This window comes from Panicum virgatum, chromosome 4K (genome assembly GCF_016808335.1).
Source record: "Panicum virgatum strain AP13 chromosome 4K, P.virgatum_v5, whole genome shotgun sequence".
Taxonomy (NCBI): Eukaryota; Viridiplantae; Streptophyta; class Magnoliopsida; order Poales; family Poaceae; genus Panicum; species Panicum virgatum.
This window is the reverse complement of record NC_053139.1, coordinates 33,722,830-33,794,418: the sequence shown is the minus strand read 5'-3', so window position 1 is coordinate 33,794,418 and position 71,589 is coordinate 33,722,830. Positions and strand designations below refer to the sequence as shown.

General features: G+C 44.0%; 4 protein-coding genes, 1 long non-coding RNA gene and 1 pseudogene across 8 annotated transcripts; 2 read left to right on the top strand and 4 right to left on the bottom strand.

Moving 5' to 3' along the window:
* Nucleotides 1–7,884: 7,884 nt before the first annotated feature.
* LOC120704822 lies at nucleotides 7,885–9,468 on the bottom strand (annotated as a pseudogene).
* A 7,110-nt stretch (nucleotides 9,469–16,578) lies between these two features.
* On the top strand, nucleotides 16,579–18,027 carry LOC120704821. Of its 2 annotated transcripts, none has more exons than XM_039989348.1 (2): nucleotides 16,579–16,675; nucleotides 16,795–18,027. In XM_039989348.1, exons 1-2 carry the CDS (start codon nucleotides 16,607–16,609, stop codon nucleotides 17,512–17,514), a joined length of 789 nt encoding a protein of 262 aa, XP_039845282.1. In that variant the 5' UTR covers nucleotides 16,579–16,606; the 3' UTR covers nucleotides 17,515–18,027. The 2 variants fall into 2 exon arrangements, with proteins under 2 accessions (XP_039845282.1, XP_039845284.1); XM_039989350.1 differs by having other exon boundaries at nucleotides 16,637–16,675; nucleotides 16,787–18,027.
* A 719-nt stretch (nucleotides 18,028–18,746) lies between these two features.
* On the bottom strand, nucleotides 18,747–19,724 carry LOC120704820 (mitogen-activated protein kinase kinase kinase 1-like). Its single transcript, XM_039989347.1, has one exon. It carries the CDS (start codon nucleotides 19,706–19,708, stop codon nucleotides 18,938–18,940), a length of 771 nt encoding a protein of 256 aa, XP_039845281.1. The 5' UTR covers nucleotides 19,709–19,724; the 3' UTR covers nucleotides 18,747–18,937.
* A 10,340-nt stretch (nucleotides 19,725–30,064) lies between these two features.
* LOC120704819 lies at nucleotides 30,065–34,826 on the bottom strand. 3 transcript variants are annotated; one of them, XR_005687693.1, is made up of 3 exons: nucleotides 32,306–34,826; nucleotides 30,333–31,893; nucleotides 30,065–30,258 (listed from the first exon to the last, which is right to left on the bottom strand). It is a non-coding gene; the product is annotated as an uncharacterized LOC120704819 (long non-coding RNA). The 3 variants fall into 3 exon arrangements; XR_005687692.1 differs by having other exon boundaries at nucleotides 30,065–30,811; nucleotides 30,895–31,893; nucleotides 32,306–34,825; XR_005687691.1 differs by having other exon boundaries at nucleotides 30,094–31,893; nucleotides 32,306–34,811.
* A 513-nt stretch (nucleotides 34,827–35,339) lies between these two features.
* Nucleotides 35,340–37,151, bottom strand: LOC120704817 (ethylene-responsive transcription factor ERF037-like). Its single transcript, XM_039989346.1, has one exon. The coding sequence runs from the start codon at nucleotides 36,719–36,721 to the stop codon at nucleotides 35,951–35,953; it is 771 nt and encodes a 256-aa protein (XP_039845280.1). The 5' UTR covers nucleotides 36,722–37,151; the 3' UTR covers nucleotides 35,340–35,950.
* Nucleotides 37,152–59,926: 22,775 nt separating this feature from the next.
* Nucleotides 59,927–61,220, top strand: LOC120704816 (protodermal factor 1-like). The gene is made up of 3 exons (XM_039989345.1): nucleotides 59,927–60,185; nucleotides 60,330–60,477; nucleotides 60,584–61,220. Exons 1-3 carry the CDS (start codon nucleotides 60,080–60,082, stop codon nucleotides 60,906–60,908), a joined length of 579 nt encoding a protein of 192 aa, XP_039845279.1. The 5' UTR covers nucleotides 59,927–60,079; the 3' UTR covers nucleotides 60,909–61,220.
* The last annotated feature ends 10,369 nt before the right edge of the window (nucleotides 61,221–71,589 follow it).

Genomic DNA, 71,589 nt, shown 5'->3' with positions numbered 1-71,589 from the left:
CCTAAAAACACAGAATAGTGGTGTCATGGCCAAGGGGACACATAGAGGCGAGACAATTGAATTTTATGGTGTTCTCAAAGAGGTAATAGAGTTGCAATATAACTCTAATCTGCAACATCCGGTCAGTGGTCATATTTCGATGCGATTGGTACACTCAAGAGGGAAAGACTGTAGGCATTAAAGATGATGGACATTTCAAGTCCATCAACATCAACTCATTTTGGTACAAGTTTGACCCTTTTATCCTCGCAACACAATTTACAAAGATATTTTACTTGCAGGATAACGATTGAGGCAACGATTGGCAAGTTGTGCAAAAATTTGAGCACAGGGGCATTTATGATGTGCCTGAAAAGGATGGGGAGGTACACCAAGACGATTACTGTTCCGATATGGAGCGTGCAGTGCATGAGGGCGATGAATATGCTACTGATGATGTGCACCAGCATGAGGATGCAGACGTTATTGAAGCTAATCTAGCAGACCTTGTAATGGGAGATTCAGCAGATGAGGAGGAATATGAGGATGATGGAGATGACACTACCTTGGATAATTGTACTGACATTGATGCCAATGGGAATAGTGATGATGACGATTACGAGGACGATGATCTCTAGGAGTATGCATTATTGTTTTCGGACGTGTGTCTTGTTGCCTGTTATTGCACATTCAGACTTGTCATGAAATTATTGTTGTACTGGATTTGCACACAGTTATTTCATTCATGAAATCAGCAAAATATTGGATTGTTCATTCATTATGTTTCAGATACAATCTAATCTTCACCAAGAAAGACCTTGGTTACAACACTATCGGAGCTGACTTCATTGGCGATTGCGTTAGCGGTTACTTCAAATTGCACAACGAGATCGTCGAAGCTTGCTCGCCCTTCTCCTTCAGGGAATACAGGCTCCAAAAGGAGAAGATTGTGCCCGATACAGGTTTGCGCCACAGCAAGAACAATTACAGCCCCCTGCCGGACACCGTGGGTGGCAATCTGCTTGGTGCGGTTGGGGATGTCCTGCAGGCGGTCCACCAGCAGGTCGCCTTTGGCATTCACCGTGGTGGCGGCTCCGTTCGCCGCTTGGTAGAGGGCCTGAATTTGTGGCTCCAGGGCTATAATTTCCATACAAAAAAAAGAGATGTTTATTAATGGGAACAAATAATCTTCATGGAGAATCAATTATGCTCAAAGAGAAGAACCGTACCTACAACTCTTCCATCGGCAGCGGACAGCATCGCCCGACTGGTGGAGGCCTCACCCTCGGCGGCGGTCAGGGTGGCCTGGGTGACCTCCAAGCAGAGCTGGAGATGCACAATCTCACGAGTTGCCTCGAAGTAGAGGTCACGTGTCCTCTTCCACCAACGGAGGTAGCGCCGAGCATCGTCTCCGTTGTAGGAGTCGCCGAAGCTACCAGAGGAACTTGCTGCGGCTGCAAATTTGGCGCCGTAAGCACCCCTGCAGGCCAAGCTGGCCATACAGATGGTCCTGTATGAACAGAACAGAATTAGTGGTACGAACATATACATGAGACCACACAGGATTAAGATCTTCTTACCCTTGCCGGAGAAGGTGGGCACGGAGCGGCAGATTGCCTTCTAGAGCTCCATCTGCCAGGCGCTTGTTCTTCCTACCCATGGGAGATTGAGATTGAACGGCCATGGAGATTGAGAGACCGGAGGATGATAGAGACAGGAGCGGATGAGAAGGTATAGATTGATTTTCCCGATTTTCTCAGGATTTGTATTTATAACCGCAGTGAAATTGACGGAGAAGGGACGCGGTCGCCGGCAAGTTCAGGCGAGACGCGCGGGAAATGAATTGTCGCGTGGGAAGTGGCAAATGTCTACCGCAGTGGTTTTTAGCGATCTCCAAACTGCAGGTGGCCCATGTTCGAACCCGCGCAGCAGCAGATTTTTTTTAACCACCTTTTATGGAATGTTCGCCACACATGTTTCCAATGCGGGCCTGTTTCTCTTCCTGGGCCGGATCGAGTTGGACCCCGGTTACACGTGTAAATCACGTCAGCCTGCTGCCCTGCACTCCTACACGTGGCTGCCAGCTACACAAACTGGACCGGTCAGCCAGCAACGTGGCAGCTGGTCTGGTTCTATGACGAATCACGCTGATCGTAGGGACGAGGAGTTAATTGGCGCACCTTTTTTATGACGATATGAAATGTTGTTCTGTGACGCGTGTTGTATTTTTGTCATAGTTTCGTTGGGGCTGAAGGTTTCGGCGATGAACGATGATGAAATTCCTGTTTTCACGTGACACGATTTTACTTTCATCACGGTTGAGCACTGTTCAAGGGATGTAGACAAGGACCTATGATAAACCTGGAATTTTCATCATAGATGGGATCTGTTCAATGACGAAATTCAAAACGTCATGCGCAAAAACGTAATGGATGCTAGTATTTCTACTAGTGGTTTGTTCCACTCAATTTGATCGGCTTGGCCCCTATGATCCCTTGACCAAAAATATGAGTCCTATGGACTATGGTACGGTGGTCAATGTCGAGGCATATTCCTCGGTGAAAACACCTCGGATGTTATCTTGACACGAGAACATGATTGGGCTTTCTTAAGGTGCCTCTTCCAGGAAATTGAGGTTGAAACAGAAGAGTCATAAAGAATGATCCTCTTATTCCATCCACTCCTTCCTCAACCTCCCTTAAGACAAGGCCTCGAGAAAAATTAACAAGAAAGCACCATAAGGGAATCCAGGGCTAAGGATTTGCATGAAATGCTCTCTCCCCAAGATTCCTGTTGTTCAAGAGATGTACCTTCAGCAGAATTAATTGAGATGAAAGCTTGAATTCTGCTAAAGATAGTCCTCGAATGCTCAATGCACTCTGCTCCTGACGAGGAATCATTACGCAAATCGATGAGGGACTAGTTTCTTGGATAAGATCCAAGATTTCGTTCCCTCAAGTCAGATCCTTAAGCAAAAATGAGACTTCGATTAGGGCGTCAAGCTGTAGGCCTAGCATGACCAAGCTCATCCTTCCTCCTCTAGTAGGGTTCTGATAGCTTAACCCTAAGAAGGAATTTTCCTGAACTAGCACTATGAGTGAGGGATGAATCTCATAGCCAGATGGTTCCAGAAAGGATGGCTTTAAAGACTCATCCCGAAGGGTCGAAAGGTGTTGATAAGGATGACCTTTCAAAGATAGAGGGGGTAGAGGTAGAGATAAAATAAAAGAAAAAAGGACATGGGGTAAACTGGGCAGCGGGGGTGAAGGTAGAGGTAAGAAAAAATATGATTTTTATAGAAAAGATAAAGGGGCGAACTAGGTTCGAAGATAGATACAACAATTGTTCCCCATCAATGGCGCCAGAAATGTTTGTTGATATTTCTTAATGTTGCTACTAGGTTTTGTGTTCCTAGCAACACCACCAGGAAATGTCATGGTATGTCATAATGTTTATAAATAAATCCGCAAGTGCACGGATATACCGTTGTACCATTTCACTCGGAGAGTATTCAGGATATCGTATTTCTCAGGGAATGGAGGTGTAATGGTCTTCTAGCTAGTTTACCCAGAGGAAAAGAGAGAAGGGTGGTCGTTGAGTAGTGTGGTTGTCTAAGAGAAGAGATACTTAAGAGAGATAAACCAACTCTCACTTGCTTGCTTCGGGCACCGGCTTACTCCCGGTTTGCCAAGAGTATCCGACTATTAGCTCTACACCCAACCCGAACGTGGAGGACTACGAAGAACGGACAAAGCTGTCACCACCTGCCGCCTACCCCGACATACCGTGGGGAAGGTATGAAAATAAAGGTAACCTCAAGCCTAGACACCATGTCTACGCAATCGATTACTGCTCTAGCCTAGCTAGACTTCGTCTCAAGACTCAAGTCCTTAGACTAGCTAGAACACCCTTCACAAGGACGGAAGATGATCCCACAAGCTAATGATAACAAAAGCTGCTCTAGCCCTGGCTAGACTTCATCTCAAGACTCAAGTCCTTAGACTAGAACACCCTTCACAAGGACAGAAGATGATCCCACAAGCAAATGATAACAAAAGCAAATTAAGAGCGATTGAGTTTTTGTTTCACATTTGCTCCTTTCTATGGTCTCAATGTTATTTTGCATAGTACACTTATTGATAAAGAGGTAAAGCGCCCGCTTCCAATTCCTTGTGCAACTGCTTTTAGATAGGACTATAAATATTGTTCCCTATTTTTAAGATGACCAACATTAGATAATGTTACAAGCAGGCAAACATGTACTATTATACCGTTGTAATTGTGAGCTATCTTCTACCCATGGTATATATGAATTATTAAAATGAGAAGGTGGTAGTTATTTTAATCTTGATAAAAGTAATTTTCGGGTTTGAACACCTAAAATTTTCCATATAGAAAGAAGGTGGTAGTTATTTTATACCATTGTATGTAATTGCTCTGGCTAATATGCTCATGATGGCATTGCTTCAGTTTTAATCATGTTTATAATTTTGGATTGTGACACACCTCACATCGTTCCTTGTCAATCTTGGGAAGAACAGGAGCGGCCAAAGGAGAAGCGAATGAGCGCGGCCCTCCGTCGAAGCATCTGCCATCTCCGGTGAGGAGCATGCCAGTTGGAGCTTCTTCCCCTTTCCAGCGGTGAAAAAACTTCCTGTTTAGATCTATGTTTATCAATATTTGTTAGCAGATTCACTTTTTTAGTAGAACATACACTGCATATTTGGTTTGAAAATTAAATTACAGCAGTATTTGATTGGACGAACAGCTTAGGTGTCATCTTAAGGCGATTGTTTTAGTTAGTAGGATGATTACTCTAGTTGATTGTTGCAATGTGTTGCCTTGATTGAGCTGCTGATGACTGCAGGCAACAAGGTTATAATATGCTTAGTTGCAATACTGTATGCACTTGTATCCATTGCACTTCGATTATGCCATATTACAATTACTACTTATGTTTTATGTAGGAAGTTCAACATGTCGGATGGAGAATCTAGCTGGAGAGCCGTTATCCTTGATTCCTTGTAATATACACTTTGAAACTTCCGTCAGTAGGAGTTACTCGTGCTTGCAAGTTCTGTGGAGTCCTTGGTGGAAGCAGTGCGTGATCTGAGATAAGTGAAGTGATACTTGAATAGAGTGCTTACTTCTTAGCATTGGCTAAATTTTATTATAGTTTCAAAAGTGACTCGTGTCCTATTTTATTATACCCAAACAAATATTTTTTTCTCCCCATAGATCTTAAAATTCGCTACAAGTCTATTACAAATAGGGATGGTAAAGGGCCCTAAATTTTGGCCTAGAAAATCTAAGGGCTGGGCCCTAAAAGGACTGGGCTCTAATCTTATACGATTTTGAGCTAAAAAATTTAAAGGTCATGTTGGGCTGTCAAGAAGCCACTAGGTCCATGGCCCATTACCACCCCTAATTACAAATACTCCTCTCTGTATGTGGCATGCATGGCAATGTAGCTTCTATATGACTATATTTATAACTCTTGTCTCGGCGAGGTACTGCATTGTTTCATTTTTGAAGAGTCGGTTATCAGATTTCGTAATTCTACTGGTAAAAGAAGAACCAGGATATCATAGTCAGGATCTCGTAAAGAAGCATTTCATTCAAGCAGCATGTTCCTAATTTTGTTTGCGTTGAAGAGCTGAAACTAAGTTATTATACCATGAAGCAGTTTTACAATATCAATTTTTGAATCCTTAAATGCAATAGTGCAATCTGAAACCCTACTAATTTGTGGGACAATAGTTGATTCATATGTATTGTTCTGTAACCTTCAAATCGCTGGCGAACCATCAAGCGTAGAAGCATATGGCATCTATACATGTAAGTTGATAAGAGAGTTTGTGGTCCATCAGTTTGCTCCTCCAAACTCTTTCTTTATTTTTATTTCTGCAACTATAGCGCCATTGTTTGATTTGCATGGCTGAAAACTTTCGGATATGATGTTTTGTGACTGTGTATCTGTGGCATGCAAAATAAGAATAAATTGTCTAGGCCAACAACATTGCTTGATATGGATTAGCGCGACCTGGATTGTGCAGCAGTCAGATGTACTCCCTCCGTTCCAAAATGTAGGTTGTTTTGGCTTTTCTAGATTCATAGTATTTAATATGCATCTAGATATAACATATGTCTAGATACATAGCAAAATATATGAATCCGAAAAAGTTAAAACGATCTACATTTTGGAACGTATGGAGTACAATAGAACAACGTTGTTTATGTGGATGCAGGAGGCTTTTGGGCGGTACATGTATCAAGAGGAAGCTATCTGCATTTAAATTTTTCATGATATTGTGATATCAATATATCATACTGATCTGTAATAACTTTATTATTTATTACTTTTTCTATATTTTCTCATGCAATTTTCATGTTGCAACAGATCACATAATTATATACCATATGTAATTCTTGCGGTTAATGGTGTGCATTGCTGATTTAAGTATTCAGAATACATGATGAATATTGACAGCTACCAAAGGAGTATTAGAATTCCTAGCTGTCAATTATTTACTAGCAGTTTACAAGCAGCACAGCTAGAACAGCAATTCAGCCGGATAACACAGCTAACCATAACAAAAGTAACTCTGCGTGTCATCACGACTTAGTCAATTTAGCTGCTGGGCCTGTGGCCTGCCCCTCGCTTTCCTCTCCATCTTCCAAACAGCAACGGGGGCTGAGGGCCTGAGGCAGGGGAGGGGGAACGCTGCCCTGGGAATCCACTGGCCGGTGAAATCCCCACCGGGGGTTTTCTTCCAAGGGCTGATTTGGCACTGGCTCCCAAACTAGCCGTTAATGAAATGCACCCAGAATACCAGATAGTGTTAGACCTCATGTGTTATGTGGGAAAAACATTACGTGCGTCGTTCTAAGAAAGTGGCTGGCTAAACTGCATGTATCTTTGCTTAGTCGGCAGGTTGGTTGGATAGATTCAGATATAAGACAGGTTAGTTCAGTTAGTCAGATAAGGTTTGTTAGCAGATTTAGTTAGTAGATTGGTTTGTTAGCAGCTTGTACGGGAGGCAACAATGCTGGATATATAACCAGCCGTGTAATCTGGAAACAATCAAGCAGTGAAAGTATCTTCCTCCTACTTCTAATCTCCTCAAGCGTACAGCAGTAGGGACTTGATCCCTCTCCTCTATCGTCATCTACCCGGCTAGGACCTAGCCATTACATCATGGTCGCCTCCTCCAACGAGGGGTGACGTTGCTAGCCATGAATTAGTCGCCTATCTCATACCCCTTCCTCTCTCACACGCATGCTTCGCGAAGCTTTGCCAGCTAGTTCCTCGTCCCTCTCTCCGCCATCTCTCCTCCATGTTCGCCAACGACGTCACCACCCGTTTGGAGGAGGCCTGAGTTCGGCAGGTTATTTATGGACTAGGAGTCTAGGACTAACAACTATCCCTATTATGTCTAGGACTAACAATCCCTATTATGTATGCGGAGTAATGGACTAACAACTAGTGCATGACTAGTGGACTGCATGTTTGGATCTTTAGAGACAAAATTAGAATATGAGGTTCAATATGAGGTTTTGTACTAAAAAAAGGCTTACTAAAAGAAAGAAAGGCAAGAAGAGCAAATGGGGTATGCCAGGAGCAGCACAGATGGAAAAAAATATACAGATTGAAAATGTGTGCTAAACACGAGTACAAATTGGGAAAATGCCTAATGAAAAAAAAATCAAAGTAGAGAAGTTTACACTGGAAGTTGCTTATCTAAATCTCTGTGCAGCACCAATTGATTACCAGAGTACTTTATTCTGCATGCGGATCATATGTTCATGGCTCGAGTGAAGATGGGGAAAAGCAACAAAAACTTTACGTAATGGTTGCAGGTTACTCATCGTATTGTTGTTGCTTATTGGATACTTCGTGCCCTGCCCAGACTTTGCACAGCTAAGAAATACAAAATCAAAATTGTGTGCTTACAGAGAGAGGCAGACATATCAGCTTACTGAAATATCTATGCAGCATCACTTGATTACCAGAGATGCTTGCAAGTTATTACAAATAAAAGACACAAGGTTAAAAAGGCATGACATAACTAAAATAAAGTGTGTGTTCATCATGACTCATGTGAAAAGAGAGAATAAATAGCAGACTCAAGGTATAGTTTCAGGTTATTACTAATCTGCAGCACTCTTATTACTAGACAGTTCAGAATCATCAGGAGTGACTCCATCCTGCTAAAATGAAATAGCTTGCCAGTACAGATTAACACCGTTGTTTCTCAATGTGACTCAGAATTATCATCACGAACCACCGCCACAGTTGACAAGCCATCGAACAATGGTTTCTCATCCATACCACCAGCATTACCTTGCATCGAGAAGTCATGGCGAACAAGGCTCTCTTTCAACCTATGTTTGGTAAGCCTCAGATAAGCGCTCCATTTATACCGTGCCAACAAACTGCCATTGGTACCAGAAATGTGATGCAGATATTGCCAGAGGATGCCTGATTCCCCTCTGGTAGAAACGAGGAGCACATTCCTCCTGGGTCCAGTACCGGCAGCAGAGAGAAAAACCGCACGTCCAATTTGATCCGGCTGTTCAACGACCATGACCAGCTCTGGTGATCCTTTAGCACCCAAAGATCAATCGAGCTGCTGCCGCGGTGGTACAATCCAAGAGCGCCGCTGTTCATCTCAAACAGCTCAACAAAGGGGCCATCGACGGGCGACAACAAATGCTGGAAGGACTCGGACATGGTGTCGAACACCAGCATGTTGTTGACCTTCCCCTTGCCGTCGCCGGCGTCGCCGCCGGACAGCATCAACGGAGACCAGTAGATCCTGCCGTCTGCCAGGACGGGCGGGTGAAGGAACCCCATCATCGACGCCGCCACCGCCAGATCCCCGGACGCCCACGGCCCGGGAAGCTCTCCGACACACCTGAGCTCGCCGGACCCGACGGTGTGCATGTGGTACACGGCGACGGCGTGGCCGTCCTCGGCTCTCTCGAAGCAGCACAGCACCCGGTGCGACCCGGACGGGCGATGAGGGTTAAGCGCGGAGATGCAGGCGGCGCCGTGGAGCAGCGTGAGAGGCGCGCGCTGGCGGGTCGCCGGGTTGCAGATCTCGAGGCCGCCGTAGGCATGGAGGATGATGAGGCCGTCGCAGGCAGCGAGTACGTGGACGTCGTACTCGGAGGCAGCGATCCGGCCGACAGGATGCCGCTCGCCGGTGCGGTGGTCCAGGGCGTCGATCCTTCTCTCATGCGTGTCCCTGTCCCAGTTGGTGAGGAGCGGGAGCGAGGGCTGGCGACGGTGGTGGGCGAGGAGGAATTTGGCGTCGGAGGTGAGCCGGAGGCGCCAGGAGCGGCAGACGGCGCGGCACCGGAGGAGGGGCTTCACCGGCAGACGCGTCAGGATCTCCGAGACAACGAGATCCTCGGGGAGCTGGGGGGCCGCCGCCGGCCGCTTCTGCCATGGTGGAAGTCGCGATTGGATCTGGGAAAATTGGATAGGTGGAAGACGGCAGGGATATATTGAGGAAAAGAAGGCAAAAGAAATTAAAGATAATTATTTTCCCCACTAGAAAATTCCAAAATTTAGATTTTACCACTAAAAAGGTAAAAATAAGTTAGGTAGTATAATGTGCCATTATTTTATTTATGTTTCCATAAATGATACGGTTGAACCACGGTATTAATTGGAAAAAAACATAAATATTATTGTTATTTGTTAGAAAACTAAATCACTCGGTCCTAAAAGCAAGTACGATAATTGAGCAAAGTACTTGACTACTAGCCAAGTTATAAGAGTCCAGCTATACAATAGTGGTCTCTTAAAAAAAAGACAGTGCCTCACTGAGCGGGCCTCCAACATCCAAACTCGACGTCTCAGCCCCTCGCCCTCACCTCAGCCCCTCGCCCCTCCTCCCTCTGCCCTCGCCGCCGCCGGAGTTGCTCCCCGTGCGGCGAGCAGTGAGGAGGGCGGCGGCGAGGCCATCGCTCGCCCCCTCCTTTCTCTCCTCTCCCAATCCCTTCCTTCCCCTCCTCTCTTCTTGCTGCAGCGATGTGGCCATGGCCGGCGGCTTATTCCTCGCCGGAGTTGGGCGGATCCACATGGGCGAAAGCTGGATCCGCGTGTTTGGACACCGAATCTGCGCTTTCCGGGCTCGGGCTCCACGAGTGCGAGGCTGCTCCGCTCTGCAGCATGCCGGTGGGCATACCCGGGCTTCACGGCGGGCCTGCTCCTCTGCGTGGCCGCCACCGACGGCGGCCGTGGCTGCCGTGGCCACCTTTGCCGCGGCGCTTGGTGTCCGTAGTGGCACGGCCCTGCGGTGATGGCGTATGGTGGTGCGGCCTGGCAACGACGGTGGTCTGTCGGCCGCGTCTGTGTCGGGTCCTGCGGCTGCGGGTGCCAGGGCCGCAGCGGCAGCGGCGTCCACGGCCGGGGCGTCTAGCGGGGCGCGGCTACGGCGGCTACCTTTTCAGCCTGTCTCGCGAACCTGGATCCTCGCTGTGCCGCCTCCGGTCGCCGACCGTGGCCGCCGGATCCGACATCCCCTTCACCGGATCGGGCCTCCCCGGGCCGGATCTGGGCTCCCTCGACGGGTTTGTCCGGGGGACGACCCTCCACTTGCTGGGGCTCCTTCCTCGCCGGGTTTGCGGCGGCAGGTGGCGCCCCCCTGCCGGCCGCAGCTCTCCCTCGCTGCCGTGTGGCGGCCGTCGGCTCTGGGTTGGAAAGGGTGGTAGCGAAAGCCTTGGATCCGCTTGCGGACCGATGACGACGATGCCCTCGGGCGCCGTTTACCTTCTTGAAGGCGTCATCTTTCTGCCCTTTTCCTCCCTCTCCAGCTAGCTTTCCGGGTGAAAACCTAGACCATGTTGGTCGGACGACGACGGCGCCTGTGGCGTCGTTTCCTTCTTGGAGGCATTGTCTTGGAAGCGGTGCTGGTGGCAGTCTTCTACTCTCCTCGGAGAGTTTCTGCTTCTGTGCCTGCCTTCGCTTCATTTCATCTGCATCGTCTGGGTCACACTTGGTCGTCGGATTCTGTTCGCTTGCGGATGCTTTGCCACCGTCGTCGTGTTGGTTCAAGTTGCTTCGGGCGGATGCTTTGCTGCCGTGATTGGTTGATCGGGTGGATGCTTTGCCACCTTTGTTAGGTTGTAGACCTTTGCGCTTTGGACATTGTTGTTTCTGCTAGCAGATTCAGTTGTAGGGTTCTGGTTAGAGGAGTGGGTCATGTCCTTTGCCTTCTCCTTGTTGCTTTGCTTTGTCATTGTGTGTTGTCGTTTGTCGTTTGTGTGTATGTTTTTTTCAGTGTTTTTCTATTTTTAGTCCTTTGTGCTCTTGTGCTGATCAAGCTCTGCTTGGCCGCATCAAATTGTGTCTGTAACTGATTTCCTCTTAATGAAAAACGTGCTCAGGCACGGTCGCGAAAAATAGTGGTATCTTATTTGTCTATATGAATTATTTATTAGTTCTATCCATGTTCTTTACTTTTCTAGCCCTCCTCACCTTCACTTATTGTATCATGTATGATCCACCACCTGCATATACTTTCATGCCGAGCTTGATGCTTGCATGAGAGCCAAACTCTACTCTCTCCTCTCATCCACATCAGTATTTGCTTGACTATAAGTCAATTATTATACTTGCTCTAAATATAAAAGTTCACCTAGGATTTTATGACAAGTTTGAATAGATTTATAGAAAATATAAATAACATTTGCATTTCTAAATAAATGTATTATAGAATATATTTAATAATTAGTCTACTAGTTATACACCATTAATATTAATAATTTATTATATATATTTGACCAAAATTAAAAATATTTAAATTTTTATATAAGAAATAAGAGTGATATTTCTTCGAGTACATAGGAAGTATAATACTAAACAATAAAGATATGAAGAGTATTGAAGAGGAATCTAGAATAGAACTATTGAAATAGCCAAAAACAAACACCTTTCATGCGGGTAAGTTGGTTCTAAGACCATCTGCAAGAGCACACTATTTTTCATTCCCACAAACATGGTGTTTTCTAACTCCCAAAAAAAGATTTGTTAGAAAAAATAAGAGCACAAAAAATAGTTTCCTAAAATTATTGAGTTTTCCAAGCTGCCAAAAAGCATTGGGAACATTAAAGAATGACTTATCCGATAGTTTCTAAAAAATCACTTCTTAAATATATAAAAATGGTCCTACACAAATTTTTATCGATGGCAGATATGTTTGGAGCACGCCACGGTGGTCACCGGCCATGCCCAGCCGAAATATTTGCAGCACAACGACAGATTAATCGATTGTCTTTTCCATCAAATAATTAACTACTCAAAGAATCAGCACTATTAGTTCGGGGGATATTTAATTTTTTATCATCCTTGTGGAGCGCCAACATTCAAATGCCAACTTTATAAATGCACCAACATTTTTGCCACCGTCTCTCCGGTTTCTTACATTTTTGCCGAAAACGGTGATCTGGCTGTACACCTCAGAGTGCCAGCCTGGAGGGGCTATGGGAAATGACATTTTTGCCCCTGCCTCATCCTTGTATAGTGTTGGCATTTCTTAAGCCTTCAAAATAATTCTACAAGCGCACGGAACATTCCAAAATACCATATTTCTCATCTCCCATGAGAAGCGGATGCTATGGATACCATATTATCAACCATCAAAATATTATCAGCTATTCCAAACAAATGGTATGGAAGGAAGGGAAGATAACGACACGCATCCTCATCATAAGGATAACGATAGCCGGGAAGTAAGTGAGACAAGAGCAAGGTTCCTATGATGAGTCCTCATGCTAAGAAGTAGGAAATGCAAGCTAAGATAATACTACTCCAGAGGTATAGCATAAGGGAGATAACCTACTATAGAATCTGAAGGCAGTGGGAATGTAAACTAGCATTACATTTCGTTCATTTTGGCAGCTGGAAGAGGAAGGATTTCAGAAAGCGGCGAGAGAGAAGTCCAACGGCAACCTGCTACTAATGCTAGGAAAGCACCCGAACGTAGTGGAAATACAAAGGACGGATATGACTGTCACCACCTATCACCTACCACAACAGTTCCGTAGGGTGGAAACATAACTTAGGTTGGATGTATCTCAGGTGATCTTATTTTCATGAGCCCTAATTTTTTTATTTAGACTCTGATGTATTTTTTATTATCTTTTCTTTTAATTTTTTTTGGAGAATTTTGGAGGCTTAGACATATTTTTATGGTTTGAAAACTATATCTATTATTTGTTGGATTTATTTTTAAACTAAAAATATGGTTAGAAACCACTTTTAGTTATGGCATGGACTTGGATGCCTGGTTTTCTAAGCCTAGGGATAAGGATGATACACCTGATAAGTTCACCCAGATTCCTAATTTTATAAATTTAGTGATCGAGATGACATACTCTGATAAGTTCGAGGACCGGTAATATATTTTACTTGAAAAAAAAAGACATTTGCACTTGCCGAGCATCCTAGTCCTGGCATCACCAGAGAACAACAACATGCTCCAAACTAAATCAAACTCTTGAATCTTCAGGCACGAAGCACACCAGCCATCCAAACCAATCGCCAGGCTTTCCTCATTTATTCTTCCTTTATCATCAGTCCATTTTCTTTTCTCTCTCCATCCCTCACATGCATACATATATCTAGTGTGGGTTGGCCGCCTGATTTTCTCTATATATAAAAGGAGACAACCGTACAAAATACAGCCGGTCGTAAATTATAGTAGTATTATATCCATATTATTTTAAATAAACCGGCTAGAGAGCTGCTTGTTATATTAGAAAAAAGGTTTAAGACAGTAAAAGTAAGGAAAAAATGACGAAGCCGAGCATGTTCCAAAAGAACTCAATCACTCTTCCACTATTACAAAAAAATGATTTGTAGTAATGCTATGATTTTTTTAAGGGCATGTCAAAATTTGACCCGTTGCTACAAATAAAGTGGGATTACTGTAGCATCTCGCCTCTAGAAAACCATTTTAGGGGCGAGTCACCCCCTTATCCGTCCCTAAAAATAAGCGACATTTTTAACAGCGGCTAATGGCGTCACTCAGTCCAAAAAAGAGCATTTCTAGGGGTGGGTGATGCCATGAACCGCCACTAAAAATGGTGGCATTTGTAGGGGCGGGTTATGGCCTCACCTTTCCCTACAAATGTATTTTTAGGGGCGGATGATGGCATGACCCGCCCCTACAAATGTTTCCACGTAAAAAAAAGCATAACTTTTTCATATAATCTCGGATGAAGTCAAACTTATTTTATTGTACCTAATAATTAAATTCATAACATATTTTTCCAAATTATTCAGAAAAATTGTTTAATTAAAAATAAATAGCAAACAATCTTGAAAAATTGTGAAATTTGTACAATAAGACTATTCAGACCTACAAAATTAGGGAAAAATATGACAAATATATTTTATTGTACCTAATAATTAAATGTTTGCAAAATATAAAATTAGCCTTAACATGTATGAGGTAAGTTAGTGTGGGCACGGTGCGGCACATGGCTCAGCCATGCGGCGTTGCAACAGTGGTGGCTCGGCATGGAGCGTTGCGGCGGAGGTACTGCGCACGGCTCACAGCTGCTGTGGTGCTTTGTTTTGTTTTTTATTTGATCTGTTGGGGACTGATGACTCCTTGATCCGCTCCTAAAAATCTATTTCTAGGACGGGTCATGCCCTCACCCATCCCTAAAAATAGATTTTCAGAAGTGGATGCATTATCTACCCCTGCAAACAGCATTCCCCTAAAAATTACTTTTTGCCCACCCGTACAAACCTTTATTGTAGTGTTCATCACCGTCTCACCTACGTTGCATGCGAATGCTTCACTTAGAACCTCTTCAGTGTCATTTGTCAAGGCTAGGTAATTATAAACCACCGTGAACCATGCATCAACCATCTGCTATGCCTCTATTGTTTTTTTTTTTTTTGCACCTACCAATCGATAATGGCCATTCAGCATATCATCATCACTAATGATGAAAGTTTGGGGGACCAAAATTCACATGGGGACTCATCAAAAAATGCCAATCAGCATGCAAGTGTAACGACACTGCATTATAGCCGACTCGACGACTTGTGTCACTGCTGACATAACAATAACGACCTACCACGTCCATGTCGCAGTCGCACAATATCTACAGTCCCCCTGCTGCTGAAGGCAACGGAGGGAGGAGGGAGAGAGGGGCTGATCAGCTTCGCACGTGACCTGCAAACTTTGTGCACTTACTACTCCAACGACTTGATCGATCGATAAGCTAGCCCAGCTGCTTTTCTGATAGCGCGAAAATGACTGGAGGAGGAAAGGCTGATAAGCCATGCATGCATGGTATGATAAGCTGATAGCTTTTGGCAAAAAAGGAGCTGTGCTGCTGATCACTTATCGCTCGACCCCCAATTTTTTTCCCTTAATTTTCTCAAGAAGCTTCTGACGAAATGTTGCAACTAAAATGAGAGTTCGGAGTTCTTCAAATGGGCTATAGTTTTGTTCTGATTTAAAGGTCTTTAGCGCTCTCCATCTCGGCAAATTGCAAACCAGTATCTCGTGGTCACTTCCTGTCTTCCTGAATGCCATGTGAAACACTGTATTTCGGACCAAGAGGCTAGCTAGCTAGCTAGCTAGCTAGGACTAGGATATTGATCTATTTCATTGAAAAAAAAATCATCAGTATGTGTGGTTGAGCCGAGGCCAGACAAACAATATCTGCCTGGAGCCCGGACATTGATTGGCAGATCTCAAACTCCATTCCTAGTTGCTCAGAACTGCGGCGCCAAAGTCTAGAGATGTAGCAGCGCAAAAAGAAAAAGTCTAGAAAAGTAGAAAGCCCACTTCGAGACTTCTCCGCGGCGAGCTGCTCGTGAGCCACTATACTTTCCAGCCTGTCCAGGCATGAGATGGAATCAAGGCCATGGATGCCAGCACTAGTGATGTGGATCGTGGAGAGCCAGCTAGATGCGACGACACACATGGATATGATATTGTAAGTGTTAGTTAAAAAATGTTGATTTAATTTAATTATATCCTTAATTAGGACATGTAGTTTTTATTTGACCAATGATTACTCTGTGTTAGTACGAGACAGACAATAATCGAATTCTTCGATGTTCAGTACCTGAAAAATTATTAGACTACATGCGTATGTGATGATTACAGATAATTAATCAACTTTAGATGAACCCGGTTAGTTAGTAACCACGGGAGATGAAAACAACACTGCGAACAAAATCTTTTGATCACGCCTTCAACAGTACTACAGTTATAAGCAAGGCCGCCGAAACATGCAATGCAATTGGCCGGATTTCGCCGTCACCTTTTGCTTACTCCGGCCACGCATTTTCAACCCCACTTGATGGCCGCATGCTGCTCTCGCCACACCATATCACGGGCACCGGATCAAGAACTCAACAGCCCGTGCGTCACGCTGATGCCTCCGGCCCCAACTTGGCGAAAAGGTCTCTCCATCGGCCGGCTAGCACTTTCTTCTACTGTTCCACATACCAAATCTCTCGAGGTCACAATTTGTGCAGTGGTGCACCGCCGATCCACCACACACGTTGTTGCACGCTAACCTTTTTGACACATTGTGTGGCTGCCCGACCTCTCGAACCTCTATAAATAGCTCCGAGTTGTTCATGGCTGCTCCCCATGCACATACAAAGCAAACAGTGAGCAGCAATCCGACCATCTTCACTTCACCAAGCGAGAGAGAGAGAGAGAGAGAGAGAGAGAGAGAGAGAGAGAGAGGAGAGAGAGAGAGAGAGAGAGAGAGAGAGAGAGAGAGAGAGAGGAGAGAGAGAGAGAGAGGAGAGAGAGAGAGAGAGAGAGAGAGAGAGAGATTTTGATCCACATGGCTCCCAGCAGAGAGGCGTGCGCAGTCGCCATGGCCATGGCGGCGCCGTTCCTTGCGATGGCGAGCAACGTCGGCAGCGCTGTCCCCACGGCCACAACATGCAACGGCGGCGAGAAGCGGCGCCGGACCTCGTCCGACGCCCTCCAGCGCACCGTGTCCGACGTCTCCCACGAGCTCCACCACCCGCACGGCGCCAAGGAGAAGACGACGACGGCCGAGGAGAAGCCGCCGCAGCCGCTGCACCCCGTCCCCGAGGTGGAGGACGCCAAGTGCGAGTGCTGCGGCATGTCGGAGGAGTGCACGCCCGAGTACATCCGCGGCGTGCGCCGCCGGTTCGCCGGGCGCTGGGTCTGCGGCCTCTGCGCGGAGGCCGTGCGCGAGGAGGCCGGCAAGAGCGGCGGCGCGCCGCTGGAGGAGGCGCTCCGGGCGCACATGGCCGTGTGCAAGCGCTTCAACGGCTTCGGCCGGACGCACCCGGTGCTGCACCAGGCGGAGGCCATGCGCGAGATCCTCAGGCGCCGGGCCAAGCTCGGCCCCAGGTCCAGGTCCAGCATCAACCCCAGGGAGGTCGGCAGGGAGGCTGCCGCCGTGGCGAAGGCCGGCGCCGGCGCCGGCATCGCCCGCAGCTCCAGCTGCATGCCCTTCATCACCGACGAGGTCAACGGCCGGGTGTCCATCAACAGGAACTGATTCGCGCGGTTGGTCGATGATTAGTTTTGAGCATGCAACAAGCATCTCTTTTTCGATGTTTGAGTAGCTTGCTTGATGCTTCATTAGCAATTCCTTTTTAGGCTAGAGGGTGCACGCATGTTTACATGCCATTGCGGCTGTTTTTTTGCTGCACTTCTAGCTTGACCTGTGCTGTAGTAGTCTATGGTCATGCTTAGTTTGGTTTTGTTCATGCAACCTCTCGGTTGTATGGAGACTATGTATCGAGGGTGTTTCAGGGTTCAGTTCCGATCCAGCCAGCTGACTTGTCAGTGGATGGACATCCTCTATGCCCTATGGTAGCGTCAGTTTGTTTTTGGACGGGGCTTGCTTGGCACTCTTATGGTGTAGTGTATTTGCATCACACCCTGGGAGGGTTGAAGCCCTGTCTTTGGTCAATTCCAGCCCCAATTTTATTGGGCACGATGTAACGAAGGATTGTAGTCCTGACCTTCAAAGCTATAAATAAATGTAATGATGTGTGGATATTGGTGCCTAATTAGCCGTTGTGTGCTAATTTGGATTTCTAGTAAACGCTCATCACTTGTAAGTTTTCATTTTCTTTTGAAGTTAAAACACATGAGATTTTCTTTGAGAACCCAAAGTGTGAAAAAGAAGTGGTACTAGTTCAAGAAAACAGATTAATACTCCCTCCGTTCCAAATTATAAGACATCCCAAGAATCTTGGAGAGTCAAAACAATCTCAAGTTTGACCAAGATTATAGAGAGAAATATAACGATTTATGATATCAAATTGATGTACTATGAAAATATAACTAATAAAGAATCTAATGGTACTTAATTTATATAATAAATATTATTATTCTATTATATAAATTTGGTCAAACATAAATATTTTTGACTCTCCAAGATTGTTAGAATGTCTTATAATTTGGAACGGAGGGATTAATAGTGTGTTTGATTGTGAAGGAGATATTAGAGCCATGATCCATTACCAGTTTACCACCACTGGCACTAAGCGGCATTAGACGGCGGCGAGACAGCTAGCTTTGTTGGAAGTTGTAGAAACCTGGCAAGAAAGCCTGGTTTTTCTTTTGTATCAGATCGAAAGCAAAAGGAAACTTGTATTCGTGCAATTGAAATATAGCATCATCGTGAGCTACCCTGCTAGTATGATGCATCCTCGTATCGTCACCAGAAGGGAAATAATCGCTGAGATTTGCACAAAAAATAGTAAAGAATTTGCACAAAAATTAGAAAAGAATTGTTTCATTAAGGTATACATATCAGGTTTGTAGTACATGATGTATGTCGTACAAGTCAGTTCCCTACGTAAATATATAAAACAAAGAAAAAGAGAAAGCAATTAATGAATTGACATGCTATTTAAGTACAGCTTCACAGCAGGCCATGTCACGAATAAACGAACGGCCGCGTTACACAACTACCAGCCGGCGCACAGCCCGCCGTCGGCGCTCTGCATCGCCACGTCGCCGTCGCCGTCGTTCATGTAGGCGGCGAGGTTCATGTACTGCTCCCGCTCCTGCTCCCGGCTGGGCTGCCGCCACCGCGAGCGGCACACGACGCACGTCGCCGCCCGCCGCGCGCGGCTGCGCTTCCACCGCGCGAAGCACTCGGCGTGCACCGCGTTCCGGCACGTCCTGCACGTCAGGACCGCCTGCTGCACCGGCGCGGCCGCCGGCGCCATCTCCTCGAGGCACACCGGGCACGCCGCGCCGTCGAGCGGCCTCCCCGACGACGCCGCCGCGTCCCGGCGGCCGTCGGCGGCGGGGCGGGCCGCCGACCAGAGCTGGTGGAACCGCTCCCTGGCGCGCGCGCCGGCGAGCGCGTCCGGGTGCGTGGGCGCGGCGACGAGGCGCGCGACCTGGCACGGGCGCAGCGTCTGCCTCCAGACGCAGGCATCGTCGAGGGAGAGGCCGAGGACGCGGAGCAGGACGAAGAGGATGTGCTTGCAGGGCGCGGCGGGGTCCGGGCACGTGCACGCCGGCGCGGCGGACAGCGTCACCGTGTACACGTTCCCCGTGGCGCCGAGCACGAAGAACTCCGCCCCCGCGCGGTGCAGCAGCCGGAGCTGGTGCTGCAGCGCGCGGATGATGCGGTTCGCCACGCGCCGCGTCGACGCCTCCTCGTCCGCGGCGGCGGCGAACGGGGTGGTGGTGGTGGTAGCGTCCGGCGTCGTCGCCACCGGCTCCATCGGGGGGTGGCTGGCTCGTCGTATCTGGCGTGGCACGGCGAGGGTCCGGAGCTGTGCCGGCTATGTAATGCTGGGGTGCTCCCAAAAAGTCCGGATGCGTTGAGTGCCGTGGGAGAAGACTACTGTCTGTGAGGGCGAGAATGGCGGCGAAGTGAAGCTACCGGCAACGGCCAAGAGGGGGAGGCAGGTCCGGCAAGTTACCTTTGGGGTTCAGGTTTGGGAAAAAGCACGAAGGACAATCCTTCCTTCCAAGTCTCAAACTCTCAATGACCTTGCATACCAACACCAAATCATGGGTTAACGGCTTCACTTCGCCCGGAAACAGAGCAGTTTTGTGCTTGAAAAGGTCACCGTTGCAACATAGGTTGCCCAGTTTGACCAAACTGCTAAAAGCTACGGAATGGACCGGACGTGTTTGATTCAAATGGGAAACGACACAGCATTTTAAAGTTTTAATTACATGTAGTAGACTGTAGAGAGAGAGAGAGCGGAAGTTTTGGATGTGCCCCGTGCTCGCACAGAGAAATTCTCCATTATCTCATTCAAGCTCCGGATTTGTACCTACAAAAAAACAAGGTTCCGGACTGGTAGAGCATTTTGCAGGTCGTTTCCGCGGGCCTTTCTGTGGAACAGACGGACGCTGGGCCGGATTTCATGAGACCAATCCGGCGAATGAAGCCTGCTCGGATACATTTGTTGCCAATGGGCCTGCCGGCAAGGCCACGCTACGGCCTTTGTTCCGCCCATGTAAACAAGCGGTTTTTTCTTTTTTATATTTAAAAAAAATAAAATTTCAAAAATATATGTCGGTTTTGGAAAATTTCAAAAATATACCCCGGTCGCCCTATGGGGGGCGACAGGGCTCAAATGTATTTTTTTTCTTCAAATTTGCAACGAAGTCCCTGGAGGAAAAAAAAAGAGGGGGGCCTGTCGCCCCCCAATGAGCGACAGGCCCCAGTCGCCCCTGGGGGCGACAGGCCCCTGTCGCCCGTGGGGGGCGACAGGGTCCCCTGATGCCAAATTGAGATCGTAGAAACATGAGCTTGTGATATAGCTACACCTAATTCCAGACCTGTTAATGCTAGAACTATAAATAAGGGACCAAGATCTCCTATGAAATAGAAAATATTATTCAGAAATAGCATAGTCCAAGCAAACTCACTTAAACCCTGGCCACCATTCGCCGCCATTCCCTTTGTCATTAATATAACGATAAGATTCAGAAAAACTAAGAAATAAGATTCTGTAAAATTCAGAAAAAAAAAAGCGGCGAAGCTCTGCCGAATTGCGTACTCCTGATCTACAGGTAACTTAAAAGCACACATGTAATTAATATAACGATAAGAAATAAAAACTAAGAAATACATTACGTAATGTGAACCACCAAATTTTACATCATAATACAACGATAATGAAACACACATCACACATGCAGTGGCATGTCAGAACCCGTTGCAAACTACGGTAAACAGATTCCGGACTAACCTAACATGCCTTAGGTAATTTAAAAAAACAGAATAAACACAATGATGCAGCATGTCACTAGCACTAGGGTAGTCCTAGTAGCCGTACCCCCACGTAGCAAACTGCGTTGAGTCTTCTCCGCAGTATCCACCCATTGCAGGTGGTGCAGGCGGTGGTGCCAGAGGCGCATGGCCCTTCTTCTTGTGACAAGGGCAGTTCCAGTAAGGAATAGTGCATGGTTCATCCTGTGAACCGGCTGCATTGCTGGTATCATCAACTTCGTCGTCTTTGTTACCCTCGCTTACTTCCTCATAATGGTTCACCTTACATTCCAGATCAAAGATCTTTATCTGGAGGTACTCGATGAACTCCTGAACAGAATCAATTGGTGCAGGATCTACCCACCTAGTAAAACCACAGTTTTCTGAGCATCGGAAGACTGCAAAATAAATTCCATGTAAGGTGTCTCATTGAAGATAAAGAAATGAAACAACCAAGTATTACCCATGCGTGTGGACATTTAAAGAAACGCCGACCGCCATCCATCCCGTCGGTGCACATCTGCACTAAGCAGTCCTCACCATGTCTGCATTTTGGCCACGGTTCTCTACGCTTATCGTATTGTCGAAGAGGAGTTTCATTGGTAAATTCACTCTTATGCTGTGGCGGAAACTCAAACACTGGTTCCGGAAATCAGGTCCAAGAGGCCCCTCCCATATTATGGGGTCTCCCTTTCTTCCCCCTTTTCCTTTCCCAAAACCATAGTAATTCTTCCCGCTAGACCCACCTCCAGACATTGGGTATACAATGAGGTTTGATGTTTGAGTTGTGCTGGGAGTTCACAAACTTGAGAGTATTTATAGGCGCACAAAGGTCTGATACCCGGAGTGTGGAATGTAAATGCACCTAAAAAACCTACATGACAACACAGTGAAGAGGCTAGCTGACCTAACACTGAAAAGGCTAGATTCGATTCTCGAAATGACTACTCGATGTATCTCTGTGCATGCAGACTCACAGCACTGCATTACTGCCGCTCGGTCGATCGCGCCTAGATGCCGCCTTCCCCACTACACGCCACAGACCTTCGCTGTAGAATGACAGGTCCGTCGTCCTCGCCAGAGAGACTGCTTTGAAGGTGAGCTGGAGTGGTTGCCGTGTTGTCACATCTTTTTGAAATGGTGGAAGGGCACTGCTAAATATGTCACGTATGTCTGGGCAAAGAATGCGACATTTGGGAAACCCGTGATCGCCGTGCTGAGCAGTGGCAACCTGTAATCTCGTACTCGCAGCTAGATACACTATGGTTCCTATTTTGAGCTATTCGAGCTTTTTAGCAGCAGACCCTGATATATTTCTTAGTTCTTAATTCTTATCGTTATATTAATGTGTGTTTTTTAGTATTCTAGTGACATGAAAAGCTCCGAAAATATTAAGGAAAAGTTCAAAGATTTCATAGACTCCCGGCTACAACTGCAAATTAATGGTAAAGGCTACAACACACAGAGTTAAGCTCTCAACTTAAAACATAAACAACTAATTGCAGTGGCATGTGCACGCGACAAGATAATTTCTTGTCGCATCTAAACCTACCATGCCTTATGGAATGTAAAATGCCGGGATTACATGGTACTACTCTACTGAGTGCACCTAGGATATTTGCCCTTCCTAATTGCTTCGAGCCCGGCTTCCTTCGCACGGCGTGCCCTCTCTCGCTTTCTCCTCCCTGTCAGCTTCACGTTCGGCCGCCGCCTTACGATCCACCTCCTCCATCCTCTTGCGGATCTCTTCTTGCTCTTTGTTGCGCTTCTCCTCTTGCTGTTCCTCGTGCTTCATTCGGTGCCAATGTTCTGCATCTCATCTTGCTTTTTGTTCCACAATGTCCTTTACCTGCTGCGACTGCACGGTATCGAACCACTGCATAAAATCACAAAGAGGCGGAGGAGACTTTGTCCAACACAAGTTAGAATCATAACTCAATGTTAGGTCATATAGAAAAATAGCGTATGTTGTCCTGCTACCTTGGCCCGGTCTTTGCCATATCGCTTAGGTGCATCATATTCGTAGTTCTCACACATAAAGAACCTCATGCCGTAAGTCATCTCCTAAAACCTCAGATTGCATGAACTTGCATAACGAACCGCAGAAGCACATTGGCACATCAATTCCTTTGGGTACGGTGGCTTTACACTTGCTCCACGGAATGTAGGTTGATCCTGACGAAGACATTGGCGCTATAGTGTGGTGCGCCAAATAACAAACCATAATTTAAGCAATGCACATATCATATACCAAATCGATGCGTGAAAATATAGGTACTGTTATAATTCTATTATCTTATACTGCAATATCAATAAGGTACTATCATAATTCTATTGTAATGTATAATTACTTTATTTGAAAAAGTCTGTAATAGTACTCAAATTGTAATACTAAACCGGTGTTCTAAAGCACCAAATCTAATTCAGCTAATCTGCTAATTAAATTAAATTATTATACAATATCCACGAATTTATACGAAAGTTACCGGTAGACCACAAGTGCGGAATTCGGCAGAGCTTCGCCGCTTCCCTTCTTCTCACCCCTCTCTTTTTTCTAGATTTTTTTGGATTTGTTTGAGGTCAAATGAGAGGAGGGAATGAGGGGGAGGCCTTATATAGGTGCGCTGACCCGATCGCCCGTGGGGGGGGCGACAGGCCCCCCCTGTCGCCCGCAGGAGGGGCGACCGGCCCCCCCTGTCGGTCCCACTGGCCTGTCGCCCGTTGGGGGGGCGACAGGCCCTCCTCTTTTTTTTCCTCCAGGGACTTCGTTGCAAATTTGAAGAAAAAAAATTATATTTGAGCCCTGTCGCCCCCTCATAGGGCGACCGGGGTATATTTTTGAAATTTTCCAAAACCGACATATATTTTTGAAATTTTAATTTTTTTTAAATATAAAAAAGAAAAAATCGCTGGAAACAAAGGGTGCACTGGGCTGCGCTTCGTTTGTGAGCTGCTTGCGCGCACAACGGCCCACAGTAAACCAAGTGAGTGAGTGTGACAGTCATTTTTTTTTTGTGGAAAGATCGCAAGTGACGCAATCCTGAGCTGGAAATATCATGGAGAAAATTCATACTATTCGATACCCAAAAACTGATCCGTTCCTTCCTTGACAATATTTAAATCTTTTTCGTTTTTTATTTGACACCCATTTCATTTTTCATTCCCAAAACGACACCACTTGAGGGGCTAACAGTGTTAAATGCCACATGAAAAGACACATTTGCCCCTCATATATTTGGAGTGGTTGTAATGTTGCATGTTTTCTTACCATTTTTTTGCATTTGCGCCTAAGCCTAATGTAGCTGTAATGCTGCACGTTTTTTTTTTTTTGCATCTTTTCTCTTTGCAACATATTTACTTTTTGTATATATTTACTGCATCAGTTTTTTGGCGTCATCATTAATCAAATTTGCTCTAATTTGTTTGCATCATTTATAACCAAATATCGAAATAATATAGCAGTACAAAGATAATAACATGATAAGGTTTTAAGTATAACAGCTAGATAGATCCAAAAATAAAGGTTATAAATTCACATGTAGGTTCACACATAGTTGAAGTTTACAGACATACATACATACAAGTTTAGATAGACCAAGACAAGTCCACATGAGGATACTAAGCATTCTCTTGCTCTGCTCATTGCAGGCTAGTAAGCTCTTGTAACCACTAGGCTACAGGTCCTTTCGCGATCAAGAGTCCATATTGAAGGTTACAAAACTCAAAGCCCTCAAGAACTTGGAGGTTTCCAACAAACAATATTTATTCAAACGCACTGGCCTCGGTTTTGAGCTTTGTTGCACGCATTGATGATGAAGAAGAAGAATATATATTGTGAAAGAGTGTCAATGTTTAGAGCCAAGAGCCATGGAGGTCATCACGTGTCATGGATGGTCGTTTATTTCCCCTATTGGCAAATATTGTTGATCCATTATTTGGCACAAACTTAAAGTTTTGTTGTAATAATTATGAACTGATGTCACTTCTGTAAAGGGGTCTAAAGCAGAGAAAATTTTATCTCGGGTCTAAAGCAGAGAAAATTTTATCTCCCACTACCAGGGTTTAATTAACCGACCGGTCCGGTCAAACCGGCGGGGTCCGGTACCGGTATACCGGACCGGTTTGGCCGGAAACCGGTAGAAACCGGTCAAATTCAAATTTGAATTCAAAAAAAACTCAGTTCAACCGGTTCGAACCGGTATACCGGCCGGTTTGAACGGTTTAAATTCAAATCCAAATTTAAAATCGCATGTGTAACCGGTTTGGAACGGTATACCGGCCGGTTTGACCGGTTTACGGGCCGGTTTGACCGGTTTACCAAGTGGGCCTTAATGGTCCTTCTCATTTTTTTCCTTTTCTTTTTTGGTTTAACTTTAAATGCCCGAAAAGTATGTTAAACGAATGAATTTTTGAGAAAATTTGACACCATTAGATTTGTCGCACCTTGAAGTATTTTTAGGAAATTTTTGGAAATTTTTCATTTTTTAAATTCAAATTTGAATTTTGAATTTGGGCTGGTTTGGTACCGGCCCAAACCGGAACGGTTCCCACCGGTTTTGTAAACCATGCCCACTACTACAGAATTCCTTTTCCGAGGCGGTCAAAATGACTTTTCCGAGGCGGGCAGCCCAACCGCCTCGGACACATCGTCACGGTTAATGGAGGCATTTACCAAGGCGGTTTCACGACCGTCTCGGTAAACAAGTTAACCGAGGCGGTTATGTTACAGCAACCGCCTCAGTTAATGTATCTTAACCGAGGCGGTTTCTATAAAAGGACCGCCGCCGTTATTGTATCTTAATGGAGGCGGTCAGTTTTAACATGGCCGCCTCCGTTAAGATTTTCAAAATTAAAAAAAAGCATATTTGATTTTGAATTTAAAATCAAATTTGAAAACCAATTCGAATTTGAAAACCCAATCAGAAAACACATATTACATCCATTTAGGTGCCAATCCGATTTTGCATAGTACATGTTCAACAAGTATATTACATCCAGTCACAAATATATATTACATCAATTCGACATTAGCGTTCAAATGATTACAAAAGCTAAAGGCATCTAATCGAGTTCCGGCAACTTGTAGTCCTTCATGTTAAGTTGGGTTCTCCAGTTGCGTAGCCTCACGAACTTGTCGTCTATTGCTAGATCGCTCTCGTCACATAACACGAGACCCCCAACATGACAACATTCATCAGTGACAAACTTACAAATGCCAGATATTATTTGGTTGATGACATACTTGTCCACCCTTGACCTGCGCCACCATGCTACAGATTTCTTGAGCTGTCGCCAGTTTCTGTTGTTACAGATTTCTTGAGCTGTCGCCAGTTTCTGTTGTAACATCCAGCAGTCATGAGGTATGCACAGGCATAGTATCCACACAATACTGAGTTTGCAGGTTGCTTCGCGCACAGCATTAATGTAAGAGATAGTCGTTAGGACACATAGATTGCATGCAAATGTAGTAGAACATAATCTTCTTCATACATACCGGAAAATCTCGCCTCAGGCGCAATTTTGTGCCATTCTTCTGCTTCTTTTTCTCGGACCTCCGATCATAGCAATCGGGGTCTTCCGCGTCGGTGCGACAACCAGCATTCCTCTTGTAGCGACTCGCGCCGCAATGCGGACAGCTCTGTAAGTTCTCATACTTGCCCCGATATAGGATACAATGATTACTGCACGCATGGAACTTTTTAAGCTTCATGGACACCGGCCGGATCATTTTCTTCGCTCGATACGTATTGGCCGGCACCTTGTTACCCTTTGGGTATGTGTTAGCAAGGATATGTAACATGTCATTGAAGCTAGTGTCGGACCACCCATGGCGAGCCTTCAGCATCAGCAATTGGAGATTAAAACGCAATGCCGTCCATTGCTTCGGACAGTCCTTATACAGCGGATCAATTGCCGCCTGCTTCATCTCCTTAAAATTCTCGATCCACTTCGGATTCCCAAACATAATATCGTCTAGGTCCATGTGGTTAGCCAAGTTCTCAAAGATCTCTGCATCTTCGGGCCCCAAAAAATCACTCTGCTTGTCACAATCCCCATCACCATCATTGGCTGCCATGTCTTGGAGAAGTTCGTTGATCTTGACATAATCATGATTCCCAGTATCGCTGTCCGTTCTCGCTGCCGGTGATGATGAGGGTTGTTGTACCGAAGAGGTCGTCGTCGTCGATGACTTTCGTTCTGATGCACCGGTGGCGCTCGAATCCACTTCCCCATGAAACTTCCGGACGATGTAATTGTCGACAAAACCATAGCGGATCAAGTGAGATTTCACCACGCTATCTTCGTAGAAAAGATTGTTCTTGCATCTATTGCGCGGACAAATGGTGCCCTCCTGACCCAGACTTGTACGATGCTTTTTTACAACGACAACAAATTTTGTCACATGATGCAAGAAAGTCAGATCGTTGCCAGCCCTCGGTATCTTATACATCCACTGCCCTCTCCATGAGGAGACCCTGCACACAGCGAGAATCAAGAGTTAGATCGATCCAGATCTGAGTTTCTCTCTCCTGCATTTAGAACTAGATCTAGATCCAAAACAAGTAGAAAGAGAGGAGATGAGAGGGTGAGGAGTCAGAAATCAACCTTTTGTGGTGTCCTCCCCCACCAAATATAAGGACAAAACCGCCCCCCTCTAGAATGCTCAAGTTTGGGTGTTTTGACCTCAAAACACCCAAAAATGGAGGAGGAGCCGCGGGAGGAAGACTTAACCGAGGCGGGCATTGTAACAGAAACACCTCGGTTAATGACACTTAACCGAGACGGTTAGGTTAGAAACAAATGCCTCGGTTAACAGTTTAACCAAGGCGGTTTTCTTAACACAACCGCCTCGGTTAAGTATCATTAACCGAGGCAGTTTTTGTTACACGACTGTCTCAGTTAATCTGTTAACCGAGGCGGTTGTGCGGCGGGCGGCCCGGCGCCTATTAACCGAGGCAGTCCGGGATGCCGCCCGCCTCCGAGGCCTATTTTAAGTGCCTCGCAAAATGGAATTCTGTAGTAGTGTCCATTATAAAAAGCCATTAGTTCAATTTTCACCATCAAACTAGCACAATAGTTCAATTTTCAACTTTCAACTACAAAACAGATAAAGAATTTCGTCCAACTGTTGAAACCGAACAAATTTGGCCCATTGGATGGTTTCAAAAGTGGTTTTATATTTCTTAAAACAAAACAAAAATGGTTAGATCTAAAAAGTAAATTCTACAGTAATTCATTTTAAAATAGAAAAATATAAAAATGGTACAAGATTTTTCTAAAAATTTAACCTATCTGTTGGTGCTCTATTTAAACCTTATTTTTTTCATAAATAATAAGCATAACTAGATGAAAATAAATACTAGAAATATGAAAAAAGTAAATCGGAATAACTAACTAGTAGAGTGCCAATAGATAGGTTACATTTTAAAAAAATATATGTTAGCATCCGTTTCATATTTTTCTCATTTAAAATAAATTACTTATGAATTTTTCTAGTTTAAACTTAAATATTTTTATTTTTCACGAAATGAAACTACATTTGAAAGCACCGAAGGTGCCAAATAAATTTTCTCAACAGTTGGATGAATCTCATTATCCAGTTTTATAGTTGAAAGTTAAAATCGAACTTTAATAATAGTTCAAACTGTAAAATGGATTGGAAAAAACAGCGACAAGTGACATCGATGATTCCATTGACCTGCCGACAGCACGGGGCTAGACTGAATGGTACAAGAGGATACGAGCTGCTGCAGTAGGCTCGGACTACTGATAGCTTGAGAGGTCGTAGCATGAGCCAGGCAGCACAGCAAGACGTAGCGGGCAAATCCCTAAAAAGTGTGACACAGCCACTCTGGCCACAAACTACAGATAGATGATGAAAACATTATTGATGGTTTTGGGAGCAAGAAACGAGAGTAATTAATAAACGGGAGGATGATATAGCGTAGTATGGTTGAATCGATGTAATAAATTGTGAGCAGACCAAGAATGGAATGAATTTATGGGCAGAGCAAAAATGTCATGTCATCAGAGCTAACAGCCTCGCTTTCTAGGAGCTGTCAGGAGTATACAACCATACAGGTGAGTCGATCGTCATATTATTCCAGCTTGCTATTTAGTAGTAGTGGCCATGCATGTTCTGAGTTATTTCTGAACGTCATTCTACAGACAGCCTGCTATTTATAATTAGTAGTAGTGGACATGCATGTGTTCTGAATTATTTCTGAACGTAATGCTACAGAGATATGGTGGTACGGCGACCGTACGGCCGCGATGCTCTCACTGAACAGTGTGCCACTGTTTGCCAGGTGTACTATCCTTACTGCTAGTATACTCAGCTAATAATGGTCCTAGCTATTTCAATGATGAACTGGTCAGGTGAATGGCATTGCACGATCACCCTGCTGCAGTTCTGATCAAGGAAAGGACACATACGCTATAATTTGCTACAGTGATACTACAGTGACCATATGTTTATCATGGATTAATATATTTTATTAGATTCGTCTCGCAATTTAGCTCTAGAGTTCTACAATTAGTTTTATAATTAATCTTTATTTAATACTTCTAAATACTAAAATTCTCTTTGATATGATATAGACTAAAATTTAGTCCCTAAAACCAAATAACCTAGTTACGAACTGAACTAGCTAGGTGCACGGGCTGCTGATTTTTCTGGATATTTATTTAGTGGTCAGTTTCTGTTGGATAAGTTGCAGTAGTAAGAATTGTTTGCATTGCTAATTAACAATAAGGAGCTGTCAGACTCGATCCAGCTGAACGATGCATGTTTGGGGAAGAATGATAAAAAACGAGTACTTTGCGTGCGCCTTGGCGCGCTTAGCTATCGTTAGGTTAAGGTAGAACGCCATTAATACATATACACGTAGCATTAGCGTGGTATGTCCATATATTAGTAGTAATAGTACAATTATTTGTGATATGCTATTAGCTATATTTTAGTACAGAAGTGCTATTGCTTATTACAGGCAGTGCTGAATGTAAAGTCCCTGGAATGGTTGTCCCGCTCCTGACCTGCAATCACTGCAATTTAATTCGAATTAGTGATAAGTTGGTGTTAATTGCAAGGTATCAAGGTAGGAGCAGATGATGTCAACATTTTTCGAATTTGGCTTAGTGATCTAAGCACTGGTATGGTTTTGCTCTGCCTTTGTCTGTGATGAAGACTGGGAGTAAATCCTTCTTTGCGCTGTATTGGAAGTAGCGTGCCCTGTTCTTCAGGTGTTCCTTCCATGGATGCAAATAGCTATATGGTAAAGTACAATTATTCTTCATGTAAAATACTTTGGGCGCGCGTTGACGCGCCTTTGTCTTATTTTTTTCCGATATAGTTAAATTTCAAATTTATATGTTTGTAATGGAACATTTAATCATGGAAGATACTGTTTATTTGTACAATAGGAATTTAAACAAAGTAGTGCATTTACACATAATGATACTAAAGCTAGCATCTATAATTTGCATTGAAATTTAAATGCAGAAGTACATATTGGTAGGGAGATTCTGTAGCTAAAAATTTTATTGATCCAGAAAAATTCGATCATGAAGTTCCTGGGTTTTTCGCGGCTCTTACTACCTACAGGACATGTGAATTTGTAAATATATATTATCAGTTTGCTTGATTCCTGAAATAAATAAGAGAATATGACTGATGCTTACTTGTATTAAGTTTTTTGTTGGTGCTCTGGGGAGTGCCATGATCTTGCCTTGTTTTTTTTTTTTGTAATAAAGACTGGGAGCACATCTTGTCGCTGGAGCATCGTTTTGTAGATACACTGCTACTGTATTGCAACGGTTGATCTTGGGCAGGTGATGGTCGTGGTTAGGAATGGAGGGAAATGAGGCATAGCGATGTGGTGGTGCTATGCGGTGTGTTGATGAGAAGCAACATGAGTAATGTGTTGCTTGTGAATTTTGGATGATGCATGGTTTGGAGCGGACATGGATTTTTATGGGTGGTTTCTATACCGTCAGGTGTTGTAGCAAGAGCACCAAGAGGATGGGGAATACCAACACTCTAGTAAGTAGCATACCTGGTGTGTTCAAGCAATTCCAGGCCTCAGTCGATGTTCATGCAGCCATGGAGGTCCCTTGCACGCTAATTGCCTTTGCATATTTTAGTATTAAAGGAGAGATGGTTATTTTACGTTTTTAGTATAATGAGTATGTAAACAGAATGTGGTTATACAACAGAAAAAAAGAGTTGATCATATAAAGTTGTATGCAATTGGTGTTCATATTTGCAAGGCACATGAAAGTTGCATGTAGATATATAAAATTTAGAGTACACTAATTCATAAATTAGTAGAGGTAATGCATTGGTTGTATGACCACACGTTCATTTTTGTAAGTGTTCTTGATTCTTTCCTTGTTATTCTATTCATCTTTGTAACGAAGCAGTAGTTTTTGCAAGCGATAGAGAAAGTTTTGTCCAGGGTGCTGACACACAAAGAACTAGAAAATAGCGAAATATAATTTCAACATTCATGTTGAAGTTCAATGTTCCATGTTAACATTGATAAATGGCAGATCATGATGAATAGAACACAAAAAGAGAGTAGTCAGAGTTTTCTTTCCTTTTTTTTTGGCTTGCAACATCATAGCTCAGTAGTAGCGGCTCTGTAACTATTTGGCAGTGGCATGAGTTGATCCAGGTACCTGAGAATCCCAACAGCAAATGGCAAAATAGAGTGAGTTTCATAACAAAATACTGCAAGCACAGTAAATTACAAATCCTTTTAATTAGTCTATAAATAACCAAAAACACTTATATACTGTCATATTATGGTTGGTGTAGTAGCTTTCTTATAGGCTGAAGCTCTATTCTCTAACATTGCAACTTCTTGGTCAGTTAGTCCAAATTTTTATTTGTGCTACCTCAAGTGTAATTCCAAACTTTTCATCGAAAACATAAGTTGCCATGGGAGTTTTGGGCTGACTGACATAGGTAAGTGCAATATCATTACATAGCATGTAACGTGGCTCACATATATTATACTTGAGCTGCAGGAGTATGCATATAAAAACAGAATGATATCCCAGGAAAAGGATGAAGGAGGTAAAAGCTTACACATGTTTTTTTTAAAAGAAAAGCTTGCACAGTTGGAGCTGCTAAATACTGCTCCTTGTCTTTGTCCATACACGAACTTGGATCACCTAAAGAGTCAAAATTACACAGCACACAGTGTCAGGTTCTCTGAGATGGGACAAAATTCACAAAAGATATGTACACAAGAACACTTGTCTTAAGTATGTAAACCAATGCTTGAATATATATTGCACTGTTAGAATAACAGTGTGCACAAACAGCAGGTATCTAGATACAATTGTAAGAAAAGGCTACATAAAAAAAATTAGGTGAACACCATATTCAAGAATGGAACACGTCTATTTTCCCTAATTGTTCTTTCAGTAATCTAACTCCAAAACCTTGCATCCACCAATTTGTGATTACGTTACAGCTTCCAATCTTATTGGCCTTTGCAATGTTGTTGTTTTAGTTGAATTGCAGGGGCTGTCTGTACCCTATGGCATCATATAAAAGCAGAAGTGCTATTGTGTGATTTAAATTTGGTCAAAAATCATGTACTATAATGAGTTTAGTTAAGTTGGATGTCAAACGCTGTTGAATTTATGCATCTCCCTTTATTTTCAACATGCAAAGCAAACCAGAGCATAGCCTATAAGGTACAGCAGCACATCATGTTTTTTGGAATCATAAGGGAAGATTTAAGTTCGTACTACATGTGTTGCATTATTTAAGTTCGTACCACGTGTGTTAATTCAGGGTGATATAGGTGGTCAATTTAAGTTCTTATGCTGCTTCAGTTATGATAACTTACCTAAGAGATGACCTCATGAAACTGGGAAAATATTTTTTCTCCAAATAATTAAACTCCAGATCCACAATTCAAGGACAAAGAACACCTAAAAAGCTCATGAATCTTTTACACAACAGCAGTATAGATTAAAACTTTCTATATGGTAGATTAAGGCATATCATTAAAAATATATGTGCTTTATACATAAGGACATATCAGAAGTCACCTTGAGGATTATTTATGTGAACTCGCATACTACCTCAAAACTGCTGACCTGTGAAAAAAAATCCTTTCCCAGTAGGCTATGTTGTAATCGTATATTAGGTCTGAACTGCAAAGTCTAAAAACTTGACATTGAAGAAACATTCCAGTAACAGTTAGAAATTAACTTGGGAAGCTCTCCTATGCCCAGTTCCATCCCAGCAACTGTAAGCAAGCTTTATCTGAAATGTGACACAAAATGGGTAATTCTATAGAAAAAGAAGTACAAAAAGAAAATGTAATTTCAGAAGGCTGATGAAAGGTGAATAGTGGTACCACAATGTGGCAATACTATGATCAATTCCTGCTTACGCAACAACTGCTTGTTCAGTCGTTCACGTTGTGCTTGTTCCTCTGCCTCCCTCTCTCAGAGAGTCTCTCAAGGATCTTTCTTAGGAAACAGCTTGGAGGTCAAATAAAGTATCGAAATAAAAGATCAATCAACACTCGTAAGTGCTGCTCATAAACTAACAGACATACTTGACAGGTAGAAAACATATCCTCCAACTCAGGCAATTGAACGAACACGTTGCGTGCATGGCTTGAGGCCCACGGGAATCAGCAGAAATGCATCTCGGGTTTGGTTGGATGGCGATGGCTTGAGTGGTCGGAGCCGCGCCGGTTCCATGCTCCGCACGCGGATCTGCGTGCACTGACCTCCAGCCGCGTGCGGGAGCATGGGACGCGTGGTTCTGCGCGGCCGGCCGGGTGGCGGGGCTCGCGGCCCTTAGGAACGCAGGAGGAGGGGAGGGAGGTCGAGGAGGGGAGGGGCTGAGGGAGGCGCGCCCGGGTGCTTGTCCTGCTTGGCGTCGCAAGGAGCGTTGGGAAGTGTAGCGACGTCCACGGCGTCAGCGACAGCAGCGTCGGCGGCAGCGCAGGAAGAGGAAGCGGCGGCGAGCAGTGAGCGGAAGTGGGAGAAGAGGAAGAGGAAGCAGCGGCCGTCGCGTAACAGAAGCAAAATTTTACTTGGTGATGAGACGGAAGAGAAGGTGCGGGTCCTCACCTAGGCAAAGGCGTGTCCTGGGAGGACACCGGCGATTTTCTGGAGCATCGCGCCGAGCGACGTCGCTGGTGCACCCGTGAGCGCGTGGCAGGCCCGGCCCGCAGCGGCGAGCGTGGCCGGCTGTTCCTCGGCCGTGACGGACGGCAGCACGGGCGCCTCCACAAGCCGACGGCGCCGCTGCAGAGTTCGACGCGCATGGCGACGTTGGAGACAACCTCGAGGCGCGAGGACGCGATGGTGAAGGGCGCGACTGGAGCACGGCTGCGCGGGCTTCCCCAGCAAGAGGAAGAGAGCGGCGGGATCGGAGATGGGAGGCGACGGCCGCCGGCGGCGACGGTGCGGGGACTCGCCATGGGTATCGCGAGGAGTTAGGGGAGGATAAGGAGAAGCAGCTCGAAGGCGAAGATGAGTTGGAGGAAGGCCGGGTGCAGCGGCGCCAGGAGAAGCATCGCCGCCGGCGCCGTCTCCTTCACCGTATGCTCCGAGGAGGTCAAAGAAAGATCCGAATCGAGATATTTTCGAGCTGCAGTATGTTAAAAAGTCGAGACGTCTCGAAGGTAGTCTCGAAGGTAGCGTGCGCCGTAGGATCTAGATTGGACGGCCGATTTTTTTTTGGCTATCGTGGACGTTCTGACTGGCCGCCGAGCGGTGCGCGAATGACATATAGAAATGTTACTCTAGACAGGCAGATGTGAGACCTTCTAGAAGCTGTACGTCAAGCATCTTTATTTGCTAGCGACAGACACAGGTCGTCGCCAACGCCAAGCAAAGCAAAAGGCTAGTGATGATGTGAGCGGCGTATACGACCGTTGCGTTGAACTAGCTAGTACCATGCATGATACACAACCGGCACCCTCAGAGATCCTATCAGTATCTTTTCAAAAAAGAGAGAGAGAGAGAGAGATCCTGTCAGTACTCAGCAGTGTCTACTACTGGCATCTCAGCAGCCTGCTCGATCGCACGAGACACCGGCGAGACGCCGCCCGTGCCGGTGCATCCATCGCAAAAGAAAAAAAACGGATCTCAAATAATTCTCAATTAGCACGCTGATCATAGTTTAACATTGGCTTGGCAGCAGCATCATCCATCTTAAATCTTGACCATACTGCATAATTAATTGGAAACACCATAAGCTCACACGATCGAAACCAAGCACCCATCAATGCGATCTGTCTGTCGTTGGTATGTTTCGACCGATGCATTTGGTATCTATAGAATGGTAGACACGAACTAACCGGACGGCTGCGCGACAGGGCATGCCAGGAACGCACGGCTCGTCGGAGGACGGACGCCTCCGGCGGGGCAGCCTCTGGCCTCCGGCGAACGCGTCGTTCTCCCACAACCGCCTACCTGTCTCTCTGAGACTGCCCTTGTCATGGCCTCATGGGCATGCATCCTCAGACTAGCTAGCTAGCAAGGGCCGGCCGTCCGGCCGGGGAAAATAAAGGTGAAAGGGATCGAGATTTATACGTCCACATGCTTGCCGGTGGAGCTCATCAGCCATGTCACATGCGCACCAATGGCGGGGGGCGGTTGAGGCGTCGATCGGGCCGGGCAAATGCTTTCTGGGGCTATTCACAAGCGTTCTAGAAGAGGATCGGAGGGGGTGATCGGAGACATGGATTGGGTGCTACAGGTTCCACAGGAGCGCGCCGAGCCCCGACGACACGATGCCGTCCGGCTGCGGCGCCCAGAGCTGGTCGGCGGCGAGCCCGGGCACGACCGGCGGCATGTCGTCGTCGACGTGCGCCGCAATGCCGGCCGCGTTCATCATCCACGCGGCCGCCGGCTCATACCACGGGTCGGCGTCGGCGGCGGCGGAGTCGTGGTGGAACGAGGCCGTCGTCGTCCAGAACATGTCGTCCACCGCCTCCAGGACGTCCTCGTCGATCGCCGGCAGCTCCACGATCTCCTCGAGCTCCTCCTCGTCCGGGTCGGCCGCCTCCAGGGCCCGTCCCTGGCCCGGCACCTGCTGCTGGGGCGACGGCCGCGGCGCCTCCTCCTGAGGCGCCCCGGGTGGCACTGCCGCGGCGGCCGCCGCGCCCACGTCCATGGCGGCGGCGCGCGCGGCCGCGGCCTGCACGTCGCGCGGCGCGGCGGAGGCCGGGCGCGGCAGCGACGCGGCGATCTCCGGGAAGTTGAGCACCGCGGCGGGGCCCTTGACGACCAGCGCGGCGGAGTCGTGCGCGCGCGCCGCCATCTCGGCCGTCGGGAAGGTGCCCAGCCAGATGCGGGACTTCTTGCGCGGCTCGCGGATCTCCGACACCCACTTCCCCCACGCCCGCATCCGCACGCCGCGGTAGGCCGGCCGCCTCCCGCCGCCGCCGCCCTTCCGTCCCCTCCTCTCCACGCCGCCGCCCGCCGGCGACGCCGGGCTGCTCGTGCCACCGGAGCCCGGCATTGCCAGTACTGGCGAGTGATGCGTCGTGCGCGCGCGAACGCAAATGCTAGACGACCGAGGATGGATGGATGGATGTTTGGATGCGAAGCGAAGGGGTTGTGGGTTTTAGTAGTGGTTGGTGGGAGCGCGGCGACGGCGACGGCTCAACGAACGGGATGCTCTCTCTTCTTCTCCAGCGACGTCCCTGTCGCGGCCATCGTCGTCAGCGAACGCTCTCCATCCCTTTCTCTCTCTAGATTTCTCTGCCCCTGCTGGTGCTCTCTTTTCCGTTGCTACAGGGTGTTTTCATTTCATCCATGGATCACCAGTCAATTCCTGCCGGCACAAACAAGATGACCCGGCACGGCGCAACGGATAAATTCTCAAGCAGACCGTTGCCGTACAAGGATAAAATTGCTTACGGAGGAATACCACCAGACATGGCCAGCAGCTAGCTTGTTGAGCTGTTGCCATTGTTGAACATCTCCTGAGAGAACACGGCAATAATTTTTAAACCCTATTCAGTACTCGACTCCACAGTCCATATACAGTACTGAATGAAAGCTGATAGTGTAGTGATAAAGTACTATTATCCTCATTGGATGGATATAATGTGCATGGTAAATTCAGTGATGTGATTGGACATCTGTACTACTAATTCTAGAGCTGCCCATAAGATCAATCTCAATGGGGTTTCATGGAGAGTTTCATGACATTAAATGTCATCAATTTTGTTGATGTGACAAGGAGAGAGAAGCATGGAGTTTCATGTAATGTGAGAAGAGTTTCATCACCATGAAATTTATCTGACACGGTTACCTAGTTTCCAGTCTAGATATTTGTGTCCATAAAACTCCCACTGAGACTGGTCTAATGTGTACTTTTTTTTTGAGACAATGCCCATAATATGTGCCTTGACAATGCCTTTTAACGCTGAGAAAAATGAGATCCAAAGAATGATGTACCAGAACATACATCTGGGCTCTGCTGCCCAGCAGTTAATGCCCACAACAAGCCACTACTAGGCATGCATTTGTTGTGATCGAGTTGGAATAATATATCACGACCAATCATGTAATTAAGATATTTAAATAATAATATTTATTATAAATATATAAATATCATGACTACAAGTACCAAAAATATCACAACTGATCATTTTAGTCTCCATTACAAGTATTAAGAATATCACGACGTGAATGCATATTCTTTGTTGATATATGAGTACCATGACCTAGTACTAACTCCCCCGAAGACTATTGGTACCAGGTTATAGCTCCACCCGGTACTAATAATTGAGCATTAGTACTGGACCGTGCCACCAACCGGTACCAATTGCTCCCTCTTGAGGGCCGGCCGTTGCACCCGGAACCGATGCTCGCATCAGTGGCCCGTATATATGTGGCCTGCATCAAATGCATGTTCTCTAGTAGCGGGCGTACAATTAGGCTTAGGTCATGTTTAAGTTAAAATATTAAAATTGGAGAATTTTTCCACATGAAACAGCATGATTCCGGTATGAATTCCATGCAATCCCCACATTCGAAATGGGGAGCTAAGGGCTACAAGCTACTAGGGTTGATGTCAGTGATCTACAGGCCTACATGCAAATTAAATGGGGATGATTCCATCGCTGTTTTCGCAAATTTAATTTTTTTTAATTTGTTACCTTCCCTCATTAGCTGACAAAACTTTTGATGATCTGAACTGACAGCCGGTTAATTGACACCATGACACTGGAAGAGATTTGTGATGGGTCACTCGACGATTGACTTATATGGCTATGCTACGATCGGACCTAGATGTTGTGAATCTTTGCTAGTATCCCGGAGAATTGCCAGGCAATTAAGGCGTTGATACATAATAAATGGAAAACTCATAGGCCGGCCTATGAATATGATAGCTCAATGGGACGATGCTGCGAATAATGAAGATCTGTAGCTAACCCTAAAGTCCCTAAAACAGTAGATGCAACGCATGTCTTTCATGACGTTTGAAGATATGGCTATAGCTACTATACCGTGATCTGCAAAATTCGTGTGTTCTAAACAGGGGCTACGTACGTATTGCGACGTAATAATGCACCGGCCAGCCTATCGTTTATGTCGACTGATCTGACGACACCTATGTTCATCTAACCATATATACACTACTAAAAAAATATTTGTAGTGACGGTCAAGATAGATTTGTGCTGGCAGTTTTAACATCCATCATAACAATCAGTGCTAGCACAAATCAATATTTGTGCTGGGGTACATGACCGCCAGGATAAATACATTTGTGTTGGCGGTCATCTTAAGCACCCGCCAACATAAATTAATTTCAATCATTTTAGACTTTTAAGTTGCAAAACTAAAATAAAAAATATTTTCACATTTCAGTTGGCATCTACACCCAACCGTCCATCATTTGACATGAGTATCATATTTTTTTCAAGCACATGTGGTGTACGTGGTTCGAACCCCGGACCTCTCACTTCACGCGTTCATTCCTTACAATCTCTCACCTACACATTACATCTATTCTCTCAAGATATGCCATTCTTTTTATATCACTTTCCTAAATCTTATATTGTGTGTTTGATACTCTGAACTATCTTAATTAAGAAGTTATCATATAAAGTTTTTGGATCTCGTCGAGCACTACAACTTTGGTATGAAGTTATTTATCTTCATCTGAGATTGTTAATACATTTAAAAATACAAAAAAATACAATTAGATTTCAGAAAGGGTAATGAATATTTGGCATAGTAAATGCTCTTGAGCTAAAAAAAATTTCAACTACAAAATTTTAGATCTCATCCAACTTTATAACTTGGATATAAAGTTTATTTTTGTCTTAGGTTGCTATAACTTGGATATAAGGTTTAAACTTTGATTTAAGAAATAGTAACAGATATTTGGCCTAGTAAATGGTCTTGAATGAAAATATTATGAACTACAAAGTTTTAGAACTCATCGAGCTCTATCACCTTCATATAAAATTTGTCTTCATCCGAATCCATATGAAATAATTATTTTGTTTTATCTTTAAGATAAGTTGTGCTGGCGGTCGCTTAAGACAACCGTCAGTACAAATCAATTTGTGCTGGCGGTTGCTTATGTCGACCGCCAGCACAAATACATGGCATTTGTGCTAATTGTCGGCAATGACGACCTCCAGCACACAAAAATAAGGTGCAAACGCAAATGCTTTCTGTACTAGCTAGTGATAGGTCCAATGCTGAACTTATGAAGTTTCACTTATGGAGAAATTATACATGGATTCTCATGCATGCACCTTTTCTATGACTACTTAAAATCCCCCAAAGACCCCAAAATGAAATGATACACATGTTTTAATGATCTATGGTATCAATGTCGCCCCCCCCCCCCCCCCCCAAGAAAGATCTATTTTGCATGAAACACAAGACACAACAGTTATATGCCGCTTAATTTATAACTTAGTAGGAATGATTTTGTTCTTGAGAAAGAACATAAACTTGTTTGCGGGATATAAACATATTGGCTTCAGTTCTAGGTGCTACTTGAGTGATTTGAGGACAAAGAGAAAATGCATGTTGCTATTTGAATATAACGGCTGGCCCTGCAACTGTTTGCCAATCATGCGTGGGTGGATATTTATCAACAAGGTTTGTGTTTAATAATATCTTTTTATTAAAACATCTAAGACAAAGGTCCTGCTACCAAATGCAACAATAATGCAAGGGTAACAGCAGAAGATAAGAAATGGAACTGAGGAATCTAGATAAGAAATGCAACAATAATGCAAAGGTATCTAAACCGCAACAAAAGCATGATCTCCAAAGTTTTTGGCAGCTATATACAATCTATAGACACCAACCTTTTACGTGATCGAAACTATGATCTGCAAATTTCTGTAGGCTTCAGAATCAAATGCCAGCATTTCTTTCAGTGATGTCGGTGTACGGACTACAGACCATTCAAAGTGTGTGTTAATGTATGTTCCTCGCATAGATGACAGCCAACGTTTCCCTTCATCTTCGATCTGCAATGCATCTCGATCACTCCTAGGCGACACCCCCTAATACGAACGAACTTGTTGTCACACGCTTTGTACACACCCCTAAAATGTGTTTCACTATAAACTCATCACGTGGACATGCAATTATTAGTATCATCTCCCTGCGGATCGGAGCTAGGGTCACCATTGGGAAACACTGCTTCCTACTAAGTCCTTATAGACTAGCTAGCTAGAAGCACATGCTTTGGCATTGTAATAACCCCACGTTTAGACAGCTCGCGGTCTAAGCAATAGCCGCCCTCTGTCGGCACCTCGGTAGCACATCGCCATCGCCCCATCGCCACAGTACTCCTCTTTAATTTGCACAAGATAAAACATCACACGATTCCCATGCTTTAGTAACCTGACAATATCATCAGCCCTGGTCGACCAATCAGGCCTGTCGACCGATAAATTAAAGCCGGGCCCTTGTGAGATCAATAATCACAAGAAATAAGTAGCTCATTTGTAGCAGTGGCAGTCCTTGAGATTCCTATATAGATCGTTATGATTAATCCGAGGAAATTTTGATTATAAAGTGTATGCATGCGCAGCATGATTGATCTCACACTGTTATCTCCTAGTAGCTTCTCTGCAGTATCAAGCCACTGCAATTTTTTTTCTTCTTCTCTTCTTGTTGACTGACCGTGTAATAAGACCTTAAGCTTGCCTGCTCGATCGATCGATCGATCGATTGAGACCAATGTCCGTGGGGTCTAGATCTGTACGTGCGTGCATGCATGGGTGTGTCAGGGGCCGTTCCTGTGCAGGAACAGGAACAAGTCTGGCTGGCTGTCCTAGGCTGCATTTGCATTCCATCTCATCGCAAGACGACGTGCACATCGATGGCTCTGTCGATCTATGGATCACAAGTACACAACACGGCCGGCCTTGCGTGTGTGCATCCAATGCTTTATCGATCGGCCGGAGTCGGAGGATGGCTAGCTTTTTATTATTTGATTTGGACATGACTTCACCCACGTAGGGACCAATGTAAGGGAAGGGGACACATGCATGGGGGGCGACGTGGATGGACCTCGCCACAGTGTTGACCGTCCGTCCTGAACTGTCTCCATAAACGTTTGTCTCTTTTTCACCTTATTAGCTAGGTAGGTCACTGTTTGTGTTATGTAGCTATCTAGTACGTACCATGCTACTTTAACGAAGCTTGCTGCATTGTCGTCTGATCGATGAGCTGATGAAACTACCGACTGGGCCTAAATTTGGCCAAGCTATGCATGTGTGTATGTTGATCGACAGCATCGCGGCGCAAGAAACCTAGCCGCAAAGAACATGCAGCGCACACAGTAAAAAATTTTTCGACGCGGGCTCCACCCCATTTCCATTTCATAAACGGAAATACCAGAGTACAACCGAGCACAGAAATAGGTTCAAGAGCGCACACAGTAAAATCAATCGTAGAACGAATCATCCATGGATATATGTCTAGTAGTGTCCGATCCATGGACAGGGTAGACACGTTAAAAGGGATCGGAAGACAGGTCTGATCGAGATAAACAGCGAAGAGTGCCACCACGGTTCATTCGCGTGTAAAACGCATGCATTTGGACGCGTCCGCGACGGCGTGTCAGCAGCATCCACTAAAATGTCAAGTTCCCCACCAACTGTAGCTCCTGCTCCCTCCGCTAAAATTTGCTCTTCTTTAATTAATGGATTTGCCCTGCCACCGAGGCTGATTAAAAAGGCAACGTATCAGGTGCAAACCAACCTCTCCATGCAAACTATGAAAACTTCAATCTGAGTCATTGGATCAACATCCAAGGGGTATGGGGAATTATATAATTTTACAATCTGGACCCGCCCTTGGATTGGGTAATCACACTTTTGCAAATTCTCCCTCTCACCTCTCTGTGCCCCTCCCCTTGGATGTTGATCTGATGGCCCAGATTGAAGTTTTCATAGTTTGCACGGAGAGGTTGCTCTCCGTGCAAACTATGAAAACTTCAATCTGAGTATACGCGTGTTTGATCAATGTTGCATTTACATGCACCATCACCAGAGCAATCGCACCACACACGTGTGAACGAACAAGCAACGCGACAAATAAAGGATAGGAGACAAACTCTGCAGGCGTCTGGTAGATCGAGGCGTGCGCATGCGCATTGTTGGGTTTTGTTGGTTCCGATTGGCCACCACGCGCGTGTGGAATGCAATGCAATGCAAGTAACCCATCCGAGTCTTGACAATGCAAAGCTAGATCTATCGTCGAATCGACGACCGGCCGGCCGGGCGACACGCAGTGGCACGAAAAGCCCACGACAAGACCATAATCCACTCGAGTCGTTGCTTGCATGCAGAAAGCATGCATGAACACGTTAATTACTTGGTGATGTGTCGTGATGACGAGCATCTCGGTAGATCGATCGACCAATCGTCGTGGGACAGGCACCGTGCTGGCCGGCACCAGCAACCAGTCAAAACTAATGAGGAGAAGATCGGAGAGAGGCTGGCCAGGGCCTGGGGCTTTTGTCCCTTGGCCCAGCAGGTCAATATGACAGGGTAGCTGCTAGGTCGCTCGATCTATCGGGGACGTACGACGACACGACGTTGCGGCAACGTAACAAACTCCCATCTTTTGCTCGTGCCGGCATGCCAAAAGCTGCTCAGGGAGGGCCGCTCGGCACTGCACCGGGGCAGCGAAGGGCAAAGGGGAGGGTAACAGCTTGGACGGTGCCCGTTCAATGCATGTTCATCGCGTTCGTGTCGTGTCGTGTCCTGCGGCCCCGAATTCCTTGTCGCTTGCTAGATCGTGCAACCCTATAGGCTCCAATGATGTGCGTGCAAAAATATTAGATCTGATGCTGTCGTCGTAACAGAGGTGGCTACTATAATCTCGTACTACAAGTATGGCAGTCTAGAGAGAGCGGAGATTCTGAACTATGCAAGTTACTGTTTGCAGCACAGCCACAGCCACAGCCACAGCCCGTACATACCAGCAGTTAAGCGTTGCTTACACATCGGCCAAAAACAGTCACCTTGGTACACCTGCATGGCTGCATCCATATCGAGAGTGGAGATTCTGAACTATAATAAAGTAAAAAATTGCTTAATTTTTTTTTACTTTATTCAATGAAGTCGCAAAGGATAATTGTTTAAATGCCACGTAGTAAGCTAATTGGCTAGCTCCAATTCTAACTTATGCATGTCGTGGTGCAGACAATCATTATTTATTAAAGAGTAAAATGCATTCTAGGTCTCTGAACTTCTACCGTTGTCTCAGTTAAGTCCCTAAACTCTAAATATGTGTATATCTGGTTCTCTAATTGTTTAAGTGGGTCCGACAAACCACACCTTTACCAACAGACTGAATCTAGAACCGCAAGGAAAGACCTAGCCGCCGCTGGTTTCTCCCACTCCCCGTGCGCTCATCACCACCCGAATGTGTCACCGGAAGCCCAAGCGGATGTGAGGAAGACGGCGGCGGGGACCTCTTTGTTTCCCTCACCTAGGAGGGCATGCGTGCCGCTGCTGAGCGAACCTCCATTCTCCTCATGGACAGTGCAGGCATAAGGAAGGGAGTCATCATACAAGCTAGGATGGCGGAGTATGCGCCCGCCGCTGCAGGACGTGGCCCAGTGGGGCCTTTCTGCTTCGCCTGGAGCCCCATGGTGCCGATGCCGTGGCAGATGCGGCTCCTTGTGGGCATCCTACGAGCGGATCTGCCCGCGCAGCAGCTAATTGGCGCTAGCTCCATCTCCTGAAGTAATCTGTGGACTGGGAATTGTAAATTCAGCCCAATATACGATGTTTCCCGTGGCCCAATGTGAATATCGTCTCGCGGGTGCCCGAAGCCTCCAGGACTTCTCTCCTTTGTTGTTCTGTTGGATGTTTTTCTTTTTGAAGCCTCCTGTTGGTCGTTGCCAACTTGCCGCATGCCTTACACGTACATGACTGAAAAGAAATCTTAATTTTCTTCCATTTCCTCTCTATGTCTTCGTTTCGTTCTCTCGTACTTTTCTTTGTCTTCCATCTGTTTCTTCCTACCGTCACTTTCTTTTCTTTTCTTCTAATTTTGCTGATCTCTGTTTCCTTTTCTATTTATTTCTTCCTCCTTTTATTCCTACCGTCACTCCAATTTTTATTTCATCATAGTTTCTATTTTCTCCGTGTCAAAAAAAAGTTTCTATTTTCTCACTTTTCTTTCTTCTGCTCTCTTTCTCAAATTTTATATTTATTTCATCATAATTTCTATTTTTCAACTCTTTCACGTGATTCCACATAATTCGCTATCTTTATTTGATTTCTTTTTGTTAACTCTCATGTTACATTCTTTTTTCTTTGTGTTTACGATGTTTTGCTTTCCTTCTGACTGTTTTCTTTTCTTTATTCTTTTTATTTCTTTCCTTCATTGTTTTATTTCAGTTTTTCTATTTTTTATTTTAAGCCTGCATATGCCAATTCATTACAATGTATAAACAAAACTGCATATTTTTTGTTCATATTTATTAACGAGTCATACTCAATGTATACTAATTTATATGTATTGTAGATTCTTAAATTGGTGTGTGAAATGACTTTTTTTTATTTAGAATGTGTATATATGTTTATGAAAATATTTTTTATGATGTAGATGCATTTTTCTTCAAATAAAATGATTTGTCTGCGTATAACTAATTTGTTCTGAACGCCAAATTATTTGTTCGCTTTGTATATTAAATTGTTCTGTGATGATGACTCATTTGTTTGTGATATGTTGACTTATTTGTTCGTGATATTCATTTTTATATACAATCAGATGTTCGCGATGTGAAATATTTTACTCATTGTAAATTATTATGTGTTCATTACATTTAAAATTTTTGTTTGTATCAGTAATTATTTGTTCTAAGGATCCAGAATTAGTTATTTAGGTCTGAAGATCTTGTCATAGAAAGATATTGGTGCAATTCAAATTTATGACAAGAATATTATGCTGCAATCCATTTGCCATAACCATATTATTTTTGAATAAATAATTTTCAACTCTTTCACGTGATTCCACATAATTCGCTATCTTTATTTGATTTCTTTTTGTTAACTCTCATGTTACATTCTTTTTTCTTTGTGTTTACGATGTTTTGCTTTCCTTCTGACTGTTTTCTTTTCTTTATTCTTTTTATTTCTTTCCTTCATTGTTTTATTTCAGTTTTTCTATTTTTTATTTTAAGCCTGCATATGCCAATTCATTACAATGTATAAACAAAACTGCATATTTTTTGTTCATATTTATTAACGAGTCATACTCAATGTATACTAATTTATATGTATTGTAGATTCTTAAATTGGTGTGTGAAATGACTTTTTTTTATTTAGAATGTGTATATATGTTTATGAAAATATTTTTTATGATGTAGATGCATTTTTCTTCAAATAAAATGATTTGTCTGCGTATAACTAATTTGTTCTGAACGCCAAATTATTTGTTCGCTTTGTATATTAAATTGTTCTGTGATGATGACTCATTTGTTTGTGATATGTTGACTTATTTGTTCGTGATATTCATTTTTATATACAATCAGATGTTCGCGATGTGAAATATTTTACTCATTGTAAATTATTATGTGTTCATTACATTTAAAATTTTTGTTTGTATCAGTAATTATTTGTTCTAAGGATCCAGAATTAGTTATTTAGGTCTGAAGATCTTGTCATAGAAAGATATTGGTGCAATTCAAATTTATGACAAGAATATTATGCTGCAATCCAAAATTAATTTGGATGATTTTTAGTTTTGAATTTGCATGCATATAGATGATATTATGTTTGTAGTCTTCTTTTATATGCATGCGCAGAACCTCTCTCCTATTTAGCTCACAAAGGCATGCACTCAATTTTTGTTCGTGATGTTCAGCAGTTTACTATTATTTGTTCGTCGGGTTTAATATTTTGTTCGCAAAGACATATGCATTTATTCACATTAGTCTATACGTTTGAACTTTATCAAAAAAAAGTTTTTTTGCGGGTGTGGTCTTATTTTGAAGTTCTCTAAATATAGTCATGTGTGGTCTTATTTTGAAGATCTTGACGCAAGAAATATAATGTTGCAATCAAAATTTAATTTGGATATTCATTCTGGGATTTATGGATTTTTATTTCAAAAGTGTTTTCATGTGGGTAATGTTTTTTTTTTGTATTTTCTCCATGCATGCTTATGTCTTTTCCCTCTCCGTGCGCAAACAGTCAAATTTATTGGGCTAGAAAGTGGCCCACCAAATATATACAACATCCCTTCGCCTTGAGTGATATACAACCGCGCCCATCTACCCGACCGTAGGCCTTGCAGCTTCTAGCGAGCCACGCTCGGCTTATGGTGGGGGGACGGGCCGCAACCGCTGCAAGATATGTAATCTCTATTCTGATATGATAATCTTTGCTACTAGTTACTCCATATTCAGAGTTTGCCCCATTTGTATTTTCCATATGCGTTCCAGTCCATTTGCCATAAACTCATCAAAAAAAATATTTTGGCTTCCAAACGTTGGCCTTATTAGCTGTTGCAATTTTTTTCTCCACATGATAATTTGAAACTCGTCTTCTTATCTCTTCTTACTAGCTTCCAAACTAAAGCACATAATTATCTTTTTTTAGTACACCAATAAAACCAAAATTCTAACTTTTACACCTCCTAATTGCACTCTAGTACCTATAACCATATTTTTTATACACCATAAAAACCAGGGACGGGCGCATTGCATTCAAAGGTTTTCAGTTTAATACCTATTATTTTTGAATAAATAATGTATATATAGTTTATTATATGAATAAGATTAAAAAAACAAAAATGACACAACACACAAGGCGACTAAAGTCCCAATCTCTTTTTTACCAAAAAAACCTTCAGCACCCCAACTCCCTCCCCCACCGCCCACATACCCCCACACGGCTCAACAATGAATCATCACACCGGTTTCCACCAGAGCCAATCTCCCTTCCACCCTCCCGACGCCCCCTCTGTGCCGTTCCACCCTCGCCTCACCTCCCGACGCCTGCACTAGCCCAGCCATCTACCTCACCGTCGGCCGCCCGTCCTCATCGCCCCTATGGCCAGGGACCCGCACACAGGTTGGCGCAGGCTTGCAGCCATAAGAGACAGCCAGGTAGGCTCCGGCTGCCAGCCAAGCGGCTGCGTGCGGCGTGTCCACGTCGTACAGCATGCAGGCCGCTGGGGCGCCGCCGCGCTGCACCGGTCACCGGCGCCGGCCACCTCGGTGCAGGGGGTAGGGGTGTATGCGCATGAGCTCAGAGGTTTGAGCAAGAGCCAAGAAGTTATTTGTGAGCATGGGATTGAAAATTTATTCATATTTCGTGAAAATATGTCATTGCAGTTTGTGATTTCTTATGGATTTAGGGTATGTTAGAACTTGGCAGTAATGTAGACATTGCAAAACAATTTGGCGCTCGGTATGCCGCCCGTGGGCAGGTACGGCTAGCGGGTAGTGGCAGCGGGCTAGCCGGCGGGCAGGGTCAGCGCGCAGCGTAGGGCGGCCGGACTCGGGCGCAACAGCACAAGTGGCATACTGGGCACCAACATTTTTTAGCTCTTGAAAATTTTGAATACATAAACTGTAAATCATGAGTCCGCACCTGATAAAAAGAGTCTTTAACAATTTACTACAATGGCAGAGACATGCATTTCAACCTGCACTACAACCATCACTATATAAGTCAAAAAATCGCCAACAATTGCGACTTAGCTCGTCCGCCCTGTGAATATTCTAACCAAAACCATACAGCTATGTACATATCTACACAGATTTAGTTCTGGTCTAGACGATAATCACAATATGAATTTTTTTGCCAAATTCTGGAACTGTCAACAAAGCAGTCGTTCACCGCCCTTCTTTTTTTTGGAAAAGAAGTTCGCCGTCCTTCCACAGATGGACTTTTAGTTTGGGGATTAAATTTTAATTTGGCTGTTTAGAGTCAAGTAGTGTTTGGCTGCTACGTGTAATCTATAAAACCTATATAGATGCTCCCCACTATAGGATTTCTCTTGACATGCAAAATGTCCACATCAGCAATCCACTATCATCACTTGCATGCAAGGTCTCCACCTCAAGAGTCCACTATCCCTTGCAACCAAAGTTCAATAGCACAAGCAATTATGATAGTGATGTGAAACTCATCACCCACTAACGTACATTTAGTTTTCAACACCAGCTAATCTATTTATAAGAATGGTATGAATATAGTTCAATTTCATTCCAAATCACAATATAAGTCAAGAATTCAAATAGCTATCACTCTCCATCGTGCACCTTTTTTAGTTGTTCGGCCCCTGCCACTTCTCCTTCCCCCTCGCCCCCCCCAACGCAAAAAAAAAAATCCAACTAATTACTCAAAATTGTTGTCACTACCATCACATATCCTTTAACCGCCTCTCACAAATCCAATTAATTACTTGAAATGTTGCCACCATCACATCTCATTTAACATCCATGAATCTATGGGCGTGTATATATTCCAAGGATCCTTGATACATGCAATCAACGCCGGGCCATCATCCTTAAGTATCGTGATTCACATTTTAATTCAGATCCATCATTCTTGCACGGTTGCCATGCCGGAGATTTGTCGTCACATCAAGCGTCGACTCTAACATGTCATCATTTTTAAGTATCTATTTCAAGTAATTAAGATTCACTCATTGTTGTTCTCCACTTAGTTTGCTGGATTATCTAATCGCAAGTTTCATTTTTCTATATGTTTGATTTATTTGGTTTTTACAAATTTTGTTGATAGAGAATTCCTTTAAAACTACTCTTTTAATCAGGCAGCAACGCGCGCGAAATCTCCTAGTAATTACAGAATGATTCCTTCCTACTATCGGAATTCTTACCTGTTACTCGAGTGAAAATTGGTTTTTATCATCGATCGAATTTTCGGTGTGAAATCTTTGTTTCCGCCCAGCCCACAGATCGCGTGTGGAAGGCCCGTGTATGTGAATACGGCCCAGGTGCTGTACTCCTGATTTTCTCCCCTGTGTGGACTGTAGCTCTTATAGTCACCTGTCTGTTCGTGCCTACTAGTGTCTACCAATGTTGGTTCTTTTGAGCACTAGAGCGATGTCCATACCTTTGTTATTGTTGATGCTGCAGCGGCTCACACTCACATTTACTGGGAGCTAGTGGTGACATGGCACTATCACAAGCATCTTAGTTACGATATTTTGGAATAGATGAACACACGATGACACGGCGGCAGCAAACTTGAATATTACAGCTAGGGAGCGTTGTACGCAGCCTGAATATTGAATAATACAAAGTTTTTCGTCCCATGAACATGTCATCCATTCTAAAACTAATATACCTATATTACAGTATACAGACATCCATAATCCCTCCCTCAAATTGTTGTGACATCTGTCCACTCTTCAAAGTGTCGTGAGTCGTGACATCTTCCCACTTTTTCAAACTGTTGTGTCTGCAGTTTCTTTCTGATCTTGTGTTGTATTTCCTCTCCTCTTTTGAGATTATGGTACTGTACTTTTTTCCAGTTGTATTCTCTTCCACAACCATAAGTGCATCACTACTACAAAAACAATTTGTAGCAATGCCTCAATTTTTTTAGGGGCGGACCAAAAAGTAACATGTTTCTATAAAGGGGCGCAGGTACTATAGAAATGAACCGCCCCTAAACATGACATTTGTAGGGGCGGCTCACCCCCTCTGCCGCACCTGAAAATGTGTGGGATTTTTAGGGGCGGGTGGTGGAGTGAACCGCCTCACCCCTACAAATAGCATTTTTTAGGGGCGGCTCACCCCTCCCCCACCCGCCCCTAAAAATCGCATTTCAGGGGCGGCTGAGGGGGTGAGCTGCCCCTACAAATAATTTTTTAAATTATTCTAAAAATTCATTTATTTCAAATGGGGATGCAAAATATTTCAAAACATCGTGCAATTTTTACCATAAGCATGTACTATCATATAGAATTGTAAAAATATGAAAAATAAAATTCAACACGTTTAGTGTTAAAGAGCGTTGAAAACATAAAGTTAGCCTTAAGTTGTCTAACATAGTAGTGTGACATAGGTATACAAATTGGTTTCGGAACTTTTATTCATTATATACTATGATATATGATTTTGATATTTTTCCTATGTTACACATATCACAATATTCCTATGGTAAAAAATTCACAATTTTATCATGTGTTTTACTATTTTATTTGCATTAATCCAATTTTTTGAATAATTTGTAAAAATATTTGTTGGGGCGGGCCGGGCCCCCACCCGCCCCTACAAACCGATTTGTGGGAGTGGGCCGAGCCCCCACCCGCCCCTACAAATACTCTATATATGCCCGCCTCCGCCCGCCTTTCTTCGTGCCCTCCTCCTCTCCTCCTCCTCCGCGCAGCCGCCACCTCCTCCTCCTCTTCGCCGCCGCCGCCGCCTCCTCCTCCTCCACCTCCTCCGCACCCTCCTCCTCGCCGCCGCAGCCGCCACCTCCTCCTCCGCGCCCTCCTCCTCCTCGCTGCCGCCACCTCCTCCGCCGCCACCTCCTCCGCCGACGCCCGAATCCGCCGCCGCCTCCTCCTCCGACGCCGACACCCGGATCCGCCGCCGCGTCCTCTGCCGCCACCGCCCCGACCTCCGCCGCCGCAACGCCTGGAGCTCACCGAGGAGGAGGACCAACATCGTCGACGAGCTGTGGAACGCCACCACCGCCTGGACCCGTGACGCTGCCCAACCAGGAGGAGATCATCGCCATCGAGCCTGTGCCCGAACGTCGACTGTGCCGTAGCTGCTCTCCCTGCACCGTACCACCTCTCCTCGGCCGTGACTCGTCACAACGCCGCCCTCGTTCCTCTCTAAGCCACACGATAGGTGTCGTTGCCTTCCCCTGTCCAGCCCTCTCCTTGTTGCCGGTGAGAACGACGCCACCGATGAGCCATCTGTAGGCCGGCCCTAGGACCATGTCCCCCTTTGTTAGGGTTAGAGTTAGAACCTGTAGGGTTAGGGTTTTGTTACACTACGAATTTCATTACTCATATTTACTCAATGTGAATACTGTTAGATGTTTTGTGGAGGTGGTCGTGGTGGCGGTCGTGGTAGGGGTTGTGGTGGTGGTCGTGGGCTTATGTACGATGGTGATGCTCAATAGCCAGGCATACACTTCCATCAAGCGGTTGCCTTGCCACCGGGTGATCAAACGCGTGGATCAATTCCAAATGTTCTAAGTTTCATTTGTTAGTTTCATATAGTTTTTCTTACATACAATGTAGCTTCAATAAATTTTAAATTTGCTCAGATACAATGCAGAATATCAACCTTGTTAGATGGCTTCAAGATGTTGTTAAAGGTTTGGGTGGTACTACTTTTGTTGTTCACCTCGAGCTTCTTCGACAACCGGATATCAAAAGGGTACATATTTATTTTCAAGTACTTGTTCGACATGTAGATTTGTCCTCGATGGAACCAGGAGAGGATCCATCCTCCTCGATGATACACATGGTTTCAATTGCCGCAGTGGGTGGAGAGGCATCCATTTGGACAACTTATGAGAGGCTAGCAGTGGAGGCATGCCTGCAGCAGCTTAAAGATCATGGGTACTTTGTGCCCGATTTTTCATATTTTCGAGTTAAGTAGCTACAGGCGAGAGAATCCAATATTATTCTGACTACAGAGAGGCTTTGTCGACTTACTCGACAAGACAGAGTATGAGATTTTCTTTTTAGCCATTGTTAACTTTAGTAATATTGCATTATTCTTTCACCTTTCATAATGTTATTATCACCTTTCAGGATCTCATTGATGGAGAATATACGATTATAGCAGTTAGCTTTCGGGCTATTCTGAATCAATTCATGGACACCTTAGGTTTGAGTTGCATCGGTGGAGAGCCATATTTTACAAGAGATTTAAGGTTTCAAGCAAAGCTCTCCTTTTGCAGGGCAAGTCAGCCTAACACTCTATTGTTCGATATTTGTAGTTCTATATGTGGTAGGCATTGGAAAGCGGAGGAGAGTGCACTTGTTCGTGCTCTAGTATATTTTAATGAAGTTCTAGGGTGGACGATTGGAAACTGCAACTATCTTATATATCTACGGATGCAAGCAATGCAGTAGCTTCAAAATTGTAATATGCATGGATGTATCACTACTATTATCATTGAACAGCTTGTACTGCTAGTCCTTTATCTTATGAAATTTTGTTTGATTGCATTGTTATTTGAGTGTTGGATCAGAATGGGTCAATATAGACCTAGCTTGATAGATATATAAAGCGGGAATTCGAATTTTAAAACACCGCGAAATAAATTAAAAATAAATTACTAATTATTTTGACGGGTCGGAAATTCATTTCCAGGAGCGGGCCACCCCACCACCCGCCCCTGCAAATCCATTTTCATGGGCGGGTCCCCCCTGCCCGCCTCAAAAAAGTTATTTCCAGGGGCGCGCATGGTGGTGATCCGCCCCTGAAAATGGATTTGTAGGGGCAGATGGGGGGTGGCCCGCCCCTGCAAATGTGTTTTTAGGGGGGCAGTGTTGTTACCCATCCCTAAAAATAGGTATTTTTAGCAGCGAGAATTAGCAACGGGCGCGCTACCTGCCCCAAAAAATGCGTTTTTACCCGCCCAACAAATGCTTTTCGTAGTAGTACATGCAATTGTTATTTTTCAGTAATCCGATTTGTTAATGGAATGATATCAGTCATTGTATTGTTTTGTACTGAACTTTTGAAGAATTTTCATTTCTTTTTCTTTCCTTTGACCTTTCACATTAAACATGTGTGTCTGAGCAGTCTTTGATTGTACCTGTTTTGTCCCCAGTTGCAGAGGTCCGAACTCTCCCTTTTCTAAAACAAAGTGCCCACCCCATATTTGCTCATGGGGAGAGAGAGAGAGAGCAGGGGGATGAGAGGACAAAGAAGGTTAAAATTATTTTGGTCTATAAATTTAAAGAAACATATCGAATGGGTAAGTAGTGGTGTTTCAAATAGTTGTAAAATTATAATAGTATCTCGAATATGACGAATTGTAATGGCAGATCAGTGAACTTGAATAATTTTAATGGCATAGATCCAATTAACTATATTTATAATATAGTGAAATCGATAAGAGACTGTCAGAAAATTATGAATTCTTTTTATGTTCTTTTCTGTTAGTGGTTGCCACATGGTTATTTTCCCTAGTCCGGTAAGGAGATCTTAACGTGGATTTTGTACCTTTACTGGGCTTGGCTTTTCCGTTTACTTATCTCAATGATGTTATCCGGCTGTCACTTTTTCCAGCCGGTTGGCTGATTCCTGCTGTGCTTGTTGGCTGCCTCTAGCTGAAATGGCTCTAGCCAAGAGCAGCCAAACGGTGTGAATATTTTTTGGTGGATGAAGGCATAATTTTCAGTCAAATTTTCGTCACTAGTGTTTGGTTAGAAAATCGAGTATTTTTTGGCTCCTTCTCACTCAAATTTTGTCTGCTACACAATCCCCATGTGGCCACCTACCATTGATCAAGTAATACAATACTAATTTTTACTCGATTGTTGTGGAGTTATTCCTACTATACGCAGATAAGAGTGGAACCTTTTTTCAATAATCTTAAAAGAAGACGATATGAATACTCTGGTCCATATGATAAAAACTCTATGAATGGTATAGCCCACGAAAGCCCAATAAATCTACAGCGCAAGGCCCACCAGACTGGAGCAGCAAAACTTCCACGCGGAAGTAGACTCGCTGGTATGTCACGAAGGAAACTCAAGCCCACGATGTGTTGTTCCTTTTTTTATATATATAAAACTTTTCACTCCTCTTATGCTCGTAATACGAGACTGGTTATTATAAAAAAAATACGAGACTGGTTCAATATTTTAGAAAAAAATAATTGAACACTTTGAAAAAACTTATTCAAAATTTTAAAAAATGACGAAGTAATATATTACAAATATTGGCCGACATATTACCAATGTTGGATTAGTATGATAATAATGTTGGAACTTCAAAATAAAAGACTTAGTATGACATATTGGATCTCATTTTATTCCATTAGTTCCAACAAACACTATGATTCAAACAGATTTTAATTTGGATAGATGGTTTAAGAGAAAAAGATCATTTTCAAGTTTGATATTTGTATGGGAATATATTAGGTGCAAACTAACATCTCCGTGCAAACCATGCAAACTTCAATCTGGGCCACCGGATCAACATCCAAGGGGCACGAGGGATTGAGTAATTTTACAATTAACCGTCCGTCCTTGGATTGAGTAATCACAATTTTGCAAAATCTCCCTCCCACCCCTGTGCCCCTCCCCTTAGATGTTGATCCGATGGCCCAGATTGAAGTTTGCATAGTTTGCACGAAGATGTTGATTTACTTTCCTATTTGTATAGCACCCCATTGACCTCCCTCTTACGTTGCGACACCCGTCCTCCAAATACTGCCCACTGCCCACATGCTCCCTCCATCTGCCTGAGTGCTGTATTGGCCCGCGCGTGCTATACATCACGCGGGTTGCAAAATGGCTATTCATCGCTTCCGCCCGCTGCTCTTGGGTTGGATATATTTTAATTCGGCCCAATAACATTTGGAGCGCACATGGACCGGCCTACTACTACGCTTTATGGTCTGTTTAGACTGTTTTGCTTTTTTTGGCTGGCTAATCACTCTTTCTTTTCTTCTCGTTTATTCTTATTCTATTCTATATTTTATTTCTTTATTTTTGTTCCACTCTTTTTACCTATTCTTTATATACCTATCCTTCTTATATTTCTTTAATATTTTTCTATTACTCCCTATCATAATATAAAAGTTTGAGGTGTATAATTTATTTGTTCGCTATGCAGATTATATTGTTCTGCCATGTTAACTCATTTGTTTGTGATATTTAATATTTTTTCATTTTATATTATTATTTATTCATTATGTGTAAAATTTTTGTTCGTAAAAATAATTATTTGTTCGTGTAGTTAAAATATTTGTTCCCAATAGCTGAAACTAATTATTTAGTATTGAAATTTTTTTAAAAAAATATCATGCAAATATAGGCAAGCTTGGTCTTATTTTGAAGATCTTATTGTAACAAAGATAATAGTGTAATCAGAATTTAATTTTAATACATATTTTAAAATTTATAGATTTTTTAATTTAAAGCCCTTTTGCATGTGGCTGATGTCAGTGATCGCACTTCTCATCCCCTTCAGGCGATGGTTCCAATCACCTGAAATGATCCATAGTCACACCCGGATTGGCCTGCGCGTTTCACTTGCCTCCTCATCTGCCCAGTTGTTTGCACAAATCTTAGACAATAGAAGATGGTAGATGTGTAAATCTTTCAAAAGATGAATAGGAATTTCTGAAGTCACTCAACCCAAATTACCCGCCGTTTTGGTTCCAATATGACGAGAAAGAGTATGGGCCTTTGAAGAGGTTTAATTGATTTCACTAGCAGCCACGGAATATGGGCCTTCACATAATGTCATCCTCCGTGGCCCGTGTACCATTTTCTTCGAAGAAAAAGCAGAAAGGCGATTAAAAAAAACCATGTGAGTGTGCCATTCAGCAGCATAGTCCACGCTTCAGGGCCCAAGGACATTACAGTCTAACCCGGGCCTTGTTTAGTTGCGTAAAGATTTGGGTGTAAAATACTGTAGCACTTTCGTTTGTATTTGATAATTATTGTCCCGTCATGGGTTAACTAGGCTCAAAAGATTCGTCTCGCAAATTACAATCTAACTGTGTAATTAGTTATTTTATTTAGCTACATTTAATACTTCATGCATGCGTTGAAATATTCGATGTGATGGGGAATCTTGTAAAGTTTTGGAATTTTGAAGGGAACTAAACAGGGCCCGATCCACAAAAGTAGCAGGAGATAACAGATAAGGCAACACTACTATACTGAATCTTTCACTAAAACACATTAGTACACTGAATCTATGCCAAAGTCTAATATCATGAACAGTTGCCTTTCAAGCCTTCAGATACCACAACTAACTTTAAACAGTTTTTCAAGACAAAATTTGCTTGATGTCATAACTTAGTTTGTCTAACCTAGCCGCTTGCCTCATTTGTTATAGATTGATCTCTTTTCTTCTAACTTTGTCTAAGATTAGGTAGCCAATTTTTCTTGCCAGAAAAATGTGACCTTAGACAGTGTGTGGCAAACCTTGTGATCAGCCAAACCTGCCAACTTGTGGGAGATACCAAGCAAATTAATTGATTATTCATTCCCGTTTCATATGCTTTTTAGAGGATCTTGAATGCAGATTTACATTATGTAATGATACATGGAACGTTTCGAATTGTGGATTCCTTTATTCGGTGCACATATGGGCAATACTAGGCATTTATTAGTATGCTGGTTTAGTGGTTTTTTTCTTCTTATTTTGAGAACAGGTACAGGCCGGCTGGCTGCCTGGCTCTAAATGCCGCCTGATCCTCTTTCGACTGTCGTCCCTACTCCCGGAATGCAATTTGTTTCCACCATGAGCTAGCACATCTCGTTTGAATCCATCCGAGTAATCCATTAGCTAGTTAGCCGAGACCCAACAAAAGAAAGGCCTAATCTTTTTAAAAGACTAGTACAATAGAGAAAGGGTGGCTCTTCCTTTTCCTTTTAAGGGGACTTCCTCCTCCCAAGCTAAGTAAGGTGGGATTATTCAGAAGCTTATACGGTCGCCGCTCGATTACAACTGGGCCACTTGGCCCCTTGTTGCGTCTTTGCCAGCGGTTAATAGTGAAAGATGTCCTCATCAACTTTTTAAAACAGCAAGTTCTAAGAACCAAACAAACTTCCAAATTGATGTATTACTATCCCCACAAGAATACTCTAACTAACTCACCTAACTCAAGCTAACAACTACGAACTATACCATGCACATGATACCTTTGAAGTTTGAACCCATATCCAAACCCGTAGCGTGCTGCCCCTTTGGCCCTGCTTGCTGCCTCTCTTGCCCATGAAGTCAACACTACAGCACCACTCTCCGTCCCTCGCTCATTCCGGCATGGCCACGGTGAACCATCCTATCCACGCTCCTCCGCTTCAAGATTTTGGCCACGGCCAGGGGATAGCGAACGGTACCTGTTTGTGGCAGAGGAGAACAAAGGAGATAGGTCGCGCCTACTTTGTGGTGGGACTTGTAAGCTGTACTAGCATATATGCCCGTACATTGGTACGAGTAAAACCATATATATAAATATATTAATTAGCAAAATAATTTTAAGTGTGATATGTAGAGATATGGGATAAAATTTAAATCACATGATGATTTTCTTTTTTGAGATGGATGAAGTAAATTCCAAACTAACCTAACCAAAAACAACTATATGAATTACTCTTATAGGGTAATTTTTTTTTAAAAAAGGAACCAAATTAAACAAACCAATAATTGAAGGATTTGTATGAACCGGATGCCCAGCCCTACCTGTTGGGCCGGCTGGGGCAGCATTATCGTGATCACTGTAGCAGAAAAATATGTATCGACCTCCTGGTCGTTAGCTAGGCTGGCCTTCCTAACTGTTTGCTCTACCAATGCTTTCGAGCTCACATGGCGGCTGTCGTCCCAAGCAAATCTGCTGCTTACTCGCCCAAGTACGAATCGGCAATTTCTTTCCACCCACCTTCTTCCATTCATTCTGGTACTAGCTACTCCATTAAATCCATCCGATGGTCGCACTCCTATTAATTCCCTTTGCATACATTGTGTTATCGATCGAATGCTTTGTTACTGCACGCAGTAGGATTACTAGGGCGGCACCATTAGAATATCATCATGCATATGTCTGCATACTTATTTATCATTTTAAATATGTTCGTATACTAATTTTAAGATAATATTTGTGAATTCTTTTTTTAAAAGCATCCCTATTTTTAAAGGATTTTTTCTATACACATAGAAATAAAGATTGAGAGCCTTCTTTTGACCGACCAAGATAGCAGATCGCAAGTCAGCGTCAACGGCCCAAATGGCCACGTTTCTTCTCTGTCATGCATTCATTTGAAGCCATTTAAACGCTGCTATTTATGCGTCGCCGCCCTGATCGGCTTGCTGTTAGCCGTCGCTAGCTCGGTGGCGGAGATGATGGCTAGCTCTTCCATCCTGCACGTCGTGGTGTCAAAAATTCAGCACGACGACGACCTCATCGGCGCGGCGCGGGTCGGCCGCGGCTTGATGCATGTCTCGATCGGATTGCAATGGCCTGACAGAGATCCATACTCCGGTGGAGTGATCACCCGCCCTGCCGGCCGGCGGTGAGAGCAATGTGCTCCAGCATTTTCAGTGTCGTCCTGTCCTGATGCTTCTGCCCAGGCTATATACTATTTCTTCGATTCCCTTCTTTTTTCAGATGGCTTTTATTTGGGGTTTTGGTTCTTGCTTTCAGATGATCGATGACGTGTTCTAGGCACGCATACGCAACCGTTTCATTCCGTTCCTGCACTGTGCACATTCTGCGGGACGAGGATAACACAGCCTGCACGCCAATGCACAGATGGAGCTAAAGACGCTAGCTCTTGCCATCTAGCACTCACCTTGGCAAGGGCGAATGCACGAGAGCGAGCGATGCATCTAATGAAGTAGGCTGATCGGTATCGAGTAGGTGGCGAGCGCCGAACGCAATTTAATCGACCAGCCCCATCGGAGGGACACCCCGGTTTAGTGCTGATGGAGGCCCGTCGTCTTTCGACGGCCATGAAAGCAGTCTGCGAGTGGGAATGGCACCCAGCATCCACGGTGGTGGTGCTCGGGTTAACGTGCACACGCCATCGTCGGCTTCATTTGCTCCAGCAGCATGTGTGGGTATCTGCAGGCGGCACCAGCTTGTACTCCACTACTGTACAAGTTACCTGAATTTTATGCATTTTGATTTCCCAAGCAAGTCATCAAACTGCAGATGCATGCAGCCTGAATTCGTAACCTGAACGCAGTGTTACTGAATAATGTCTGAATCGGAACACGTATGTACTGACAGCTTCAGACGCATGCGTACTTACAGAACTGGTCAGCAAGTTTTACTTTTAAGTTTCAACAGAGTTCAACACCGAATCATTCGACCGTGGATCCTGGGACCGATGATTACTAGTAGTGTGATCGAGCTGGATATGGATGGTAGTGGGCATTCAATGGCAGGCAGCCAACTACTCTGCAAGCCGGGGCAGGGCGTTCCTGTCACCGCACGGTCCGTGGCTCCGTGCAACAGCGGCGCGGCGGCTGAACGGCAGGTGCCGACCCCGGGGCCTGTATATATAAACCCCTGCAGGTGCAGCGTCCCAGGGCACGCTCCATCTCTCGAGCACAGAGCACTGCACCCTCTCATCCGCCGGTGCTTGCTCCTCCTCCCCACTTCAGCTAGTAGCCTCTTCTTGAGAGAATCATCAGGAAGAGGCCGGGATATCGAGGGATCGAGCAAGATGATGAGCGGCAAGGCTCTCCTTGTCGCCGTGCTCTTGGTGGGCGTCGCCTCCCGGTGCTCCGGCAGCAGGGGCCTGCAGGGGGGTCACATCGCTGAGCAGAAGTGTACGTGTTGATGCAATGTGTCTCGTAATTAGTAAATCTGACTAGCTTAATTGGCAGTGTAACAAACTTGTGCATGCATATGTCTGTACATACTCTGCTGATGATCGTGTGTCATGCTGCTGTGTCTACTACTTGTCCAAACAGACGGTGGCGGTGGGTACGGTGGCGGCGGCAGCGGATACGGTGGTGGCGGTGGGTACGGCGGAGGTGGTGGCGGTGGGTACGGAGGCGGCGGTGGTGGTGGCGGCGGCGGCGGCTACACGCCCGGCTACTCCGGCACGGGAACCTGCGAGTAAGAAGCAGCTAATAATTATAAGAACTATGCATTCATCAAGCACAAATTAAAAAAAAGTATAACTAAAACCTGCGTCGACCATGCACTGCGATCGTGATGGCAGCTACTGGAAGAGCCACCCGGACGCGATCATCTCGTGCATCGGGTCGCTGGGCAGCATCCTGGGGTCCTTTGGCGACGTGTGCAGCGCCTTCTTCGGGAGCAAGCTGCAGACGCTGCAGGACGCGCTGTGCAACACCCGCACCGACTGCTACGGCGACCTCCTCCGCGAGGGCGCCGCCGCCTACCTCAACTCCGTCGCCTCCCAGAAGTACGCCTACACCACGCAGCAGGTCAAGGACTGCATCGCCGTCGCGCTCACCTCCGAGGCCACCGCCGCCGCGCAGGCCGCCATGTTCAAGAAGGCCAACTACGCCTGCCACTACTAATCGATCGATGACGAAGGAGCGAGTTGCTTCCTCCATCTATCATTTCGTCAGTGTAGCGTGCTTGTTAAATAAGATGTGTGTACGTGACTGTGTTTGTGTGTGTGTCCGATCCCCAGCTAGCGTCGCCTTCGTTTCTGCGTCGTCGTCTTCCCGTGACTAGCTCCCATGAATCCATGAGGACGCATGACGCCATGCCGTCTCGTTGTCTGCTTCTTCAGTAGTGATGATGCCTGCTTCCTTGTCGTTGTTGCTGATGTAATGAGAAATAAGATGAGTTGGTTGGTGGTGAAAACGGTGATTGTTCTTACGAAATGCATGCGTGCTGGGCAACAATATTTCCCTCTCACACAAAACCAGCCAGCCAGCAGTACTTTTCTCTCATAAAAAATCAGCACCAGCCACCAGCATCAGCCAGCCGAACACAGCCTGGTACTCTTGTTTTTGTCTGTAAATACTGGTGGTTGAGATGTAATCGTCTACATGGCTTCAACCCTATTTCTAGATTTATACATTTTATTATGTATCTAGACATACATTATATCTATGTGCATAATCTTTTCAAAAAAAAATCTACGTGCATAGTAAGTACTATAAATTAAAAAAAGTATCGATATGTTGGAACGGAGGGAGTATGCGCTGATGCGATGGAGGGAGTACCACCAAGCAGCTGTCGAGGAAAAGTGGGAGATACAGTGTGTAAGGGTCAACAATTACTTAGTATCATGTTAGAAGAAAATAATTATGTGGGCAGCTTCTATGACCTAATTTTTTTAGGAAAAAGTCCAATTTATACTCTCAAATTGTTGCAAAAGTCCGATTATCGATCTACAACTACAAAACCTGATAACAAATCCATCCACAAGTGTCAAAACCGAAAATTTTTGACCCTTTATGTGGTTTCAAAGGTTTTTTTTAAAAAAATCTAATTAGATCTAAAAAATCAAAACTATTTTTAAAATAAAAAATATAAAACTAGTACCAAAATTTTCTTTAAAATGTAACCTATCTATTATTGCTCTATTAGAATCTTACTTATTCAAAAATAATAGATATAACTACAAGCAACCACATATTATGAATATAAAAAAATTATATTTGAATAACTGATAAGTATTGTGCCAGTAGATAGATTAATTTTTTAGAAAATTGTTGATACCCACTTTGTATTATTTTTAATTTAAAATGAATTATTTATGAATTTTTTGGTTTAAATTTGAATATTTTTAATACTCACAAAATAGAAAAACACCTTCAAAATCGCCTTAGGGGCCAAATTTGTCTGGTTTAAACAGTTGGATTACTTGTGCTATCCGATTTCGAAGTTGAAAGTTGAAAATTGGACTTTTGTTATAGTTAAGAGTGTAAATGTTCCATTTTTTAATATTCAAACACAATAAAATGATCATTTTTGCTTTTGTCGTGAAGTGTTTGTTACTGCACATACGAACACAATTGCCCCTTTGGACATGAACGCTGTTGGTCAAAGTGGTACATTGTGTGATTGTGTCGTGTGGAGGCTCATGGATTCATGCTTTTCCTTATTTGGTTCGGCCTAAGATTGTTAGTCCAAGCGGCCACGGCAGCCGGCACCCCATAGGTCCGGAGTTCGAATCCCGATTGTGACGAATTATTTTTGCATGTGGGTAATAAAAACCCTCTCGCTATGTTCACCACGAGGCATGGCTCTTTCGGGCATGGGCCAAGATTCGAGGATTTTTTTCGCAACTGGGAGAAGTCGTTTTGTTTTCTCTTAATGAAAAACAGTAAGGTCCGCCTCCCAGGCCGTGTTTTTTTGGTTTGGTTCGAACAAAATCTTTTTTCAGAGTGTTCGACAAAATCTAGTACCAGGTGCGGTTGTTGTTTTGTTGGGCCATTGCTCGATGCGTTTCGTCGCTTCAGCTTGTGGGCTTCTCTGCTGTTGAGTGGCCTTGGGCTTTTGGCCTTCATTGACTGGGACTGCGTGGTGGTTGGGCTGTGTTGACTGCGTCTGGTAGAAGCTAGCTCGGTCGGAGTTTTGGGCTCGTCTGGTAGAACGAACTTACAAGCCCAGTTACCTTGAAAAAAAAAGTAAAGAAAAGGAATTTCGCAAAAGAAAAGAAAATAAAAGAAAATCATATGTAATAGAATGGCTGTACCACTAAGGCGTGGTATGATAGGTGCCGATATGAACCGACACAAAAATGTCCGATCTTTACGATAGTAGATTCAAGAACAATGCTAACTTTGTTGCGAATAGCGAATAAATAGTATTATACCTGCCAAGGTTGGATGCGACCAAGCGACGGGGAGAGAGGCACCGAAACCTTGAGGACTTTGACTCGATCTCCAAACGATCGCAGAACCACAAACCGGGACTAATCCACATAAAATGGTACAGCCGAACTGGAAACCGTAGAGCACGAAGTAGCGGAACCCAGAGAGATCTCTTTACAAGTCCAAAAAAACAAGAAAGAACAAGGGTGTGCAAGGCACTCAGCAGCTCGGCTGCAAGACAATTTCATTCAGCTTATCAAATGATCAAAAGTCTTCTAATCTCTAAGATACATAGGATATTTATACAAGGAACAACCCTCCTTATTGGGTGTGAATGGACCTTAGAGTTTCTGGAGTTATGGTAAATGAAAAGTCACCACGAACTGAATTCCCGAGGAACCTTGCGTGGCTGTTGGTCTTCTGTGCAGTCTCCACTCATTTAGTCATAACTCTTTATTGGGAAGTCAATATTTAGGTAATATAACATCCTTAGAAGTCATAAAAGCACAATCGGTTAGGAATAAATTCACCTGCTCTTGTAGTTTCTTAGCACGACGTCTTGTATGTGGCTCTTGATTTGTATCTTTGATGTTGGATGGTGAATTCTTGACATTTGAAGTATTATACACGGTTGGAATGTCCTCATCATCCTCCCCCTCTTGAAAAGGAGTCATCCTCGACTCATCCAATCCATAGAATGGAGAAAATCGGCGACATTGAAACTTGTGCTCACATCATAAGTATTTGGAAGATCAATTTCATATGCATTGTCATTAATTTTGCGAAGCACTTTGAATGGACCATCAGCTCCTGGCTTCAACTTGCTCTTGCGTTGTTCAGAAAAGCAATCCTTCCGTAAATGCACCCAAACCAAGTCACCTAGTCCAAATAGCATCTCTTTGCGATCCTTGTTGGCGCGCTTCTCATACATTTTGATCATCTTTTCAATGTTTGCTCTAGCTCGATCATGAATGTTCTTGACAAATTCAGCCCTCTTGCTTGCATCAAAATTCAAACGTTCCTGCATAGGCAAAGGCAAAAGATCGATAGGAGCAGTAGGTTTGAAACCATATACAATCTCAAATGGACAAAAATTAGTAGTTGAGTGTACCGCCCTGTTGTATGCAAATTCTACATGAGGCAAGCTTTCTTCCCATAGTTTCAAATTCTTCTTAAGAACAGCTCGCAGCATTGTTGACAACGTGAAGTTGACAACTTCGGTTTGCTCATCAGTTTGTGGATGACATGTTGTGGAGAACAGCAGCCTTGTCCCAAATTTACTCCACAAGGTCTTCCAAAAATAACTCAAGAATTTGGTGTCATGATCCGACACAATGGTACGTGGTATTCCATGTAGACGCACAATTTCCCTGAAAAATAATTATGCAATGTGTGAAGCATCATCGCTCTTATGACAAGGAATAAAGTGTGCCATTTTGCTAAAATGATCAACTACAACAAAGATTGAATCCCTCCCCCTCTTGGTTCGAGGTAAACCAAGAACAGAGTCCATAGAAATGTTTTCCCAAGGGACACTAGGGATGGGTAAAGAGGTGTATAAACTATGAGGGTTCAAGCGTGATTTAGTTTTATGGCATGTTACGCAGCGAAGAACATATCTCTTCACATCTTGCCACATCTTTGACCAAAAGAAATGATCAGCCAGCACTTGCTCCGTTTTCTTGGCACCAAAGTGACCCATAAGTCCTCCGGCATGAGCTTCCTGCAAAAGCATTAGGCGAACAGAGCAATCTGGAATGCAGAGTTTGTTAGCTCTAAACAAAAATCCATCATACAAATAAAATTTTTCCCAACCCTTGCCATCACAACATTTAGCAAATGGTTCAGCAAAGAATGAATCAGTAGTATACAAATCTTTGATGTTCTCCAAACCAAGAATTTTAGCATCAAGTTGGGACAGCAAAGCATGACATTTAGATAAAACAACCGCAACAATATTTTTCTTCCCTTTTTTTACTTGACAATATAAAGAAAAGATTCAATGAATTCACTCCATTTAGCATGTCTTTTGTTCAGTTTTAGTTGACCCTTTAAATGTTTCAAAGATTCATGATTTGAATGTATCACAAATTCTTTAGGTAAAAGATAGTGTTGCGAAGTTTCCAAACTCCTCACAAGAGCATAAAGTTCTTTGTCATAAACTGAATAATTCAGAGTTGGACCACTTAGCTTTTCACTAAAGTATGTAACAGGTCTTCTTTCTTGCATGAGCACACCTCGTATCCCTACACCACTTGCATCACATTCAATTTCAAAAGTCTTACCGAAATCTGGAAGTGCAAGGAGTGGAGCTGATGTCAACTTTTTCTTCAACTCTTCAAATGCGTTCTCTTGTGTTTCACCCCAGTGAAATGGTATATCTTTCTTTGTCAACTGATTTATTGGGGCAGCAATGGAACTGAAATCTTTCACAAACCGACGGTAGAAGTCGGCAAGTCTAAGGAAGCTTCGCACTTGGCTCACATTTTGTGGAGGCTTCCACTCACGAACAGCCTTAATCTTTTTCTCATCCACCTCCACGCCATGAGCTGAAACAACAAAACCAAAAAAAGACTACCTTATCGGTGCAAATGGTGCACTTTTCAAGGTTAGCATACAAGCATTCCTTCCGCAAAATAGTAAGCACACATTTTATATGTTCAACATGTTCATCAAGAGACTTGCTGTAAATTAAGATATCATCAAAGTAAACAACAAATCTGCCAATGAAATGCCTAAGCACATGGTTCATCAATTTCATGAATGTGCAAGGTACATTGGTCAATCCAAAAGGCATTACCAACCATTCATACAGCCCAAACTTTGTTTTGAAAGCTGTTTTCCACTCATCACCTTCTCTCATTCTGATTTGATGATAGCCACTTCTCAATTCAATTTTTGTAAAGATGATAGCACCACTAAGCTCATTAAGCATGTCATCAAGTCTAGGTATGGGATGTCTATATCTTATTGTGATGTTATTTATGGCTCGACAATCAACACACATTCTCCATGAGCCATCTTTCTTTAGAACTAAAAGAACAGGAACAGCACAAGGGAAGTGACTTTCCTTCACATAACCCTTGTTAATGAACTCTTGTACTTGTTGCTGAATTTCTTTTGTTTCCTCCGGTTTGGTGCGGTATGGTGCACGGTTAGGAAGTGGAGCACCAGGAACAAGGTCGATTTGGTGTTCAATCTCTCTCTTTGGTGGCAGCCCTGGTGGTACTTTCTCGGGAAACACATCTTCATATTCATGTAACACATCAAAAACAGCACTAGGCAAAGTAGAGGGTAAGTTGTTAGTGACAAAAAAATTGTCCTTATACAGGAGTACATAGAACATGACATTGGGTTCACTCAATTATTTTAAATCCCCTTTTCTAACTATCATCACTAAACCCTCTTTTTCCTTTGGCTCGGATATTTACAGCTGTGGAGTTTTATTTGGCTTTGGAAACACTCCCTCACTATTTATGTGGGTCAATCGCAAATGGTTCTCATTCTCTCGCTATTTTTTTTCATATCATCCTTCAAAATTTTCTCGGGGGACAAAGGAAGCAAAGTGATTAAGTCTCCCTTGTAAATGAAAACAACCTTGTTGGCACAACCACAAATCTGAACGTCTCGATCATACAACCATGGTCTTCCCAAAAGCAATTGGCATGCTTGCATGGGCACCACATCACACTCAACATGATCATTGTATCTTCCAATAGAGAAAGGAACGGTCACAATGTTGCTCACACGCAGCGTACCACACTTATTTAACCATTGGATCTTATATGGAGAAGGATGACGCCGCTGTTTCAATCTCATTCTCTCAACCAATTCTTGACTTGCAATATTATTGCAGCTGCCATTATCAACAATGATGTTGCACAACTTATCTTTGATCATGTCTCGGGTGTGAAAAAGATTGTTCCGCTGATTATTCTCCTCTTTCACAGCAGTAACACTAAACAATCGACGAGAAACAAAACAGTTATTGTCTTCTTCATCGGGTTGAATTTCCCCACCTTCATCATGCTTAATGTCTTCATCATATCTTGGAGCATCTTTCTCCGGTTTACTTTTAGATTCCCATTCACCTTGCTCATTTATAATCATGGTTCTTCGACTAGGACACTGAGCAGCAACATACCCACGACCTTAACACTTGTGACAAACAATGATTCGATTATGTGAAGATGATGCAGCAGCTGATGCAACAGAGGGGGCTGCTGTACTTGTAGAAGAACATCATTGTTCTTGCTGAATTACAGGTGAAGAAGTAGTAGAACCCGTTGTCTTTGCAGCACCAAAAGATGGAGAAGGCCTAGCAGCAACTCCTTGTGATTTCCCCCCAACAACAGAGGTACCGGCCTACTGTCGACGCCATGGAGCTGAAATGGATCGATTCCCATAAGGCCTTCCACGTCCCTCTTGCTGAATTTTCCTCTCGGTGCGCATAGTTTGATCAACAAGTGCTTGCAAATTATGATATGAAAACATCTCAACAAAACCAAAAATTTCTTCATTGAGACCATTCAAAAATCTTGCCATTTTTTATTCTTCATCTTCTCTAATTCCTGATCTCACCAAGAGTAACTCCATCTCCTTGAAATAATCATCAATAGATTTTGATCTTTGTCTCAATGTTTGTAACTTATTACGAAGGTCACGCTGATAGCTTGATGGAATAAATCATCTTCTCATTACCCTTTTCATTTCAGCCCATGTATTGATATGATCACGTCCCAACACAAGCTGATTTTCTTGTATTTGATTCCACCATGTGAGAATATAACCTGAAAACTCAACAGAAGCAAGGTTGACACGCCTTTGATCAGAGAGATTATGCACTCTATAAATTTGATCACATTGCTCCTCCCACTCAAGATATGAATCAGCATCTTCTCTTTCTGAAAATTTTGGAACACTCAACTTGACTTGAGCAATGTTGTTCGAATCATCCCTATTGTGACGATCACGATGATTTTCCCCATCATGACCAGCACCACGACGATGTTCATATGGCTGTCCAAAATGACCATGGTGAGCAAAAGGATTTTCATTATCATCAAAGCCTTCTTCTTTATCATCAAAATGCACATGATGATCACGTCTACATCCTCCTCCATGCTGATTATAAAAATCAGCACGCCGTCCACCACCACCACGACCATTGCCAAAATGATCATGAAATCCATTACCAAATCTAGAATTTTCATCACCAAATTCTTCTTCTTGTGGACCTCACCACCCGCTGCGGGAAGACGTTCATTGAACATCCTCTCCATCGCTTCCAAGAGTGAGTTCCCTAGTTGGCGTAACTCAGCTCGCGCAACTGGGGGTTCTTCATCTCCATGGTTTCCACCAATAACACTTGAATCAGATCCTGCCATGTTAGATTGGTAGCAAGAAAAGTGAAATAGAGGGGAAAAAATTGTGAAAGCACACAATTTCACCACTTGCTTACCCAAGTTCTTAGTCGTTCTCAAGGACTGTGAGTGTGCTAAAGTGGCAGTACCGCAGTTGTGATTAAGCGATCGAAAGGATGAGAGGTCCGGTTTCAGGTTTTTATGGAGCTATAGGTGGCTGTTCAGGGAGGCTTATGGTACTGAAAATTCAAGCGTGTAAGCCACTTAAAGATGGTAAACATTGCTGTTACTAGCACCACAAACTTTTAGATTCTAAAATTAGAACTTGCAGCAACACAATCCACAATATAACCCCTTTCAACTTCTTTTTTTTATTTTTTTCAACTCTTTCTTTCTAATCTCTCCTTTTTTTCTTTTTTTTCAGCAGACACAAGATAGCATATGAGGGGGGTGGGTGGGAAAAAAATTAACAAGAGTACGGCGGAAGAACAACAATGGTGACTAGGAAGCAACAAGATGAGTGCAAACAACACAAGATCATCAGTACCAACAAAAGGCTATAGGATTTTTTTGTATGACTTTTTAGTGGACTATAGGATATGGCAAAACAAATATGTGAGACGGATGAAAACAGTAACAGATGGTAAACAAAGGATAGATAAGTGGGTGATAACAAAAACCTACCGTGACAACAATAGCTCTGATTTCCACATGATAGATGCCGATATGAACCGACATAAAGATGGCCCGATTTTCACGACATTAGGTTCAAGAACAAGGTAACTTTGCTATGAATAGCGGGTAAATAGTTTTATTCCAGCCAAGGTTGGATGCGACCAAGCGACGGGGAGAGAGGCACTGAAACCTTGAGGACTTCGACTCGATCTCCAAACGATCGTAGAACCACAAACCGGGACTAATCCACACAAAACGGTACATCTGTACTAGAAATCGTAGAGCACGAAGTAGCGGAACCCAGAGGGATCTCTTCACAAGTCCAAGAAGAACAAGGAAGAACAAGGGTGTGCATGGCACTCAGCAGCTCGGCTGCAAGACAATTTCATTTAGTTTATCAAATGATCAAAAGTCTTCTAATCTCTGAGATACATAGGATATTTATACAAGGAACAATCCTCATTGCTGGGTGCGAATGGACCTTAGAGTTTCTGAAGTTATGGTAAATTAAAAGTCACCACGAACTGAATTCCCGAGGAGCCTCGCGTGGCTGTTGGTCTTCTATGCAGTCTCCACTCATTCAGTCATAACTCTTTATTGGGAAGTCAAAATGACATGAGGTTTATTGCGTTGGAAAGTAGACTTATTTATCTTTTCAACCATGTATAGCTTGCACCATGAAACTCTGTAGATTGGTACAGTTTTGTATGAGAAGTTGGAGGTCCGGTAGACTATTGGCCTTCTGACCAGTCTTGAGTCATTTCACTATAACTTTTTATTGGGGAGTTTAAACGATGTGAGGTTTCCTGAGTTAGAAAGTAAACTTAATAAGCTTTCCAATGAGTACTCATGGGCCCTCATATCTTCTGGGAATCAAAAGTTATAGCTATTTCTTTTGGTGGTCCGAACTGGTAGTCCGAACTTGTGGTCCGATCTGATCTTGTGCTCTTTTGAGTCCGATCTGGTGCTTTTTCTTCATGTGTACATCTAAGCACAACCAATGTAGAACATTTAGGTAGTATAACATCCTTAGAAATCATAAAAGCACAATCGGTTAGGAATGAATTCACCTGCTCTTGTAGTTTCTTGGCACGACGTCTTGTAAGTGGCCCTTGATTTGTATCTTTGATGTTGGATGGTGAATTCTTGACATTTGAAGTATCATGCACGGTTGGAATGTCCTTATCATGGTAGATATCAGCCAGCTCAGCTCGGCTCGGCTCGTTACCTTCACGAGCTAGAAATTGGACTCCGCCGGCTGGTTTGCCACATCGTCGTTTAGCTCATAAGCCATGTCAAAAACATGACAACAGTCATGCCCTCATGGGGTTGGGCTCGAGGTCGTATGTGGCGGAGGCGCGGAGCGGAGCTTGGAGGTGGGGGCGGTGCGCGCAGCGGCACCAAGTTGTGAGGTGCAGGCTGGCCGGCGAGGAGAGCTGCAAACGAGGGAGGAAAGGGTGGGACCCAAGGTGGTTAACAGTACGTCCCGTGCGGCGTTGGTGGGGTGGACAATCGGCGGTGGTGGGAGGGCGTCGGGTCAAGGCTGGATGCCATTCGGCTGTGTGCTGCTGGCGGGGCGGCGAGTGACCATGCGGCATCGACGTTTCGACGAGCGGCAGGGGTCCGGCACAGCGGGCTGCCAAACTGTCCCTACGACGGCCGGGGGGAATTAGGGAAGAGGGCAGACCAGGGGAGTTAGAGTTGAATCATATTTTATATGGCGGGTGATATAATTGAGTGTTTAAATAGGCCTAATCTTATTTGGGCTAGAATATTGGGTTGTAGCTTCTGGCTCGTTTTAGCTCACGAGCTCTCCCGAACTAGCTCGAGCTTGGCTCGTCGTTGCACCGAGCTAAATGCTCTTTAACAGTCCCCAACAAACCGAGACAAGCCACTAACATTCCGAGTCGACCGAGCTATTGAGATACGAGTTTTTGGTCCATCTTTATTTACCACATGTGTAAACTTAGATTGCGTTGAATTTACAGAGAAAAAGGTGTTGCAAGATAAAAAAAAATGTTATCACATAAGACCAAGTAAAATTAAAAAGATTGGATCGTACAAAAGCTACAAGTGACAGAAAAATGATTTGCTGAAATAGAGCTGCAAGTGACAGAAAGTCATACAAACGTTATGCTGAAAATGAACACCAAAACACCTCCAAGTTTGAAAGATCTAAAACTTCGTGCCAAACTACGGTGCAAGTTCTTCCGAGACTTAAACGTGATATTTGCTAATCCAAGAAGAAAAACGTGAGGTTTGCCAAGGAACTGAAAAACTCCTTAAAAAAACAAGGAACCGAAATACTAGAACGGTAATGCTAGCCTCCGTGTCCGGACGGAGAAAAAAAGTCGCAGGGACGCTCCCCACCTACCGCTTGCTTCCAGCCT

What these genes read in the sequence shown, in the direction of transcription:
- LOC120704821 (XM_039989348.1), top strand. Translation starts at nt 16,607, where the DNA reads ATGGCTGCTCCCCATGCACATACAAAGCAAACAGTGAGCAGCAATCCG. An exon ending in CCATCTTCACTTCACCAAGC is followed by an intron (nt 16,676 to 16,794) that starts GAGAGAGAGAGA and finishes GAGAGAGAGAGA; the next exon opens with GAGAGAGAGAGAGAGATTTT.
- LOC120704820 (XM_039989347.1), bottom strand. Translation starts at nt 19,708, where the DNA reads ATGGAGCCGGTGGCGACGACGCCGGACGCTACCACCACCACCACCCCG.
- LOC120704817 (XM_039989346.1), bottom strand. Translation starts at nt 36,721, where the DNA reads ATGCCGGGCTCCGGTGGCACGAGCAGCCCGGCGTCGCCGGCGGGCGGC.
- LOC120704816 (XM_039989345.1), top strand. Translation starts at nt 60,080, where the DNA reads ATGATGAGCGGCAAGGCTCTCCTTGTCGCCGTGCTCTTGGTGGGCGTC. An exon ending in TCACATCGCTGAGCAGAAGT is followed by an intron (nt 60,186 to 60,329) that starts GTACGTGTTGAT and finishes TTGTCCAAACAG; the next exon opens with ACGGTGGCGGTGGGTACGGT. An exon ending in TCCGGCACGGGAACCTGCGA is followed by an intron (nt 60,478 to 60,583) that starts GTAAGAAGCAGC and finishes TCGTGATGGCAG; the next exon opens with CTACTGGAAGAGCCACCCGG.